General features: G+C 45.4%; 2 protein-coding genes across 2 annotated transcripts; one reads left to right on the forward strand and one right to left on the reverse strand.

The window, feature by feature from the left end:
* Nucleotides 1–6,808: 6,808 nt before the first annotated feature.
* On the reverse strand, nt 6,809–9,983 carry pomca (proopiomelanocortin a). Its single transcript, XM_031787728.1, has 3 exons — nt 9,852–9,983; nt 8,511–8,634; nt 6,809–7,546 (listed from the first exon to the last, which is right to left on the reverse strand). Exons 2-3 carry the CDS (start codon nt 8,625–8,627, stop codon nt 6,965–6,967), a joined length of 699 nt encoding a protein of 232 aa, XP_031643588.1. The 5' UTR covers nt 8,628–8,634; nt 9,852–9,983; the 3' UTR covers nt 6,809–6,964.
* Nucleotides 9,984–16,873: 6,890 nt separating this feature from the next.
* On the forward strand, nt 16,874–58,568 carry LOC116353329 (angiopoietin-related protein 7). Its single transcript, XM_031787729.1, has 8 exons — nt 16,874–17,029; nt 24,876–25,715; nt 44,782–45,016; nt 47,268–47,405; nt 48,093–48,186; nt 49,143–49,265; nt 49,352–49,547; nt 56,490–58,568. The coding sequence occupies exons 2-8, from the start codon at nt 25,170–25,172 to the stop codon at nt 56,634–56,636; spliced, it is 1,479 nt and encodes a 492-aa protein (XP_031643589.1). The 5' UTR covers nt 16,874–17,029; nt 24,876–25,169; the 3' UTR covers nt 56,637–58,568.
* Nucleotides 58,569–72,089: the final 13,521 nt, after the last annotated feature.

Raw genomic sequence — 72,089 nt, forward strand, 5'->3', positions numbered from 1 at the left:
GTGGAGGCTTTTGCTCCAATTGTGAAATGTGTAGTTGGTGGTTGAAGATATCCCTCTAGTGGTGTGGGGGCTGTGTTTTGGCAAAGTGGGTGGGGTTATATCCTTCCTGTTTGGCCCTGTCCGGGGGTGTCCTCGGATGGGTCCACAGTGTCTCCTGACCCCTCCTGTCTCAGCCTCCAGTATTTATGCTGCAGTAGTTTATGTGTCGGGGGGCTAGGGTCAGTTTGTTATATCTGGAGTACTTCTCCTGTCCTATTCGGTGTCCTGTGTGAATCTAAGTGTGCATTCTCTAATTCTCTCCTCTCTTTCTTTCTCTCTCTCGGAGGACCTGAGCCCTAGGACCATGCCCCAGGATTACCTGACATGATGACTCCTTGCTGTCCCCAGTCCACCTGGCCGTGCTGCTGCTCCAGTTTCAACTGTTCTGCCTTCTTATTATTCGAACATGCTGGTCATTTATGAACATTTGAACATCTTGGCCATGTTCTGTTATAATCTCCACCCGGCACAGCCAGAAGAGGACTGGCCACCCCACATATGCTCTCTCTAATTCTCTCTTTTTTTCTCTCTCTCGGAGGACCTGAGCCCTAGGACCATGCCCCAGGATTACCTGACATGATGACTCCTTGCTGTCCCCAGTCCACCTGGCCGTGCTGCTGCTCCAGTTTCAACTGTTCTGCCTTCTTATTATTCGAACATGCTGGTCATTTATGAACATTTGAATATCTTGGCCATGTTCTGTTATAATCTCCACCCGGCACAGCCAGAAGAGGACTAGCCACCCCACATAGCCTGGTTCCTCTCTAGGTTTCTTCCTAGGTTTTGGCCTTTCTAGGGAGTTTTTCCTAGCCACCGTGCTTCTACACCTGCATTGCTTGCTGTTTGGGGTTTTAGGCTGGGTTTCTGTACAGCACTATGAGATATCAGCTGATGTACGAAGGGCTATATAAATACATTTGATTTGATTTGATTTGTAGAATGTGGTCCAAATTCATCAACCACATCCATCTTCTTCCACTGCTGGCCACTGGGCTTCCACTCATCACCATATTTGGTGATGAGTGGAAATGCCAACAGGATGCTTCAGATGTATACATCTGGTAAAAACATCTGGCTCATTGTTCTATCTGTGACGTAACAAAGTAGCAAAGATCCTGATAATCAGGGGATTGGAACTGGTTCAAGGAGCAGAACCGAAAAAACGTGAAACGAAAGTGATCTATACTGTTCAGGAACAGAACCGTTGTTTTAAAAGCATGGGAGCTGGGTTAATAACGTTATTTCATTCCCCACATTTATCCCAATCCCACAAAAAAAACGCTGAAAAAAAGCACCTATGCAAAGCCCCTCCCTCTGTCAATCAGAACCTTCTTCCATCTGTCTGTCTGTCTGTCTGTCTGTCTGTCTGTCTGTCTGTCTGTCTGTCTGTCTGTCTGTCTGTCTGTCTGTCTGTCTGTCTGTCTGTCTGTCTGTCTGTCTGTCTGTCTGTCTGTCTGTCTGTCTGTCTGTCTGTCTGTCTGTCTGTCTGTCTGTCTGTCTGTCAGCTGAACATCTTGGCCAGTGTGTGTGTAGGCTATCTGTCTCACCATTCTTATTATACCTGTTTGGTCTCCTCTCATATGTTTCACAGCTTCTATGGCCTTGAGAAAGTATCTCCCAGAGCCACACCCTATAGATCAACACTGCGAGGTGTGGCTTAAAGTGACCACACCCCCGAGTAAGGTACAGAGGTAGGGTACTGTCTTTACTCCCATGCTAAATTGCCTACTTCACTCATAAACCGCCAACTAGGGATGCACGATATATCGGCGAACATATCGGAATCGGATTAAATTAGCTAAAAATGCCAATATCGGTATCGGCCCGATGTCTAGTTTAACACCGATGTACAAAACCGATGTCAAAGCTCATCCTAAATAACGTAGGTACATGATGTAATGACGATGCGTAACATTTTGCGCTACACAGTATTCCTAACCTAGCCCACAATGTTTGCTGTGTGGATCGAGCAGTCAACAAGTCGAGCAGTCATTTGAAAAGACTCAAAGGCGAAATCCAATAAAGCCAAGATAAATGGAAGTCATTGCCCTCGCTCTCTGTCATGGGTGATGTTGGCTTTCCCCTCCTGGTCGAGTCCTGGTACACACTACCAAGTGAGCTATTTTTCAGATGTTGCCCTACTGAAGTTACACAGTAATAGGGTCACTGCTATTAGCTTCACGACATACTAAGCTTTAGCTTGATACCTAGCTAGCATCAATACAACCAGCCTGAAAACAATGACCAGTAGAAACTGCAGTAATTTTTCATTATTCTTAACATAGATTTAGGGATCCTTGTGAGTAAGTATTAGCTAGGTTGCCACTTGTTGTTCGCCTATTGAAATTGAACTTCAGTTGATGAAAATAAATAAATACAATTAAAATGTATTTGTCACGTGCGCTGAATACAACAGTGAAATGCTTACAGGCTCTGACCAATAGAAAGGTATTTGGTGAACAATAGCCAAGTAAAGAAATAAAACAACAGTAAAAAGACAGGCTATATACAGTAGAGGCTATTAAAGTATTGAGGCTACATGTTAGTCAGGATGATTGAGGAAGTATGTACATGTAGGTATGGTTAAAGTGACTATGCATACAGTGGGGCAAAAAAGTACAAGCCAATAACGCAATAAACAAGTCAATGACACAGAAAAAATAGTCTATAGTCTATATACAGTGGGGCAAAAAAGTATTTAGTCAGCCACCAATTGTGCAAGTTCTCCCACTTAAAAAGATGAGAGGGGCCTGTAATGTTCATCATAGGTACACTTCAACTATGACAGACAAAATTTGAAAAAGAATCCTGAAAATCACATTGTAGGATTTTTAATGAATTTATTTGCAAATGATGATGGAAAAAGAGTATTAAGTATTAATAAGTAAGTACAGTCCCCCACTGTATATGATGAACAGAGAGTAGCAGTAGCGTAAAAAGAGGGGTTGGCGGGTGGTGGGACACAATGCAGATAGCCCGGTTAGCCAATGTGCGGGAGCACTGGTTGGTCGGCCCAATTGAGGTAGTATGTACATGAATGTATAGTTAAAGTGACTATGCATAGATGATAAACAGAGAGTAGCAGCAATGTAAAAATAGCTAGCCATAGCTAACGTTATAAGCAGCCAGCTAGTTTCATCTGGCGATGCTCAACCGGACCCGGGTTATGTGTTGTGAAGCTAGCCACAATAAGGATAAAGCACAATCGTGGAATTTGTGGTTTGCCTTCAAAATAAAAGTACCTCTTTGAAAGTGATACAGAATATTACAATTGGTGGAATCATGCCATATTTAGACTAGATAATGTGAAACAAGGTTGGAATGTGAAGCAATGAAATCAGTCTACTCGGTGACACCCACAGAACACAACTGGTGAAGAGTTTACGCAAATATTAGCGTTGTAGCTCTTATCGCGGGACTGTGACTGTGGGAAATCACCTCCCCAGTCAGCCTATTGTGTGTATTGACATTCATATTGAACTGTACAGTTTTACCTAAGGATTGGGGATCAATGAAATGGGGTATCAGTCTACTCAACAACCAAGATATTTTTCCCCCAACATCGTCCTCAGAGTTATCAGACTCCAAAACATCCACACAGTATTGTTTTTTCCTCGGGTATAGTGTTCAATACACATAGGTTGACAATAAATGTGGCCCAATTCAGAGTCCCGTAATACGATGCTACGATGCTAATGTTCTCTGGGTGTCACTGAGTAGACTGATACCCCATGTCATCGATCCACAGTCCATAGGTAAGGCTGTACAGTGAAATACGGATGCACCCAATGCAATTCTAAAGTATAATAGATCCAGTGTGATTTCAACAGATTTTTGTTAAATTAACTAATTATTGTCTTTTGTTGATTTTATATAACGACATTTCAACCTCGTTTAGCACAATTCATTCAATTATGGCATAATTCTACTATTTGTATTAATTTGCATCACTGTCAATAACATACTTTTATTTTGAAGGCTAACCGCTAGTCCACTATTATGGCTAATCCTTATTGTGGCTAGCTTCACATAGATGGGTCCGACCACCACTCATCAAATAAGAACTGTCTTATAAATTAGGGTTATTTTAGATGATGACACCTAGCTAAATAGTTAGCTAGCTAACTATAACTACTGAAACAGATTATGTCGTTTTGCTATGTTTTTGGGGAAGAACATAGTTTGTATCCATGAGCTAGCTAGCTTGTTTTATGACCAGCACTGTAGGTGAGCGAGACAACTTTACCAGCATCATAGCATACATATCGATGAATCGTTGTGACATATGAAATATGTCACAACAACTACATAAAAAAATATATATATATGAACGTGTTAAATTATTATGTGAAGTGCAGTCATATTCCGGTCCTGATTGGTCAACAAGCTTATTTGACACGTTAATTGACGTAATCTTTTTTCACACGCAAAGACCCAAACGGCGTTCCATAGAAATCCTGGTTGAGAATGAAATGACTGGACAATGAAACAGCACAGCAGGTAAGTGAAAGAAATAGGTTTTGATGATGTTTTACTGGTAATGGGGACATATGTAAATGTCAACAAAATAATTTTTGGGTCAGTTTGGTGTGTGTGTGTAACCTTTATTTAACTAGGCAAGTCAGTTAAGAACAAATTCTTATTTACAATGACGGCCTACCCCTTGCCAAACCCAATTGTGTGCTGTCCTACGGGACTCCCAATCACGGCCGGACACATCCTGGATTCGAACCAGGGACTGTCTCTTGCAGTGAGATACAGTGCCTTAGAGCGCTGCGTCCATGTGTGTGTGTGTATAACTATTTAACTGTACTAGAAAGCTTTAAAGGCCGCATTTTTTTTAAATAATTGATTATCGTTATCGGTTTTGTTGGCAAGGAAAATATCGGATATCAGTATTGGATAAAAATGTCATATCGGTGCATCACTACCGACAACGGCTGTTTTATTTGTTTTGATCATTCTATAAACATTTTAACATACTTCCATGTTGTTTTAATCAACAAACTACATAATACCCAAAAACATTTAGATTTTAAGTGTAAAAATGTTAGCATGAACAGATGTACATTCCATGCGACAGTCTGCCACGATTATCAGCCAAAGAGCCAATTCCAATGGACTTTCTTCAGCTAGCTAAGGTTAGCTAAACTAACCCTGCTTTTATAGCTAAAATGACGAAAAGCTGTTTTGCGTACCGTTTTGTTTGAACAACAGTAGGAGGAAAGACTACCAACTTAAGTTTCATCAAGGGTTAAACGAACCTCATGGTTTCAGACTCAATGATTGACATTTTAGTTATTTTGCAGATGCTCTTATCCAGAGAGACTTGCAGTATTAAATGCTGCATTTCAAATGGCACCTTATGGGCCCGTGGGAATCAAACCCAGAACACTGGCATTACAAGTGCCACAGTCTACCAACTGAGCCACACAGTACTATGTGGGCTCCCGAGTGGGAGTATTTTCCACCATAATTTGCAAATAAATTCATTAAAAATCCTACAATGTGATTTTCTGGACAATTTTTCTTTCTCATTTTGTCTGTCATAGTTGAAGTGTACCTATGATCAAATTAACAGGTCTCTCTCATATTTTTAAGTGGGAGAACATGCACAATTGGTGGCTGACTAAATACTTTTTTGCCCCACTGTATATAGACTTTATTTTTTTCTACGGTGTCATTGACTTGTTTATTGTTTACTCCATGTGTAACTCTGTGTTGTTGTCTGTTCACACTGCTATGCTTTATCTTGGCCAGGTCGCAATTGCAAATGAGAACTTGTTCTCAACTAGCCTACCTGGTTAAATAAAGGTGTTCTCGAATAGCTTACCTGGTTAAATGAAGGTGTTCTCATCTAGCCTACCTGGTTAAATAAAGGTGTTCTCGACTAGCTTACCTGGTTAAATAAAGGTGTTCTCGACTAGCTTACCTGGTTAAATGAAGGTGTTCTCATCTAGCCTACCTGGTTAAATAAAGGTGTTCTCGACTAGCTTACCTGGTTAAATAAAGGTGAAATAAATCAAATAAAAAACATAGTGTTACTGGCTTTGATTTTTCCATTTACATTTTGAGGCTGGACATGGATAGTTCGTTAGCACGTTGGGTGCACCGATTGGTGTTACCTCATTAGTTTTCATGCTGGGGAACGTAGCAATATACAGACTACATGAATAATGACTATACAAATCAAATATTTAATTTGATCAGGTCTGTGTATATGATGGTAAATAAAAACTACTGGACTGTGGTTGCTTGCAATACAATGTTTTTATGATTGGAATAATTCCAATAATGATTTTCTTCTTTACCCATCACCCCTATACCCATCCCTCAGTGACAACAGCATGGTTCTATACAGAGTTAAGATTTATTAGAGACATTATTACATTGGCAGCTAACATCATGCTGGGTCAGAGGACAAAGCGCTTTTAGCCAATCACATAGCTTGTTTGTCTCCGAATTGCGAATCAAATGAGAGCTTACTGGATGTACATCCTACAGAGCTGGATGAGGAGAAACGGGACTTTCTCTCTCTCCCTCGACCCCCCCATGTCCTCTATCTCTCCCTCAACCCCCCCATGTCCTCTCTCCCTCCCTCAACCCCCCATGTCCTCTCTCCCTCCCTCATCCCCCCATGACCTGTCTCCCTCCCTCAACCCCCATGTCCTCTCTCTCTCCCTCAACCCCCCCATGTTCTCTCTCTCTCCCTCAACCCCCCCATGTCCTCTCTCCCTCCCTCAACCCCCCATGTCCTCTCTCCCTCCCTCAACCCCCCATGTCCTCTCTCCCTCCCTCAACCCCCCATGTCCTCTCTCCCTCAAGCCTGATAATGGTATTCCTCTTCAGCTCACCTATCCTCCCTTCCCCTCTCTCCCTCCCCCCTCTTCAGCTCACCTATCGTCCCTTCCCCTCTCTCCCCCCCTTACTGCTCTCTCTTCTGCTGTCCGTCTTTGATGATGACATTTTTGAACAGCGTGAGCAGTGGTTTCTGGCTACGTTCGTCCCAGCTCTTCATGAACCCTCCATAGCGCTTACTGGCGGGCGGTCCGCTCCAGCGGAAGTGGTTCATCTTGTACGAGCCGTCTTTCTTCTCCTGAAGACTAAACACCCCACCCAGGCCATCTGCCTCGCCCCCCAGGCCCTCTCCCCCTTCCACAGCCCCAGCCTCCAGGGAGGGGTACATGGCCTCGTTGGTGCCCAGCTCTCGTCTCATCTCGCTGGGGAAGCCCTCGGAGGACTCCTCCTCCACACCGTTGGTGTAAACCTTCACCGGGCGGCGCTTCTTTCCCACAGGCTTCCCCCAGCGGAAGTGTTCCATGGAGTAGGAACGCTTGGCCTGGGGGGACACAATGTTCTGCTGCTCCAAGGGGGACAGGGGAGAGGGGGGGGACAGAGGTAAGGTGGGGGGAGGAAAGTCAGAGGGGGAGTTGGGTTGGAGATGGACCTCGCCAGGGAAGATGGGAGATTCGGCGGTGAGGTCAGAACGACAGAGCTGGATGCACTCCTGTGAGGAGGTCGATAGGAGGAGGGAGAGGAGAAGGACGAGACCGGAGAGGAGAGGAGAGAGGGAAGAGAGGAGAGGGAGAAGGACAAGACCGGAGAGGAGAGAGGGAAGAGAGGGGAGGGAGAAGGACAAGACCGGAGAGGAGCGGAGAGGAGAGAGGGAAGAGAGGGGAGGGAGAAGGACAAGACCGGAGATGAGAGGAGAGGAGAGAGGGAAGAGAGGAGAGGAGAAGGACAAGACCGGAGAGGAGAGAGGGAAGAGAGGAGAGGAGAAGGACAAGACCGGAGAGGAGAGGAGAGAGGGAAGAGAGGAGAGGAGAAGGACAAGACCAGAGAGGAGGGAGGGAAAAGGGGAGGGAGAAGAGCGGAAAGAGAGAGGAGAAGGGTAGAGAGGGAGAACCAGAGGAGAGAGAGAAGAGCAGAGAGGAGGGAGAAGAGCAGAGAGGAGGGAGAAGAGCAGAGAGGAAAGGAGAGGTAGGTTAGGTGGGTTACAGTAAATTACTGTAACACTCGTAACTGCTCTGTTTAATTTGTATTTATTTTTTACCTTTATTTAACTAGGTCATTATTATTATGTTTTAGTTTACCTTTGTTTAACTAGGCAAGTCAGTTAAGAACAATTTCTTATTTACAATGACGGACTACCACGACCAAACCCCAGACGACGCTGAGCCAATTTTGCATCGGCTTATGGGACTCCCTATCACGGCCGGTTGTGATACAGGGTCTGTAGTGACACTGAGGTACAGTGCCTTAGATCGCTGCGCCACTCGGGAGCCTCTTACATACTTGAGCTGGGATTCAATGTAATCCCGGGTTATAGGCATTGCCGCTTTTAAACTCAATTTCATATTGGAACATTGCCTTTAAAAGCCACAATGCCTATAACCTGCAATCCGATTAAATCCCGGCCTTGAGCTTTATTTTTCAAAAACATTGCGCTCTCTGCAACGCTTCTAACTCACCAGGATGCTGTTCTCAGAGTTGAGGTCTTGACAGCGAGGATTCTCCCAGCACTGACCTTTAACCCCGCTGACCACACCCACCACAGCCACAGCCAATAACCACGCAGGACACAGCATCGTCACGCTACACACAGGAAAAACACAGTTATACTGCATTCAAGACAATTCGGAAACTAGGAACCTCTGAGTTCAAATTAAGATTTTTTTTTTGCGTCAAGCTTCCTATTGTTTGATTCTGATAGTGGGAAACTCTGATATAATCTTTCTACAATGAGATTCCAAGTCGGAAATGTCCCAGTGTTCTAGTTCCGACATGTCATGAATGCAACATTCTACTGACCCATTCATGAATGTCATCATAAATTGAAGAACGGCAGATGAATGTGACAAACATGCAGGTTGACGTTTATTATCAAGTGTCAGAACTGGCTGCCTTGTAAAGACAAAAATGTGCTTTTTGGTCTTAATTTAAGGTTTGGGTTAAGTGTGGTTAAGGTGAGGTTTAAAATCAGATTGTATGTCTTTTGTGGCTGTGCCAGCTAGTGCTGCCTCCAGAACAACATTCATGACGAAAAACGGGACAAAAATGTAACACATTTCTTATCTAATGAAGTCCATAGAGGACCTACAGTACCAGTCAAGAGGGTGGAGACACCTCCTCATTCCAGGGATTTTCATTATTTTTACTATTTTCTACATTGTAGAATAATGGTGAAGACATCACAACTATGAAATAACACATATGGAATCATGTAGTAACCAAAAAAGTGTTAAACAAATCAAAATATATTTTAGATTCTTTAAAGTAGCCACCCTGACTGACTGGAAGACTGAAGGACTGACTGACTGACTGACTGGCTAAATGACTGGCTTGCTGACTAATTGACTGACTGACTGGCTGGCTTGCTGACTGTTTGACTCACTGGCTTATTGACTGACTGATTGGCTGACTGATGGATTGACAGACAGACTGACTTGCTGACTGGCTCTCTTACTGACTGATTGACTGTATGAGCTAACACCACCTATCTCACTGTTTATGTGAAGAAGTAAAGAATATTTACATTTGTCTTATTTACAATAAATTATATTATATTATTATTATATTATTATATTGCCCACAGACAGCTGTAGACAACCAAATGTAATTTTGTCAAATAATGAGCATTTAATCAATGAGCATTTAGTCAAATCATGTTAATTAATGACAATAATTTAAAATTACTAAATAATTATATAATTTAAAAAAATGGAATAATTACTATTATCTTCAGAATTCAGTGTTGTTTTCAATTATAATCATTCTCAAATAAAAAAAATGACACATCTGATGTCACTAACCTGTTTCAAAAGTATTCTCTTCTCAGTCTCTCTCTCCTCCGACCAGTCGATCACTTGTCTCTTCCGATGAGCGATGAGTTGTCCACTTCAGCACTGTTGTCCGTCTCTGTGTGTGTGTGTGTCTGAGAGAGTGTGTGTGTGTGTGTCTCTGTCTCTGGCCCTCTCTTTTATACCTGAACCTGAGTGACGGAGGTTCCCGAGACCACCGGGGCCACGAGCCCCCCCCCCCTCCACAGTGTCCAATGCATAACAACCGTCTAGAGAACCATGTCCCATCTTTGTCCACCAGTTAGGACTTGAACGTCAGCACCGTGGAACACACACACACACACACACACACACAGGTGAATTATGAAGGGTATTAACAAGGGTCTGCCAACACGTCATGCGTCTTGTCTGCATGCTGAAGGTGAGGGTATGGAATTACTCTGGTCTGAATGGTCCAGGGCTCTGACTGACATCTGGCTGTTGGTGGCTCTTTGTCTGCTGGCTGAGTAGCAGGAACACCCTTCCCTGTGGGGATTAACACCTTGAAGAGGCCGGGTGACAAACAGGATGGAGATGGCAGGAGGAGGAGATGAGATGGAGATGGCAGGAGGAGGAGGAGATGAGATGGAGATGGCAGGAGGAGGAGATGAGATGGAGATGGCAGGAGGAGGAGATGAGATGGAGAGGTTGGCGAAGGAGGAGAAAAGGGGGAAGGAGAAGGAGGGTGGTTACTGGCTAGTCCGGGTGTCAGGAGGCCTCTGTTGACCTCAGTGACTCAGCCATTCAACAGGGACCTGCTCTCTGTCAATGGCCGTTCACATTTAATTAAATTCACACACACACACACACACACACACACACACACACACACACACACATTCACACACACACACACACACACAAACATTCACACACACACACACAAACATTCACACACACACACACACAAACATTCACACACACACACACACACACACACACACACAAACATTCACACACACACACACACACACACACAAACATTCACACACACACACACACAAACATTCACACACACACACACACACACACACAAACATTCACACACACACACAAACATATACACACACACACACAAACAAACATTCTCACACACACACACACACACACACACACAAACATACACACACACACACACAAACAAACATTCTCACACACACACACACACACACAAACATTCACACACACACACACACACACACAAACAAACATTCTCACACACACACACACAAACATACACACACACACACAAACAAACATTCTCACACACACACACACACACACACAAACATACACACACACACACACACACAAACAAACATTCTCACACACACAAACATTCACACACACACACACACAGGCACTCTGAGACCTCGTCACAAGTGTGTAACATCATTGTAATTGTAGAGGATGTCCATTACCGACTGACCTTGGCTCGTTGTGTGTACGGTCCTGCGTTTGACAAACGAACAAAAACACACACACACACACTGCGGACACACACACACTGCAGACAGACAGAGCTGAGTGGTTGTGGAGTGCATGTGGAGTGCATGGAGGAAGGCATTTAGTGAATGACTTCATTGGTGGAAACATACAAGTACATCTGAACCTCTCCTCTTAGACGGAACAGTTTATTGACAGTTTACCATTGAAGACAAAATATGGAGAAGAAGAAAAACAGAATTTCCTTTTTCTATTGACAGCAGCTCTAACAGGAAACCTGTGCTGTGGTTCAACCCGATTGCAGTTTATAGTCGCAGCTTTTAAAAGGCTTGTTTTGTATCCTTTTGTACAACACCTGATAAAACTATAAAACTGTAAAAGTGTGATAAATGTTGTTATTTCCTGATAGTTGCAGGTTGAAAATACAATTTGACACTTTTTTGACTTTCTAATCAACAGGTTTTGCATGGGTGGAGTTCTGGCTTGTCTGGGGACATCACCAGGCGGTCTAAGTTCATAGGGAGAGATATCTAGTCAGTTGTACAACTGAATGCATTCAACTGAAATATGTTTTCTGATTTTAACCCGTCTGAATCAGAGAGGTGCAGGGGGCTGACTTTTTCAACGTCATCGGCGGCCGGGGAGAAGTTGTTGTTGGGATTAACTGCCTTGCTCAAGGGCAGAACAACAGATCCCCCCCCCCCCCTTGCCGGCTTGGGGATTCAAACCAATGCCTTTTCGGGTATTGGCCCAACACTCTTAACCACAAGGCGCCAAATCAAAAGCTCATTTATATACCTCTCCAACAAGGCCCCTTACTTAGACTAGAGCATGCGCAGACCAGCTGGCTGGTGTGTTTATGGACATATTCAATCTCTCCCTATCCCATTCTGTTGTCCCCACATGCTTCAAGATGTCCACCATTGTTCCTGTACCCAAGAAAGCAAAGGAAATTTAACTAAATGACTAATGCCCGTAGTACTCACTTCTGTCATCATGAAGTGCTTTAAGAGACTAGTCAATAATCATACCACCTCTACCTTGCCAAACACCCTAGACCCACTTCAATTTGCTTACCGCCCCAATAGGTCCACAGACAATGCAATCGCCATCACACTGCACGCTGCCCTGTCTCATCTGAACAAGAGATATACCTATGTAATAATCCTGTTTATTGACTATAGCTCAGCATTCAACAGTACCCTCCAAGCTCATCATTAAGCTCAGGATGCAGGGTCTGAACCAAGCCCTGTGCAACTGGGTCCTGGACTTCCTGACTGGCCGCCCCCAGGTGGTGACGGTAGGAAACAACACCTCCACTTCACTGATCGTCAATACAGGGGCCCCACAAGGGTGCATGCTCAGCCCCTTCCTGTACTCCCTGTTCGCCCATGACTGCGTGGCCACGCACGCCTCCAACTCAATCATCAAGTTTGCAGACGACACAACAGTAGTAGGCCTGATTGCCAACAATGACGAGACAGCCTACAGGGAGGAGGTGAGGGCCCTGGGAGAGTGGTGCCAGGAAAATAACCTGTCACCTAACGTCAACAAAACAAAGGAGCTGATCGTGGACTTCAGGAAGGAGCAGAGGGAGCACCCTCCTATCCACATAGACGGGACCACAGTGGAGAAGGTGGAAAGCTTCAAGGTCCTCAGCGTACACATCACTGACAAACTGAAATGGTCCATCCATACAGACAGCACCTCTTCAAGCTCAGGAGGCTGAAGAAATATGGCTGGTCACCTAAAACCCTCACACACTTTTACAGATGCACAATTGAGAGCATCCTGTCGGGCTGTATCACCGCCTGGAACGGCAACTGCACCGTCCACAACCACAGGGCTCTCCAGAGGGTGGTGCGGTCTGCCCAATGCATCATCGGGGGAAAACTTCCTGCCCTCCAGGACACCTACAGCACCCAATATCACAGGAAGGCCAAAAAGATCATCAAGGACAACAACCACCTGAGCCACTGCTTGTTCACCCCGTTATCATCCAGAAGGCGAGGTCAGTACAGGTGCATCAAAGCTGGGACCGGGAGACTGAAAAACAGCTTCTATCTCAAGGCCATCAGATTGCTAAATAGCCTCCACCCAGAATAGGCCATCACTAGCACATGAGAGGCTGCTGCTCTATATAGACTTTAAATCACTGCCCACTTTAATAATGGAACACAAGTTACTTTAATAATGTTTACATATTTTGCATTACTCATCTCATGTGTAAACTCAAAAAGAAACATCCTCGCACTGTCAACTGCGTTTGTTTTCAGCAAAACTTATGTAAATATTTGTATGAACATAACAAGATTCAACAACTGAGACATAAACTGAACAAGTTCCACAGACATGTGACTAACAGAAATGGAATAATGTGTCCCTGAACAAATGGGGGGTGTCAAAATCAAAAGTTACAGTCAGTATCTGGTGTGGCCACCAGCTGCATTAAGTCCTGCAGTGCATCTCAACACCTGCATTGCTTGCTGTTTGGAGTTTTAGGCTGGGTTTCTGTACATCACTTTGAGATATCAGCTGATGCATGAAGGGCTACTGTAAATACATTTGAATTTAATTGAATTTAATTGAAAATGGAATTGAATTGAATTGAATCTCCTCCTCGTGGACTGCATCAGATTTGCCAGTTCTTGCTGTGAGATCTTACCCCACTCTTCCACCAAGGCAACTGCAAGTTCCCGGACATTTCTGGGGGAATGGCCCTAGCCCTCACCCTCCGATCCAACAGGTCCCAGATGTGCTCAATGGGATTGAGATCCGGGCTCTTCACTGGCCATGGCAGAACACTGACATTCCTGTCTTGCAGGAAATCACGCACAGAACGAGCAGTATGGCTGGTGGCATTGTCATGCTGGATGGTTATGTCAGGATGAGCCTGCAGGAAGGGTACCACATGAGGGAGAAGTTTGTCTTCCCTGTAAAGCACAGCATTGCGATTGCCTGCAATGACAACAAGCTCAGTCAGATGATGCTGTGACACACCGCCCCAGACCATGACGGACCCTCCACCTCCAAATCGATCCCGCTCCAGAGTACAGGCCTCGGTGTAAAGCTCATTCCTTCGATGACAAACACGAATCCGACCATCATCCCTGATGAGACAAAGCCGCGACTCATCAGTGAACAGCACGTTTTGCCAGTCCTGTCTGGTCCAGCAATGGTGGGTTTGTGCCCATAGGCCGGTGTTGCCGGTGATGTCTGGTGAGGAATTGCCTTACAACAGGCCTACAAGCCCTCAGTCCCGTCTCTCTCAGCCTATTGTGGACAGTCTGAGCCCTGATGGAGGGATTGTGCGTTCCTGGTGTAACTCGGGGAGTTGTTGTTGCCATCCTGTACCTGTCCCTGCAGGTGTGATGTTCGGATGTACCGATCCTGTGCAGGTGTTATTACACGTGGTCTGCCACTGCGAGGACGATCAGCTGTCCATCCTGTCTCCCTGTAGCACTGTCTTAGGCGTCTAACAGTATGGACATTGCAATTTATTGCCCTGGCCACATCTGCAGTCCTCATGCCTCCTTGCAGCATACCTAAGGCACGTTCATGCAGATGAGCAGGGACCCTGGGCATCTTTCTTTTGGTGTTTTTCAGAGTCAGTAGAAAGGCCTCTTTAGTGTCCTAAGTTTTCCTAACTGTGACCTTAATTGCCTTCCGTCTGTAAGCTGTTAGTGTCTTAACTACCGTTCCACAGGTGCATGTTTATTTATTGTTTATGGTTCATTGAACAAGCATGGGAAGCAGTGTTTTAACCCTTTACAATGAAGATCTGTGATGTTATTTGGATTTTTACGAATTATCTTTGAAAGACAGGGTCATGAAAAAGGACGTTTTTATGTACTGTATTCTATTCTACTGTATTTTAGTCTATCCCGCTCTGACATTGCTCGTCCTAATATTCATATATTCTTAATTCCATTCCTTTACTTTAGATTTGTGTGTATTGTGTGTATTGCTGTGAAGTTGGTAGATGTTACTGTAAAACATTACTGCTGTTGTATCTAGAAACACAAGCATTTCGCTACACTGGTAATAACATCTGCTAAACACGTGTATGTGATCAATACACTTTGATTTGATTTGACCACCCCACAGTCCTAGCTATATCCTTATATATCCGGGGTGGCAGGGTAGCCTAGTGGTTAGAGCGTTGGACTAGTAACAGGCAGTTAACCCACTGTTCCTAGGCCGTCATTGAAAATAAGGATTTGTTCTTAACTGACTTAGTTAAATAAAGGTTAAAAAAAATTGAAAAATAGTTTTTGCTCATTTATTTTTATTTACAGTAAGGTACTTAGTCATTACACAGAAATTATTTGATATTGAGATGAAAACAGCTGAGTTAGGCCTTTAAAGGCAATGTTCCCGGGCCAATCCCAGCTTCTGCGTTCACAGAGATCCCATTCAAGGTAAACACTGCAATCGTAAAATGCCTTTAAAATGCCTATAATCGGTGACCGGATTGAAACCCAATCCAGGTTGGACATGGTAAAGACCTGATACTTATGGACCAGGTTGGACATGGTAAAGACCTGATACTTATGGACCAGGTTGGACATGGTAAAGACCTGATACTTATGGACCAGGTTGGACATGGTAAAGACCTGATACTTATGGACCAGGTTGGACATGGTAAAGACCTGATACTTATGGACCAGGTTGGACATGGTAAAGACCTGATACTTATGGACCAGGTTGGACATGGTAAAGACCTGATACTTATGGACCAGGTTGGACATGGTAAAGACCTGATACTTATGGACCAGGTTGGACATGGTAAAGACCTGATACTTATGGACCAGGTTGGACATGGTAAAGACCTGATACTTATGGACCAGGTTGGACATGGTAAAGACCTGATACTTATGGACCAGGTAGGACATGGTAAAGACCTGATACTTATGGACCAGGTTGGACATGGTAAAGACCTGATACTTATGGACCAGGTTGGACATGGTAAAGACCTGATACTTATGGACCAGGTTGGACATGGTAAAGACCTGATAGTTATGGACCAGGTTGGACATGGTAAAGACCTGATAGTTATGGACCAGGTTGGACATGGTAAAGACCTGATAGTTATGTACCAGTAGTGTGATGTCCTAACGCTATCGTTCCACGATTTATGTAACAGCAGATGATGCTGTTGCTCAGTGTTCATTTAGGTGAATGTTCAAGAACAGAGCACAACATTCAGAGGCCACCTGAAACACCCTGCTTTGACTTAGAACCTGCCTGTACGCATAAGGAAAGATATATATATGTGTGTGTGTGTGTGTGTGTGTGTGTGTGTGTGTGTGTGTGTGTGTGTGTGTGTGTGTGTGTGTGTGTGTGTGTGTGTGTGTGTGTGTGTGTGTGTGTGTCTGTGTGTGTGAGGTTGCGTGTGATTGAGTGTGTGTACAGTACATTACAGTAAGGTAGCTATGACGCTGTGTAGTCTCATGTGTCTGTGTTGAATCCTATTACAGAGGATTGTGGGGGATAAGATGTCTGCTCAGGACTCTGACACACTGTCGCTTTCCTCTAGAAGACAGAGAGAGAAACGCACACACACCTCACACACACACAGAGACAGAGAAGCACACACACCTCACACACACAGAGAGACTCACACACAACAACAAAAAACACATTTCCAACACTCACTCAGCCTGCTGCTTTTCCAATAAGGAGTTGTCACCGTCCACAGAAAGGTAGGAAGCATTTTTTAAATCTATCTAACGAGAGAGAGAGAGAGAGAGAGTGTATGTGAGTGATCACAGAGGGAGAGAGATGGCGAGAGAGGCTTTAAGACTAATGGCAACCCCCAAAAAAGGTATCTTTATGATAATCGCTGTTAACTGCTGGTTGCTGTGTGAGTGTTGTGTAACAAACACACACTACTGAGCATGGCCACACCCACAAAACAACGATTTGTTCTATGGATACCGATAGCCAGCACTTGTCTCTTTTCTAAGCTGGTCAGGTCCGATGATGGTGCTGACTCAGGTATGCTAACTAATCCACACCTGAACTGTAGATACTGTAAATCACTCAGAGACACTTGAAGCAGCTGTCAGTGTTAAGAATGATTAGAGTGTTTATGGACGCAGGACACTAGTTAAACAAGTTCTATAATCTAAATGAATCTAGCAGGCCACATCCAGAGAGAGTGAGAGAGGGAGAGTGAGAGAGAGAGAGAGAGAGAGAGAGAGAGTGAGAGAGAGTGAGAGAGAGATAGAGAGAGAGAGAGAAAAAGGGAGAGTGAGAGATAGAGAGAGAGATATTTTGTTGCCTTGCAACCTGGAATTAAAATGGATTTTGGGGGAGTTTGTATCATTTGATTTACACAACATGCCTACCACTTTGAAGATGCAAAATATGTTTTATTGTGAAACAAACAAGAAATAAGACAAAAAAAACAGAAAACTTGAGCTGCATAACTATTCACCCCCACAGAGTCATTACTTTGTAGAGCCGCCTTTTGCAGCAATTACAGCTGCAAGTCTCTTGGGGTATGTCTCTATAAGCTTGGCACATCTAGCCACTGGAATTTCTGCCCATTCTTCAAGGCAAAACTGCTCCAGCTCCTTCAAGTTGGATGGTTTCCGTTGGTGTACAGCAATCTTTACGTCATACCACAGATTCTCAATTGGATTGAGGTCTGGGCTTTGACTTGGCCATTCCAAGACATTTAAATGTTTCCCCTTAAACCACTCAAGTGTTGCTTTAGCAGTATGCTTAGGGTCATTGTCCTGCTGGTATGCTTAGGGTCATTGTCCCTGTATTTGGCACCATCCATCATTCCTTCAATTCTGACCAGTTGCCTAGTCCCTGCTGATGAAAAACATCCTCACAACATGATGCTGCCACCACCATGCTTCACTGTGGGGAAGGTGTTCTTGGGGTGATGAGAGATGTTGGGTTTGCGCCGTACATAGTATTTTCCTTGATGGCCAAAAAGCTACATTTTAGTTTCATCTGACCAGAGTACCTTCTTCCATATGTTTGGGGAGTCTCCCACATGCCTTTTGGCAAAAACCAAATGTGTTTGCTTATTGTTTTCTTTAAGCGATGGCTTATTTCTGGCCACTCTTCCATAAAGCCCAACTCTGTGGAGTATACGGCTTAAACTGGTCCTATGGACAGATACTCCAATCTCCGCTGTGGAGCTTTGCAGCTCCTTCAGGGTTACCTTTGGTCTCTTTGTTGCCTCTCTGATTAATGCCCTCCTTGCCTGGTCCGTGAGTTTTGGTGGGAGAGCCTCTCTTGACAGGTTTGTTGTGGTGACATATTCTTTCCATTTTTTAATAATGGATTTAATGGAGCTCCCTGAGATGTTCAAAGTTTTGGATATTTTTTTATAACCCAACCCTGATCTGTACATCTCCACAACTTTGTCCCTGACCTGTTTGGAGAGCTCCTTGGTCTTCATAGTACCGCTTGCTTGGTGGTGCCCCTTTGCTTAGTGGGGTTGCAGACTCTGGGTTCTTTTTCAGAACAGGTGTATATATACTGAGATCATGTATATATATATATATAGTGAGAGTACTGAGATCACACTTAGATTGCACACAGGTGGACTTTATTTAACTAATTCTGTGACTTCTGGGGGTAATTGGTTGCACCAGATCTTATTTAGGGGCTTCATAACAAAGGGGGTGAATACATTTGGAAACACCACTTTTCCATTTTATTTTTATTTTATTTTTTGAAACAAGTAATTTTTTTCATTTCACTTCACCACTTTTGAATACTTGTGTGTTAAGAAGAAGAAGAATTCCACTAGATGTTGGAACACAGACAAGTTACTCTACATGACCAAAAGTATGAGGACACTGCTCGTCGAACATCTCATTCCAAAATCATCGGCATTAATATGGAGTTGGTCCCCCCACCCCTTTGCTGCTATAACATCCTCCATTCTACTGGGAAGAAGAAGAAGAAGAAGAAGAAGAAGAAGAAGAAGAAGAAGAAGAAGAAGAATTCCACTAGATTTTGGAACTTTGCTGTGGGGACTTGCTTACATTCAACCACAAGATCATTAGTGAGGTCGGGCACTGATGTTGGGCGATTAGGCCTGGCTCACAGTCGGCATTCCAATTCGTCCCAAAGTTGTTTGATGGGGTTGAGGTCAGGGCTCTGTGCAGGCCAGTCAAGTTCTCCCACACCGATCTCAACAAACCATTTCTGTATGGACCTCGCTTTGTGCACGGGGCTATTGTCATGCTGAAAGAGGAAAGGGTCTTCCCCAAAGTTGGAAGTACAGAATTGTCTAGAATGTCTTATGCCGTAGTGTGAAGAGTTCCCTTTACTGGAACTAAGGGGCCCGTACCATGAAAAACAGCCCCATTCCATTTTTCCTCCTCCAAACTTTACAGTTGGTACTATGCATTGGGGCAGGTAGCGTTGTCCTGGCATCCGCCAAACCAAATTCGTCTGTCTGACTGCGAGATGGTGAAGCGTGATTCATCACTCCAGAGAACACAACTCAACTGCTCCAGAGTCCAATGGCGGCGAGCTTTACCCCACTCCAGCCGACACTAGGCATGGCGTATGGTGATCTTAGACTTGTGTGCGGCTGCTCGGTCACGGAAACCCATTTCATGAAGCTCCCGACTAACATTTATTGTGCTGAAGTTGCTTCCAGAGGCAGCTGGCAACTCGGTAGTGAGTGTTGCAACCTAGGACCGATAATTTTTACGCGCTACGCACTTCAGCACTCTGCGGTTCTGTTTTGTGAGCTTGTGTGGCCTACCACTTTACGGCTGAGCTGTTGTTGCTCCTAGAAGTTTCCACTTCACAATAACAGCACTTGACTGGGGCAGCTCTAGCAGAGAAGAAATATGACAAACTGACTTGTTGGAAAGGTCACTGAGCTGGAAAGGTCACATTGAAAGTCACTGAGCTCTTCAATAAGGCCATTCTACTGACAATGTTTGTCTATGGAGATTGCATGGCTGGGTGTGCGATTTTATACACCTGTCAGCAACAGGTGTGGCTGAAAGAGCCAAATCCACTAATTTGAAGGGATTCCACATACTTTTGTATATACAGTGCATCTTAATATATATATATATATATATATATATATATATATACACTGTACATTGAGTGGCCGAGTGTAGTGTAGGCCATTTCAGGACGAAGAGGGTTAAACCTTAGTCAGGATCTCATCTTAACCACCAATTATGGTCTCTGAAAGGTCTAGAGAGGTCGTAGGAGCGATTAGGTCTGCGGTGGTCCGACCGCATTATGGAGATGCAGGTTTAATGATCTTTAGGAACGGTGAAGGAAGTGAGATGGAGAGAAGGAATGACACGAAGGGAGAGGAAACGGAAAGAGGGGAAGAGAAGAAGAGAAGGAGAAAGAAAGAGAGATAGAAGGAAAGAAAGGAAATTAAAGAAGGAGAAGACAGAGAAAGAGGAGAGACAGAGGGGGAGAGAGAGAGTGGGGAGAAGACAGAAAGAGGAGAGCGAGAGGGGGGAGAATAGAGAGAGAGAGGGGGGAGAAGACAGAAAGTTGAGAGAGAGAGGGGGAGAAGACAGAAAGAGGAGAGAGAGAGGGGGGAGAAGACAGAAAGAGGAGAGAGAGAGGGGGGAGAATAGAGAGAAAGAGGAGAGAGAGAGGGGGGAGAATAGAGAGAAAGAGGAGAGAGAGAGGGGGGAGAAGACAGAAAGAGGAGAGAGAGAGGGGGGAGAAGACAGAAAGATGAGAGAGAGAGGGGGAGAAGACAGAAAGAGGAGAGAGAGAGGGGGAGAAGACAGAAAGAGGAGAGAGAGAGGGGGAGAAGACAGAAAGAGGAGAGAGAGAGGGGGAGAAGACAGAAAGAGGAGAGAGAGAGGGGGGAGAATAGAGAGAAAGAGGAGAGAGAGAGGGGGGAGAATAGAGAGAAAGAGGAGAGAGGGGGAGAATAGAGAGAAAGAGGAGAGAGAGGGGGGGAGAAGACAGAAAGAGGAGAGAGAGAGGGGGAGAAGACAGAAAGAGGAGAGAGAGAGGGGGGAGAAGACAGAAAGAGGAGAGAGAGAGGGGGAGAAGACAGAAGAGGAGAGGAGCAGAGGGGGAAATAGAGAGAAAGAGGAGAGAGAGAGGGGGGAGATAGAGAGAAAAAGGAGAGAGAGAGGGGGGAGAAGACAGAAAGAGGAGAGAGAGGGGGGAGGAAGAACAGAAAGAGGAGAAGAGAGAGGGGGAGAAAGTACAGAAAGAGGAGAGCGCAGAGGGAGGAGAAGCCAAAAAGGAGAGAGATGAGGGGGGCGAAGACAACAAGAGGCAGAGAAGAGAGGGGGAGAAGACAGAAGAGGAGAGAGAGAGAGGGGGAGATACGAGAGACAGAGGAGAAGATAGAGGGGGGGAGAAGGTAGAAAGAGGAGAGAGGAGAGGGGGAGAAGACCAGAAAAGAGGAGAGATAGGAGGGGGCGAGAAGACAGAAAAGAGGGGAGAGGAGGTGGGGAGAAGACCCAGAAGAGGAAGAGAGGAGAGAGGGGGGAGTAGACAGATAAGAGGAGTAGAGAGAGGGGGGAGAAGAACCCAGAAAGAGGAGAGAGAGAGGGGAGAAGACAAGAACAGAGGAGAGAGAGAGGGGGATGAAGACAGACAGAGGAGAGGAGAGAGGGGGAGAGGACCAGAAGAGGAAGAGGAGGGGAGAAGACAGAAAGAGGAGAGAGAGAGGGGGAGAAGACAGAAAGAGGAGAGAGAGAGGGGGGAGAAGACAGAAAGAGGAGAGAGAGAGGGGGAGAAGACAGAAGAGAGGAGAGAGAGAAGGGGAGAAAGAGAAAGGAGGAGAGGGGAGAGGGGGAGGAGAAGACAGAAGAGAGGAAGAGAGAGGGGGGAGGAAAAGACAGAAAGATGAGAGAGAGAGGGGGAGAAGACAGGAAAAGAGGAGGAGGAGAAAGGGGGAGAAGAGCACAGGGAGAGAGAGAGAGAGGGGGAAGAAGACAGAAAGAGGAGAGAGAGAGGGGGAGAGAAGAACAGAAAGCGGAGAGAGAGAGGGGGAGAAGACAGAAAGAGGAGAGAGAGAGGGGGGGAGAAGACAGAAAGAGGAAAGAGAGAAGGGGGGGGGATAGAGAGAAAAGAGGAGAGAGAGAGGGGGAGAATAGAGAGAAAAGAGGAGAGAGAGGAGGGGGAGAAGACAGAAAGAGGAGAGAGAGAGGGGGGAGAAGACAGAAAGGAGGAGAGCGAGAGGGGGAGAGAGACAGAAAGAGGAGAGAGAGAGGGAGGGAGAAGACAAAAAGAGGAGAGAGAGAGGGGGAGAAGACCAGAAAGAGCAGAGAGAGGGGGGGAGAAGACAGAAAAGAGGAGATAGAGAGGGGGGAGAATAGAGAGAAAGAGGAGAGAGAGAGGGGGGAGAAGACAGAAAGAGGAGAGAGAGAGGGGGAGAAGACAGAAAGAGGAGACGAGAGAGGGGGAGAAGACAGGAAAGATGAGAGAGAGAGGGGGAGAAGACAGAAGAGGAGAGAAGAGAGGGGGGAGAAGACAGAAAGAGGAGAGAGAGAGGGGGGGAGAAGACAGAAAGAGAGGGAGAGAGAGGAGGGGGAGAAGACCAGAAGAGTGAATGAGAGAGAGAGAGAGGAGACAGAAAGAGGAGAAAGAGAGAGGGGGGAGAAGACAGAAAGAGGAGAGAGAGGGGGGAGAATAGAGAGAAAGAGGAGAGAGAGAGGGGGGGAGAATAGAGAGAAAGAGGAGAGGAGAGAGGGGGGAGAGAAGACAGAAAGAGGGAGAGAGGGGGGGAGAAGACAGAAAGAGGAGAGAGAGAGGGGGGAGAAGACAGAAAGAGGAGAGAGAGAGGGGGGAGAGTAATGCTAAATAAAGGGTAGGTCCAGGAAGTAGTTGTATATAGGCTGTGGGGTCGTAACCTGCTGATCTGCCTAGTGGTGAGTCCATAATGGGATTCCCGTCTCAGAGAGGAAGCTTCCGGTGACACACATCTACAGGGCATTCGGAAAGTTTTCAGACCCCTTTGACTTTTCCACATTTCGTGGAATAAATACTGGGAGACTGGGAGACTAGTCGGATCGAGGGAAAGATGAACAGAGCAAAGTATAGAGATATCCTTGATGAAAACCTGCTCCAGAGCGCTCAGGACCTTAGACTGGGCGAAGGTTAACCTTCCAACAGTACAACGACCCTAAGCACACTGTGGACAGGAGAGAGGGGGAGGATGGTCTGTGGACAGGAGAGAGGGGGGGAGGATGGTCTGTGGACAGGAGAGAGGGGGGAGGATGGGCTGTGGACAGGAGAGAGGGGGGGGGATGGGCTGTGGACAGGAGAGAGAGGGGGAGGATGGGCTGTGGACAGGAGAGGGGGGGAGGATGGGCTGTGGACAGGAGAGAGGGGGAGGATGGGCTGTGGACAGGAGAGAGGGGGGGGATGGGCTGTGGACAGGAGAGAGGGGGAGATGGGCTGTGGACAGGAGAGAGGGGGGGAGGATGGTCTGTGGACAGGAGAGAGGGGGGGAGGATGGGCTGTGGACAGGAGAGAGGGGGGGAGGATGGGCTGTGGACAGGAGAGAGGGGGGGAGGATGGGCTGTGGACAGGAGAGAGGGGGGGAGGATGGGCTGTGGACAGGAGAGAGGGGGGGATGGGCTGTGGACAGGAGAGAGGGGGGGGAGGATGGGCTGTGGACAGGAGATGAGGGGGGGAGGATGGGCTGTGGACAGGAGAGAGGGGGGAGGATGGGCTGTGGACAGGAGAGAGGGGGGAGGATGGGCTGTGGACAGGAGAGAGGGGGGGAGGATGGGCTGTGGACAGGAGAGAGGGGGGGAGGATGGGCTGTGGACAGGAGAGGAGGGGGGGAGGATGGCTGTGGACAGGAGAGAGGGGGAGGATGGGCTGTGGACAGGAGAGAGGGGGAGGATGGGCTGTGGACAGGAGAGGGGGGGAGGATGGGCTGTGGACAGGAGAGAGGGGGGAGGATGGGCTGTGGACAGGAGAGAGGGGGGGAGGATGGTCTGTGGACAGGAGAGAGGGGGGGAGGATGGGCTGTGGACAGGAGAGAGGGGGGGGAGGATGGGCTGTGGACAGGAGAGAGGGGGGGAGGATGGGCTGTGGACAGGAGAGAGGGGGGGAGGATGGGCTGTGGACAGGAGAGAGGGGGAGGATGGGCTGTGGACAGGAGAGAGGGGGGGATGGGCTGTGGACAGGAGAGAGGGGGAGGATGTTCATCTCAACTTAAATGAATGTCTGTTGTTCTCTGCTGTGTGTGTGTGTGTGTGTGTGGTGTGTGTGTGTGTGTGTGTGTGTGTGTGTGTGTGTGTGTGTGTGTGTGTGTGTGTGTGTGTGTGTGTGTGTGTGTGTGTGTGTGTGTGTGTCCTCAGTCAAAGTGTGTGTGTGTGTGTGTGTTTAACTGTGTGTGTGTGTATATCCTCAGTCAGAACGTGTGTTTATCTTTGTGTGTGTGTGTGTGTATATCCTCAGTCAGAATGTGTGTTTAACTGTGTGTGTGTGTGTGTGTGTGTATATCCTCAGTCAGAATGTGTGTTTAACTGTGTGTGTGTGTGTGTGTGTGTGTATATCCTCAGTCAGAATGTGTGTTTAACTGTGTGTGTGTGTGTGTGTCCTCAGTGAGGCCAGTGAGGATGCTGTCATGAGGAGAGGAGGGTGTCCGGTGAATGGAGGTGGTTCCTGTCCCACTGCACTCCAAGAAGTCTGTCTCCCTGCTGGTCTCTCTGTCTGGAGGGAATAAGAGCCAAGCACAGCTGGACTGCATGGGACCACAGCTAGCCTGGATGGCTCTGGTTGCAACTGGACCTGGCTTGAGTGAAGACCTTGTCTAAGTTGGTCTAATTTTGGAGCCAAGTTTAGGTGTAGCCCCCATGCTGGAGCTGGTCTGAGAGGGTCTTTCTGGACCTGGTTTGGATGGTCAGGATGAGACCACCTCTCCTGCTGACTGCTGCCTTACTGGCCCTATGGACCGTTGCCCTGGTGACTGGAGACTACACATACACAGATACACACCAAGACAGAGCTGATGACAGCAACACAGGTGGACACAGAGACACCCAATCAGACTCCGGTATAGACGTGCCTCCAAAAGAATTCCTTCCGGAAACACAGACAGACACATATGATCAACATCCGGACACAAACCCAGACTCACACCCAAACTCCCATCCGGACGTACATGAACACCCAGACAGCCATCGTATCAGCAGCGGTCTGATGCAGTGTGGGGAGTACAGCAACGAGGTGTTGCCTAACGGTCAGTGTCGAGTCACAGCCACGCTGCCTCAGCTCCAACACCAGCGCTGCCCAGACATGTTCCGCTGCACTGACGAAGTGTCCTACTGGCTGCAGGAGAACCAGGAGAGGAAACAGCAGCTGCAGGACCTCCAGGAGACCATCTCCCAGCTACAGGAGGAACTCCGTAGTCACAGGCACCGAATCAAGGTCCTGGAGCTACAGGTCAGTCACAGCTACATGAAACACATCGAGAGTTCTGGAGCTACAGGTCAGTCACAGCTACATGAACCACATCGAGAGTTCTGGAGCTATAGGTCAGTCACAGCTACATGAACCACATCGAGAGTTCTGGAGCTACAGGTCAGTCACAGCTACATGAACCACATCGAGAGTTCTGGAGCTACAGGTCAGTCACAGCTACATGAACCACATCGAGAGTTCTGGAGCTACAGGTCAGTCACAGCTACATGAACCACATCGAGAGTTCTGGAGCTACAGGTCAGTCACAGCTACATGAACCACATCGAGAGTTCTGGAGCTACAGGTCAGTCACAGCTACATGAACCACATCGAGAGTTCTGGAGCTACAGGTCAGTCACAGCTACATGAACCACATCGAGAGTTCTGGAGCTACAGGTCAGTCACAGCTACATGAACCACATCGAGAGTTCTGGAGCTACAGGTCAGTCACAGCTACATGAAACACATCGAGAGTTCTGGAGCTACAGGTCAGTCACAGCTACATGAAACACATAGAGTTTTGGAGCTACAGGTCAGTCACAGCTACATGAAACACATCGAGAGTTCTGGAGCTACAGGTCAGTCACAGCTACATGAAACACATCGAGAGTTCTGGAGCTACAGGTCAGTCACAGCTACATGAAACACATTCTAGAACTGTAGTTCTAGAACTACAGGGGAGTCAGAGTTCTAGGACTGCATACTGTAGCTCTGGAGTGCATGCAGTTCTGGATCCACAAGTTGGTCAATGTGAAGTCACACCAGGCATGAAACATAGTAGCTTGTTCATGACCATTGATTATTTGTGTACAAATGAGAATTCATGGTAATCCTGCAAGCTATCAGAAAGTAAATGTACCTCACTCTACCCCACTGTCCCTACCCCTGTCACTGCCTTAATTTCCCTACCTCACTGTCCCTACCTCACTCTCCCTACCCCACTGTCCCTACCCCACTGTCCCTACCTCACTGTCCCTACCCCACTGTCCCTACCCCACTGTCCCTACCTCACTGTCCCTACCACACTGTCCCCACTATCCCTACCTCACTGACCCTACCTCACTGACCCTACCCAACTGACCCTACCCCACTGTCCCTACCTCACTGTCCCTACCCCACTGTCCCTACCTCACTGTCCCTACCCCACTGTCCCTACCCCAATGTCCCTATCCCTCCCCAGCCCCGACCCCCCCCCCCCTTACCTTTCTTTCTCCCCATCCCCCACTTCCCTAACCATCCTGATATCTTTCGCTCTCTCCCTTTTTCTCCAGGTGATAAGTCCTCCTTAACCTTGCATGCTAAAAGGATTAGACAGCATCCTGCCCCAGTCCCACGTTCTGCCCCAGTCCCACGTTCTGCCCCAGTCCCACGTTCTGCCCCAGTCCCACGTTCTGCCCCAGTCCCACGTGCCTCTCTACCCCTGTCAGAGTGCCCCTCCCTGGGGTTTCGCTCCTCCATACTCCCCCTGGCTGTATTTGGCAACTGGGTTTGGTGCTTACAGGAAGTACAGGCTACGTACAGTACAGCAGGAAGTACAGGCTATATCAACAGCAGGAAGTATAGGCTATATCAGCAGCAGGAAGTACAGGCTTTATCAGCAGCAGGAAGTACAGGCTATATCAGCAGCAGGAAGTACAGGCTATATCAGCAGCAGGAAGTACAGGCTTTATCAGCAGCAGGAAGTACATGTTATATCAGCAGCAGGAAGTACGGGTTGCATACAGTACAGCAGGAAGTACAGGCTTTATCAGCAGCAGGAAGTACAGGCTACATACAGTACAGCAGGAAGTACAGGCTACATACATTACAGCAGGAAGTACAGGCTACATACAGTACAGCAGGAAGTACGGGCTACATACAGTACAGCAGGAAGTACAGGCTATATAAGCAGCAGGAAGTACAGGCTACAGACCGTATGGCAGGAAGTACAGGCTTCATACAGTACAGCAGGAAGTACAGGCTACAGCAGCAGGAAGTACAGGCTATATCAACAGCAGGAAGTACAGGCTACATACAGTACAGCAGGAAGTACAGGCTACATACAGTACAGCAGGAAGTGCAAGCTACATACAGTACAGCAGGAAGTACAGGCTACAGCAGCAGGAAGTACAGGCTACAAACCGTATGGCAGGAAGTACAGGCTACATACAGTACAGCAGGAGGTACAGGCTACATACAGTACAGCAGGAAGTACAGGCTACATACAGTACAACAGGAAGTACAGGCTACAGCAGCAGAAGGAAGTACAGGCTACATACAGTATGGCAGGAAGTACAGGCTACAGCAGCAGGGAGTACAGCAGGAAGTACAGGCTACATACAGTATGGCAGGAAGTACAGGCTACATACAGTACAGCAGGACGTACAGGCTACATACAGTACAGCAGGACGTACAGGCTACAGCAGCAGAAGGAAGTACAGGCTACATACAGTATGGCAGGAAGTACAGGCTACATACAGTATGGCAGGAAGTACAGGCTACATACAGTACAGCAGGAAGTACAGGCTACAGCAGCAGGAAGTACAGCAGGAAGTACAGGCTACATACAGTACAGCAGGAAGTACAGGCTACATACAGTATGGCAGGAAGTACAGGCTACATACAGTACAGCAGGAAGTACAGGCTACATACAGTACAGCAGGAAGTACAGGCTACATACAGTACAGCAGGAAGTACAGGCTATATCAGCAGCAGGAAGTACGGGCTACACACAGTACAGCAGGAAGTACAGGCTACATACAGTACAGCAGGAAGTACAGGCTATATCAGCAGCAGGAAGTACGGGCTATATCAGCAGCAGGAAGTACAGGCTATATCAGCAGCAGGAAGTACAGGCTACATACAGTACAGCAGGAAGTACAGGCTATATCAACAGCAAGAGGTACAGGCTATATCAGCAGCAGGAAGTACAGGCTATATCAGAAGCAGGAAGTATGGGCTACATACAGTACAACAGGAAGTACAGGCTTTATCAGCAGCAGGAAGTACAGGCTATATAAGCAGCAGGAAGTACAGGCTACATACAGTACAGCAGGAAGTACAGGCTATATACAGTACAGCAGGAAGTACAGGCTACATACAGTACAGCAGGAAGTACAGGCTACATACAGTATGGCAGGTAGTACAGCCTACATACAGTACAGCAGGAAGTACAGGCTATATCAGCAGCAGGAAGTACAGGCTACATACAGTACAGCAGGAAGTACAGGCTATATCAGCAGCAGGAAGTACGGGTTATATCAGCAGCAGGAAGTACAGGCTATATCAGCAGCAGGAAGTACAGGCTACATACAGTACAGCAGGAAGTACAGGCTATATCAGCAGCAAGAGGTACAGGCTATATCAGCAGCAAGAGGTACAGGCTATATCATCAGCAGGAAGTACAGGCTATATCAGCAGCAGGAAGTACAGGCTACATACCGTACATCAGGAAGTACAGGCTATATCAGCAGCAGGAAGTACAGGCTATATCAACAGCAAGAGGTACAGGCTATATCAGCTGCAGGAAGTACAGGCTATATCAGAAGCAGGAAGTACAGGCTATATAAGCAGCAGGAAGTACAGGCTACATACAGTACAACAGGAAGTACAGGCTATATCAACAGCAAGAAGTACAGGCTATATACAGTACAGCAGGAAGTACAGGCTACATACAGTACAGCAGGAAGTACAGGCTATATCAACAGCAAGAAGTGCAGGCTATATACAGTACAGCAGGAAGTACAGGCTACATACAGTACAGCAGGAAGTACAGGCTACATACAGTATGGCAGGTAGTACAGGCTACATACAGTACAGCAGAAAGTACAGGCTTTATCAACAGCAATAAGTACAGGCTATATCAGCAGCAAGAGGTACAGGCTATATCAGCAGCAGGAAGTACAGGCTATATCAGCAGCAAGAGGTACAGGCTACATAGAGTACAGCAGGAAGTACAGGCTATATCAGCAGCAGCAAGTACGGGCTACACACAGTACAGCAGGAAGTACAGGCTACATACAGTACAGCAGGAAGTACAGGCTATATCAGCAGCAGGAAGTACGGGCTATATACAGTACAGCAGGAAGTACAGGCTATATCAGCAGCAGGAAGTAAAGGCTATATCAGCAGCAGGAAGTACAGGCTACATACAGTACAGCAGGAAGTACAGGCTATATCAGCAGCAAGAGGTACAGGCTATATCATCAGCAGGAAGTACAGGCTATATCAGCAGCAGGAAGTACAGGCTATATCAGCAGCAGGAAGTACAGGCTACACACAGTACAGCAGGAAGTACAGGCTATATCAGCAGCAAGAGGTACAGGCTATATCAGCAGCAGGAAGTACAGGCTATATCAACAGCAAGAGGTACAGGCTATATCAGCAGCAGGAAGTACAGGCTATATCAGAAGCAGGAAGTACGGGCTACATACAGTACAATAGGAAGTACAGGCTTTATCAGCAGCAGGAAGTACAGGCTATATCAGCAGCAGGAAGTACGGGCTACATACAGTACAGCAGGAAGTACAGGCTAAATACAGTACAGCAGGAAGTACAGGCTACATACAGTACAGCAGGAAGTACAGGCTATATACAGTACAGCAGGAAGTACAAGCTACATACAGTACAGCAGGAAGTACAGGCTACAGCAGCAGCAGGAAGTACAGGCTACAGACCGTATGGCAGGAAGTACAGGCTACATACAGTACAGCAGGACGTACAGGCTACAGCAGCAGCAGGAAGTACATGCTACATACAGTACAGCAGGAAGTACAGGCTACATACAGTACAGCAGGAAGTACAGGCTACATACAGTACAGCAGGAAGTACAGGCTACAGCAGCAGCAGGAAGTACAGGCTACATACAGTATGGCAGGAAGTACAGGCTACATACAGTATGGCAGGAAGTACAGGCTACATACAGTATGGCAGGAAGTACAGGCTACATACAGTACAGCAGGAAGTACAGGCTACAGCAGCAGGAAGTACAGCAGGAAGTACAGGCTACATACAGTACAGCAGGAAGTACAGGCTATATCAGCAGCAGGAAGTACGGGCTACACACAGTACAGCAGGAAGTACAGGCTATATCAGCAGCAGTAAGTAAAGGCTATATCAGCAGCAGGAAGTACAGGCTACATACAGTACAGCAGGAAGTACAGGCTATATCAGCAGCAAGAGGTACAGGCTATATCATCAGCAGGAAGTACAGGCTATATCAGCAGCAGGAAGTACAGGCTATATCAGCAGCAGGAAGTACTGGCCACACACAGTACAGCAGGAAGTACAGGCTATATCAGCAGCAAGAGGTACAGGCTATATCAGCAGCAGGAAGTACAGGCTACATACCGTACAGCAGGAAGTACAGGCTATATCAGCAGCAGGAAGTACAGGCTATATCAACAGCAAAAGGTACAGGCTATATCAGCAGCAGGAAGTACAGGCTATATCAGAAGCAGGAAGTACGGGCTACATACAGTACAATAGGAAGTACAGGCTTTATCAGCAGCAGGAAGTACAGGCTATATCAGCAGCAGGAAGTACGGGCTACATACAGTACAGCAGGAAGTACAGGCTAAATACAGTACAGCAGGAAGTACAGGCTACATACAGTACAGCAGGAAGTACAGGCTATATACAGTACAGCAGGAAGTACAAGCTACATACAGTACAGCAGGAAGTGCAAGCTACATACAGTACAGCAGGAAGTACAGGCTACAGCAGCAGGAAGTACAGGCTACAAACCGTATGGCAGGAAGTACAGGCTACATACAGTACAGCAGGAGGTACAGGCTACATACAGTACAGCAGGAAGTACAGGCTACATACAGTACAACAGGAAGTACAGGCTACAGCAGCAGAAGGAAGTACAGGCTACATACAGTATGGCAGGAAGTACAGGCTACAGCAGCAGGGAGTACAGCAGGAAGTACAGGCTACATACAGTATGGCAGGAAGTACAGGCTACATACAGTACAGCAGGACGTACAGGCTACATACAGTACAGCAGGACGTACAGGCTACAGCAGCAGAAGGAAGTACAGGCTACATACAGTATGGCAGGAAGTACAGGCTACATACAGTATGGCAGGAAGTACAGGCTACATACAGTACAGCAGGAAGTACAGGCTACAGCAGCAGGAAGTACAGCAGGAAGTACAGGCTACATACAGTACAGCAGGAAGTACAGGCTACATACAGTATGGCAGGAAGTACAGGCTACATACAGTACAGCAGGAAGTACAGGCTACATACAGTACAGCAGGAAGTACAGGCTACATACAGTACAGCAGGAAGTACAGGCTATATCAGCAGCAGGAAGTACGGGCTACACACAGTACAGCAGGAAGTACAGGCTACATACAGTACAGCAGGAAGTACAGGCTATATCAGCAGCAGGAAGTACGGGCTATATCAGCAGCAGGAAGTACAGGCTATATCAGCAGCAGGAAGTACAGGCTACATACAGTACAGCAGGAAGTACAGGCTATATCAACAGCAAGAGGTACAGGCTATATCAGCAGCAGGAAGTACAGGCTATATCAGAAGCAGGAAGTATGGGCTACATACAGTACAACAGGAAGTACAGGCTTTATCAGCAGCAGGAAGTACAGGCTATATAAGCAGCAGGAAGTACAGGCTACATACAGTACAGCAGGAAGTACAGGCTATATACAGTACAGCAGGAAGTACAGGCTACATACAGTACAGCAGGAAGTACAGGCTACATACAGTATGGCAGGTAGTACAGCCTACATACAGTACAGCAGGAAGTACAGGCTATATCAGCAGCAGGAAGTACAGGCTACATACAGTACAGCAGGAAGTACAGGCTATATCAGCAGCAGGAAGTACGGGTTATATCAGCAGCAGGAAGTACAGGCTATATCAGCAGCAGGAAGTACAGGCTACATACAGTACAGCAGGAAGTACAGGCTATATCAGCAGCAAGAGGTACAGGCTATATCAGCAGCAAGAGGTACAGGCTATATCATCAGCAGGAAGTACAGGCTATATCAGCAGCAGGAAGTACAGGCTACATACCGTACATCAGGAAGTACAGGCTATATCAGCAGCAGGAAGTACAGGCTATATCAACAGCAAGAGGTACAGGCTATATCAGCTGCAGGAAGTACAGGCTATATCAGAAGCAGGAAGTACAGGCTATATAAGCAGCAGGAAGTACAGGCTACATACAGTACAACAGGAAGTACAGGCTATATCAACAGCAAGAAGTACAGGCTATATACAGTACAGCAGGAAGTACAGGCTACATACAGTACAGCAGGAAGTACAGGCTATATCAACAGCAAGAAGTGCAGGCTATATACAGTACAGCAGGAAGTACAGGCTACATACAGTACAGCAGGAAGTACAGGCTACATACAGTATGGCAGGTAGTACAGGCTACATACAGTACAGCAGAAAGTACAGGCTTTATCAACAGCAATAAGTACAGGCTATATCAGCAGCAAGAGGTACAGGCTATATCAGCAGCAGGAAGTACAGGCTATATCAGCAGCAAGAGGTACAGGCTACATAGAGTACAGCAGGAAGTACAGGCTATATCAGCAGCAGCAAGTACGGGCTACACACAGTACAGCAGGAAGTACAGGCTACATACAGTACAGCAGGAAGTACAGGCTATATCAGCAGCAGGAAGTACGGGCTATATACAGTACAGCAGGAAGTACAGGCTATATCAGCAGCAGGAAGTAAAGGCTATATCAGCAGCAGGAAGTACAGGCTACATACAGTACAGCAGGAAGTACAGGCTATATCAGCAGCAAGAGGTACAGGCTATATCATCAGCAGGAAGTACAGGCTATATCAGCAGCAGGAAGTACAGGCTATATCAGCAGCAGGAAGTACAGGCTACACACAGTACAGCAGGAAGTACAGGCTATATCAGCAGCAAGAGGTACAGGCTATATCAGCAGCAGGAAGTACAGGCTATATCAACAGCAAGAGGTACAGGCTATATCAGCAGCAGGAAGTACAGGCTATATCAGAAGCAGGAAGTACGGGCTACATACAGTACAATAGGAAGTACAGGCTTTATCAGCAGCAGGAAGTACAGGCTATATCAGCAGCAGGAAGTACGGGCTACATACAGTACAGCAGGAAGTACAGGCTAAATACAGTACAGCAGGAAGTACAGGCTACATACAGTACAGCAGGAAGTACAGGCTATATACAGTACAGCAGGAAGTACAAGCTACATACAGTACAGCAGGAAGTACAGGCTACAGCAGCAGCAGGAAGTACAGGCTACAGACCGTATGGCAGGAAGTACAGGCTACATACAGTACAGCAGGACGTACAGGCTACAGCAGCAGCAGGAAGTACATGCTACATACAGTACAGCAGGAAGTACAGGCTACATACAGTACAGCAGGAAGTACAGGCTACATACAGTACAGCAGGAAGTACAGGCTACAGCAGCAGCAGGAAGTACAGGCTACATACAGTATGGCAGGAAGTACAGGCTACATACAGTATGGCAGGAAGTACAGGCTACATACAGTATGGCAGGAAGTACAGGCTACATACAGTACAGCAGGAAGTACAGGCTACAGCAGCAGGAAGTACAGCAGGAAGTACAGGCTACATACAGTACAGCAGGAAGTACAGGCTATATCAGCAGCAGGAAGTACGGGCTACACACAGTACAGCAGGAAGTACAGGCTATATCAGCAGCAGGAAGTAAAGGCTATATCAGCAGCAGGAAGTACAGGCTACATACAGTACAGCAGGAAGTACAGGCTATATCAGCAGCAAGAGGTACAGGCTATATCATCAGCAGGAAGTACAGGCTATATCAGCAGCAGGAAGTACAGGCTATATCAGCAGCAGGAAGTACTGGCCACACACAGTACAGCAGGAAGTACAGGCTATATCAGCAGCAAGAGGTACAGGCTATATCAGCAGCAGGAAGTACAGGCTACATACCGTACAGCAGGAAGTACAGGCTATATCAGCAGCAGGAAGTACAGGCTATATCAACAGCAAAAGGTACAGGCTATATCAGCAGCAGGAAGTACAGGCTATATCAGAAGCAGGAAGTACGGGCTACATACAGTACAATAGGAAGTACAGGCTTTATCAGCAGCAGGAAGTACAGGCTATATCAGCAGCAGGAAGTACGGGCTACATACAGTACAGCAGGAAGTACAGGCTAAATACAGTACAGCAGGAAGTACAGGCTACATACAGTACAGCAGGAAGTACAGGCTATATACAGTACAGCAGGAAGTACAAGCTACATACAGTACAGCAGGAAGTACAGGCTACAGCAGCAGCAGGAAGTACAGGCTACAGACCGTATGGCAGGAAGTACAGGCTACATACAGTACAGCAGGACGTACAGGCTACAGCAGCAGCAGGAAGTACAGGCTACATACAGTATGGCAGGAAGTACAGGCTACATACAGTATGGCAGGAAGTACAGGCTACATACAGTATGGCAGGAAGTACAGGCTACATACAGTACAGCAGGAAGTACAGGCTACAGCAGCAGGAAGTACAGCAGGAAGTACAGGCTACATACAGTACAGCAGGAAGTACAGGCTACATACAGTACAGCAGGAAGTACAGGCTACATACAGTACAGCAGGAAGTACAGGCTACAGCAGCAGCAGGAAGTACAGGCTACATACAGTATGGCAGGAAGTACAGGCTACATACAGTATGGCAGGAAGTACAGGCTACATACAGTATGGCAGGAAGTACAGGCTACATACAGTACAGCAGGAAGTACAGGCTACAGCAGCAGGAAGTACAGCAGGAAGTACAGGCTACATACAGTACAGCAGGAAGTACAGGCTACATACAGTACAGCAGGAAGTACAGGCTACATACAGTACAGCAGGAAGTACAGGCTACAGCAGCAGCAGGAAGTACATGCTACATACAGTACAGCAGGAAGTACAGGCTACATAGAGTACAGCAGGAAGTACAGGCTACAGCAGCAGCAGGAAGTACATGCTACATACAGTATGGCAGGAAGTACAGGCTACATACAGTACAGCAGGAAGTACAGGCTACATACTGTATGGCAGGAAGTACAGGCTACATACAGTACAGCAGGAAGTACATGCTACATACAGTACAGCAGGAAGTACAGGCTACATACAGTACAGCAGGAAGTACAGGCTATATACAGTACAGCAGGAAGTACAAGCTACATACAGTACAGCAGGAAGTACAGGCTACAGCAGCAGCAGGAAGTACAGGCTATATCAGAAGCAGGAAGTACGGGCTACATACAGTACAACAGGAAGTACAGGCTACATACAGTACAGCAGGAAGTACAAGCTACATACATTACAGCAGGAAGTACAGACTACATACTGTATGGCAGGAAGTACAGGTTACATACAGTACAGCAGGAAGTACATGCTACATACAGTACAGCAGGAAGTACAGGCTACATACAGTATGGCAGGAAGTACAGGCTACATACAGTATGGCAGGAAGTACAGGCTACATACAGTACAGCAGGAAGTACAGGCTACAGCAGCAGGAAGTACAGGCTACATACAGTATGGCAGGAAGTACAGGCTACATACAGTACAGCAGGAAGTACAGCTACAGCAGCAGGAAGTACAGGCTACATACAGTACAGCAGGAAGTACAGGCTACATACATTAAGGCAGGACGTACAGGCTATAGCAGCAGCAGGAAGTACAGGTTACTTACAGTATGGCAGGACGTACAGGCTACATACAGTATGGCAGGACGTACAGGCTACATACAGTATGGCAGGACGTACAGGCTACATACAGTATGGCAGGACGTACAGGCTACATACAGTATGGCAGGACGTACAGGCTACATACAGTATTGCAGGACGTACAGGCTACATACATCAGCAGTGGGAGATATAAGGTAGTGGAAAGATCTCCACACTTTTTTAGACACCCTTCCCCGAGGTGGAGCTTACTGAATCTATCCCTAGGACAAGCCACAGTTTAGTTCTTACAGTGCTGTGGGTGGTAGGGCCAAAGACAATAACCTATTTCTCTCTCTCTCCTTCCTTCCCTCACTCTTGCTCTACCCTCTCTCTCTCTCCTCTCTCTACCCTCTCTCTCTCCCCCTTTACTCTCTCTCCTCTCTCTCACTTTACCCTCTCTCTCTCTCTCTCCTTCCCTCTCTCTCCCTCCTCTTGGTCTCTCCTTCCCTCTCTCTCCCTCTACTCTCTCTCTTTCCTGTCTGTCATGAGATGGTCTCCTCACTTTGAGTCCTTAGGAAACTATCTAGTATTTCGTTTCTTTAATGTTTTATTTCTTGCATTGTTACCCCAGTAAATCTTAAGACTTATTACATAGAGCCGGGAAGAACTATTGGATATAATAGCGGTGTCAATTTACCAACATTACGACCAGGAATAAGACTTTCCTGAAGCGGATCCTCTGTTCGGACCACCACCCAGGACAATGGATCTAATCCCAGTAGCCGACCCAAAACAGGAGACCCAATCACTGGCCACTTTAACAAATGGATCACTAGTCACTTTAAACAATGCCACTTTAATAATGTTTACATATCTTACATTACTCATCTCACATGTATATACTGTATTTTATACCATCTATTGCACCTTGCTTATGCCGCTCGGCCATCGCTCATCCATATATTTATATGTACATATTCTCATTCACCCCTTTAGATGTGTGTGTATTAGGTAGTTGTTGGGGAATTGTTAGATTACTTATTAGATATTACTGCTCTGTCGGAACTAGAAGCACAAGCATTTCACTAAACTTGCATTATCATCTGCTATCCATGTGACCAATGAAAAGGGATTTGATTTGATCTCTCTCTCCCACTGCTGGCTTGCCTCTAAAGCTAAGTAGGGTTGGTCCTGGAAGTAGTGTTGCAGGGCCAGTAGGGGGCACTCTTTCTCTGGTTTTCAGATCAAATCCCAATGTCCCAGGTCAGTATTGGGGACATTGCCCTGCGTAGGGTGTTGTCTTTTGGATGGGATGTTAAAATGGGTGTCCTGAATCTCTTGTGGTCATTCAAAATCCCATGGCACTCATCGTAAGAGGTTTTAACCCTGCCTTTCTGGCTAAATTCCCAACCTAATCGTCCCCTAATTCCTAATTGACAACATATCACTCCTCACCTGTCCATCTGTCCACCTGGTAGCTGATATGTGGTGAGCGTTCTGGCGCAAATTAGTTGCCAATTTGAGGGTATTTTCATCCATATCAGGTGAACAGTTTAGAAATTACAGCACTTTTTTTGTACATTTTAGGGGAGAAAAAGTATTGAGAGGGAAGGACAGGATATGTTTCTAAACACTGCTACCATGATTACGGATAGTCCTGTATGAATCATGCATAATGATGAGTGAGAAAGTTACAGAATCACAAATATCAGATCCCTCTAAAAATGCTAACCTCCCCTGTTATTGTAATGGTGAGAGGATTAGCATGTCTTGGGGGTATGATATGGAATGCTAACCTCCCCTGTTATTGTAATGGTGAGAGGTTAGCATGTTTTAGGGGTATGATATGAAATGCTAACCCCCCCTGTTATTGTAATGGTGAGAGGTTAGCATGTCTTGGGGGTATGATATGGAATGCTAACCTCCCCTGTTATTGTAATGGTGAGAGATTAGCATGTCTTGGGGGTATGATATGAAATGCTAACCTCCCCTGTTATTGTAATGGTGAGAGGTTTAGCATATCTTGAGGGTATGTTATTTGTGTCTGTAACTTTCTCATTCATCATTATTCACGATTCATTCAAGATTACCCATTACCATGGTTGCATCCACATTCATGTAGACGTGTTTAGAAACATATTCTATCCTTATTTACAATAAAAGTGACTCCAAAATGCACAATACATTATTTAGCATTCATTTCTATTGGGCACAAAATAATCTGAAATACAACCTAAATGAGCAGCAACTGCATCCAACAAATTTGAAGAGTCGCAGTGCCAGTCAAAAGTTTGGACACACCTGCTCATTCAAGGAGTTTTCTTTTTTTTTACTATTTTCTACATTGTTGAATAATAGTGAAGACATCAAAACTATGAAATAACACATATGGAATCATGTAGTAACCAAGAAAAGTGGTAAACAAATCAAAATATATCAAAAAATGTTGATTCTTCAAAGTAGTCACACTTTGCCTTAATGACAGCTTTGCACACTCTTGGCATTTTCTCAACCAGCTTCACCTGCAATGCTTTTCCAAAAGTCTTGAAGGAGTTCCCACATTTGCTGAGCACTTGTTGGCTGCTTTTCCTTTACTCTGCTGTCCAACTCATCCCAAACAATCTCAATTGGGTTGAGGCCAGGTGATTGTGGAGGCCAGGTCATCTGATGCAGCTCTCCATCACTCTCCTTCTTGGTCAAATAGCCCTTACACAGCCTGGAGGTGTGTTGGGTCATTTTGTCCTGTTGAAAACAAATGATAGTCCCACTAAGCGCAAACCAGACGGAATGGCGAATGGCTCTAGAATGCTGTGGTAGCCATGTTGGTTAAGTGTGCCTTGAATCCTAAATAAATTACCAACAGTGTCACCAGCAAAGTACCTGCACACCTCCTCCTCCATGCTTCACGGTGGGAACCACACGTGCAGAGATCATCCGTTCACCTACTCTGCGTTTCACAAAGACTCAGTGGTTGGAACCAAAAATCTCAAATTTACACTCATCAGACCAAAGGACATATTTCCACTGGTCTAATGTCCATTGCTCGTGTTTCTTGGCTCAAGCAAGTCTCTTCCTCTTATTGGTGTCCTTTAGTAGTGGTTTCTTTGCAGCAATTCGACCATGAAGGCCTGATTCACGCAGTCTCCTCTGAACAGTTGATGTTGAGGTGTGTCTGTGACTTGAACTCTGTGAAGCATTGATTTGGGCTGGTAATGCTAATGAACTTATCCTCTGCAGCAGAGGTAACTCTGGGTCTTCCTTTCCTGTGGCGGTCCTCGTGAGAGCCACTTTCATCATAGAGCTCGATGGTTTTTGTGACTGCACTTCAAGAAACGTTGAATGTTATTGAAATGTTCAGGATTGACTGACCTTCATGTCTTAAAGTAATGATGGACTGTCATTTCTCTTTGCTTATTTGAGCTGTTCTTGCCATAATATGGATTTATAGGGCTGTTTATAGGGCATAATATGGATTTATATCTCCTGTATACCACCCCTACCTTGTCACAACACAACTGATTGGCTCAAATGCATTAAGAGGCACACCTTTTCATTGAAATGCATTCCACCTCATGAAGTTTGTTGAGAGAATGTCAAGAGTGTGCAAAGCTGTCATCAAGGCAAAAGGGTGGCTACTTTGAAGAATCTCAAATATGAGGAAAAAAGACTGCTCTTGATAGTTTCACTGCTCTTGATAGTTTCACTGCTCTTGATAGTTTCACTGCTCTGGCTAGTATCACTGCTCTTGATAGTATCACTGCCCTGACTAGTATCACTGCTCTGACTAGTATCACTGCTCTGGCTAGTATCACTTCTCTAGATAGTATCACTGCTCTGGCTAGTGTCACTGCTCTGGCTAGTGTCACTGCTCTGGCTAGTGTCACTGCTCTGGCTAGTATCACTGCTCTGGCTAGTGTCACTGCTCTTGATAGTATCACTGCCCTGACTAGTATCACTGCTCTGACTAGTATCACTGCTCTGGCTAGTATCACTTCTCTAGATAGTATCACTGCTCTGGCTAGTGTCACTGCTCTGGCTAGTGTCACTGCTCTTGATAGTATCACTGCTCTGGCTAGTGTCACTGCTCTGGCTAGTGTCACTGCTCTGGCTAGTATCACTGCTCTGGCTAGTGTCACTGCTCTTGATAGTATCACTGCTCTGGCTAGTGTCACTGCTCTGGCTAGTGTCACTGCTCTTGATAATTTCACTGCTCTGGCTAGTGTCACTGCTCTTCATAGTATCACTGCTCTGGCTAGTGTCACTGCTCTGGCTAGTGTCACTGCTCTGGCTAGTATCACTGCTCTGGCTAGTGTCACTGCTCTTGATAGTATCACTGCTCTGGCTAGTGTCACTGCTCTGGCTAGTGTCACTGCTCTTGATAGTTTCACTGCTCAGGCTCATATCACTGCTCTGGCTAGTGTCACTGCTCTGGCTAGTGTCACTGCTCTTGATAGTATCACTGCTCTGGGTAGTGTCACTGCTCTTGATAGTTTCACTGCTCTGGCTAGTATCACTGCTCTTGATAGTATCACTGCTCTGGCTAGTGTCACTGCTCTGGCTAGTATCACTGCTCTGGCTAGTATCACTGCTCTTGATAGTTTCACTGCTCTGGCTAGTGTCATTGCTCTTGATAGTGTCACTGCTCTTGATAGTATCACTGCTCTGGCTAGTGTCACTGCTCTGGCTAGTGTCACTGCTCTGGCTAGTATCACTGCTCTGGCTAGTGTCACTGCTCTTGATAGTATCACTGCTCTGGCTAGTGTCACTGCTCTGGCTAGTGTCACTGCTCTTGATAATTTCACTGCTCTGGCTAGTGTCACTGCTCTTGATAGTATCACTGCTCTGGCTAGTGTCACTGCTCTGGCTAGTGTCACTGCTCTGGCTAGTATCACTGCTCTGGCTAGTGTCACTGCTCTTGATAGTATCACTGCTCTGGCTAGTGTCACTGCTCTGGCTAGTGTCACTGCTCTTGATAGTTTCACTGCTCAGGCTCATATCACTGCTCTGGCTAGTGTCACTGCTCTGGCTAGTGTCACTGCTCTTGATAGTATCACTGCTCTGGGTAGTGTCACTGCTCTTGATAGTTTCACTGCTCTGGCTAGTATCACTGCTCTTGATAGTATCACTGCTCTGGCTAGTGTCACTGCTCTGGCTAGTATCACTGCTCTGGCTAGTATCACTGCTCTTGATAGTTTCACTGCTCTGGCTAGTGTCATTGCTCTTGATAGTGTCACTGCTCTTGACAGTTTCACTGCTCTGGCTAGTGTCACTGCTCTGGCTAGTGTCACTGCTCTTGATAGTTTCACTGCTCAGGCTCATATCACTGCTCTGGCTAGTGTCACTGCTCTGGCTAGTGTCACTGCTCTTGATAGTATCACTGCTCTGGCTAGTGTCACTGCTCTTGATAGTTTCACTGCTCTGGATAGTGTCACTGCTCTGGCTAGTGTCACTGCTCTTGATAATTTCACTGCTCTGGCTAGTGTCTCTGCTCTTGATAGTTTCACTGCTCTGGCTAGTATCACTGCTCTTGATAGTATCACTGCTCTGGCTAGTGTCACTGCTCTGGCTAGTGTCACTGCTCTTGATAGTTTCACTGCTCTGGCTAGTATCACTGCTCTTGATAGTATCACTGCTCTGGCTAGTATCACTGCTCTGGCTAGTGTCACTGCTCTTGATAGTATCACTGCTCTGGCTAGTGTCACTGCTCTGGCTAGTGTCACTGCTCTTGATAGTTTCACTGCTCAGGCTAGTGTCACTGCTCTTGATAGTTTCACTGCTCTGGCTAGTGTCACTGCTCTTGATAGTTTCACTGCTCTGGCTAGTGTCACTGCTTTTGATAGTATCACTGCTCTGGCTAGTGTCACTGCTCTGGCTAGTGTCACTGCTCTTGATAGTATCACTGCTCTGGCTAGTGTCACTGCTCTTAATAGTTTCACTGATCTGGCTAGTGTCACTGCTCTGGCTAGTGTCACTGCTCTTGATAGTTTCACTGCTCTGGCTAGTGTCACTGCTCTTGATAGTTTCACTGCTCTGGCTAGTTTCACTGCTCTGGCTAGTTTCACTGCTCTGGCTAGTGTCATTGCTCTTGATAGTGTCACTGCTCTTGACAGTTTCATTGCTCTGGCTAGTGTCACTGCTCTTGATAGTTTCACTGCTCTGGCTAGTGTCATTGCTCTTGATAGTTTCACTGCTCTGGATAGTGTCACTGCTCTGGCTAGTATCACTGCTCTGGCTAGTGTCACTGCTCTTGATAGTTTCACTGCTCTGGATAGTGTCACTGCTCTGGCTAGTATCACTGCTCTGGCTAGTGTCACTGCTCTTGATAGTTTCACTGCTCTGGACAGTGTCACTGCTCTGGCTAGTATCACTGCTCTGGCTAGTGTCACTGCTCTGGCTAGTATCACTGCTCTGGCTAGTGTCACTGCTCTTGATAGTTTCACTGCTCTGGCTAGTGTCACTGCTCTGGCTAGTGTCACTGCTCTTGACAGTTTCACTGCTCTGGCTAGTGTCACTGCTCTGGCTAGTGTCACTACTCTTGATAGTATCACTGCTCTTTAATAAGCGTTACATATTGCCCTCACAGCCTTTCTCAGAATCTCAAATATAAAATATTTTGATTTGTTTAACACTTTTTTGGCTACTACGTGATTTCATAGTTTTGATGCCTTCACAATTATTCTACAATGTAGAAAATAGTCAAAATAAAGAAAAAACATGGAATGAGTAGGTATGTCCAAACCTTTGACTGGTACTGTCAAATATATATATATATATATATATATATGGGACGAAATGCTTAACTTTTTACCACTTTAATTCACATATAAGTGAATTTGTCACATAAAATAGGGGAGACTATCCACAAAAAGTGCTGTAATTTCTAAGCAGTTCTAAACAGTGAAAGTTCCCCTCAAATTAAAGATGTCAGTCTGCACTTTAACCTCATAGTCATTGTCTAATTTCAAATCCAAAGAGCTGGAATACAGAGCCAAAACAACCAAACATGTGTCACTGTCCCAATACTTCTGGAGCTCACTGTAAGTCCAATTAATTAATTACACCTACTCCCACTCTCTCTCCCTCCCCCTTCTTCAACCCCACCCTCTGTCTTGAATCCAACTCAGCTCTTTATGCCAATGGTAGCTTCCCCTCCCTCCCCACTCTTCCCCTGTTGTTGTAAGTGATCTTAGTCAAGGCAGACACCTTTAAATCCTGGTAGGTATTTAAGACCTGCTCACTGCAGGTGGTCATATGAGACACGGTCCTAGCATGACCAAGACCAAAATCATGACGTGCACAACATTTTAAGCAACACATGACAATGTTCACAACCCTCCCTCTCCCTCTCTAACCCACCTTCATCCCTCTCTATCCTCCCTCCCTCTCTACCCAACCTCCCTCTATCTTTACCCTACCTCCTTCCCTCCCCGCTCTCCCTCTCTCTCTACCTTCCCTCCCTCATGTGTCCCAACCTCCCTCCCTCTCTACCCCACAGCCCTCTCTCCCCTCTCTCCCCCACCTCCCTGCCTCTCTACCCCACAGCCCTCTCTCCCCTCTCTCCCCCACCTCCTTCCCTTCTCTCCCCCACCTCCCTCCCTCCCTCTCTCCCCTCCCTCCCACCCTCCCCTCTCTCCCCCACCTCCTTCCCTCTCTACCCCACAGCCCTCTCTCCCCCACCTCCCTCCCTCTCTCCCCCACATCCCTCTCTCCCCTCTCTCCCCCACCTCCCTCCCTCCCTCTCTCCCCCACCTCCCTCCCTCTCTCCCACACGGGCCCTCTCTCCCCTCTCTCCCCCACCTCCCTCCCTCCCTCTCTCCCCCACCTCCCTCCCTCTCTCCCACACAGCCCTCTCTCCCCTCTCTCCCCCACCTTCCTCTCTCCCCTCCCTCTCTCCCCTCTCTCCCCCACCTCCCTCCCATCCCACTCTCCCCCACCTCCCTCCCTCTCTACCACACAGCCCTCTCTCCCCTCTCTCCCCCACCTTCCTCTCTCCCCTCTCTCCCCTCTCTCCCCTCCCTCCCTCTCTCCCCTCCCTCCCTCTCTCCCCTCTCTCCCCCACCTCCCTCCCTCCCTCTCTCCCCCACCGCCTTCTCTCCCCTCCCACCCTCTCTCCCGCTGTACCCCACCACCCTCCCTCCCTCCCTCTCTCCCCCCCTCCCTCCTTACCTCTCTCCCTGATCTATTTAAATGCTACTTTGACTCTGAGTGTTGTAGGTAAAACAATGTTGTATTTATCGTGAGATAGTTATTTTATTTACCAAGCAACAAATCATATGTTATCCAATTTATCAAAAACCTACTGATAACTATCTCTCTGTCTCTCCCACACTCCTCTCTTCCAATCTCCCTCCCTCCACTCCTCTCTCTCCCCCTCTCTCTCTCTCTCTCTCTTAGGGTGAGGAGAGGAACAACGTGAACGAGTCTTTAGAGGAGCGTTTCAGAGTGTTGGAGCTACAGTACGCTGAGGCTGACAGCCTGTTGCACACCCATAGTTCCATCCTGTTTGATCTGCAGACTCAGGTCCGGAACCTAACCATGACAGTGGAACGAGTTAAACGCAACCCCGGCTGCATGATCAACATCGTCAGGACCAGTCCTCTGCTCAGTGCCCAGGAGGCCCTTCACCCAGGTGCACACAGAGGCACACACACACACACACACACACACACACACACACCCATGAAAGTATATACAAATACAATAATATATTGTATTACAAGTTGTATTTATTTTGTAAATTAGAATATGCAAATGAGGCATATTTGCATATTAGGATAATCTGTTTTTTGACACATTGCTTCAAGACAGAATGTTTTGATTATTGTGATAATACACTCAATGGTCAGAATTTTACACATCAGTTTAACAAAATATTGTAATTTTCATGGAATTATTTCATGCATATTTTGCATATATTTACACATAAAAGGACACCAGATATAAAACAAAAGCCTCTGTAAAAGTGTGACTATACGCCCTAAGAACCGTGTGTGTAGAATAATGGGAATTACATGTCCTTTGAAGACTGAGAAACATGAATTGGCGTACCCGGAACATGTCATTTTGAGAAAATGCAATTTTCCATAAATATGAACATTTATGTCACATTAATTAAACTCTTATTCATATAGCACTTCAGAACTGACAAATGAACATCAAATACACCTTTTACCAATACATTAGCACGTTTAATACATTTCCTTCAAGCAATATAGCATATGCTTTGAATACTGATCTGTTGGGCAAATATGCAGTTTTGGGCAAATTCTCATATCACTTTTGTATGGCTGTTGAAATGTGCAGAACATGAATTAGCTATGCCTGCCCCATATGTAAGGCCCTGTTTGAGTTGTTGCTGGTGACTTTGTTGACTGTGCCATGGGACCTGCGCCTACGCTTGGCAAACTCCAATGAAGCAGCTCTCACAACTCCTCTCTGATTGCTCCAGTGTCACCAAAGTGCTGTCAAGCCACCATTTGTTCATCACATTTGTTGTAGCAGTGGCTCCCTCATTGAACGTGTCTACTGCCATACTGGCTGCTCCGTCAATGCGGCATTTGACCACGAAGACAGTTTTGGGGCATCGCAATCATATTGCCAATTTTGTAAATTTTATGAAAGTATAGAAGTTATAGTTGCAAAATATTGCAATTGGAAGGAAAATCCACAATCTGTTAAACAGCTTCTTAAGGCTAGGCGTCCTGCTAGCGGGACAACTTCAGTTGAAACTGGAGGGTACGCAATTCAAATACATAATCATAGATATTATGGATATTAAACATTTAGGTACATACAAGTGTCTTATATCAGCTGAAAGCTTACATTCTTGTTAATCTAACTGCACTGTCTGATTTCCAGTAGCCATTACAGAGAATACATGCCATGAGATTGTTTGAGGACGGCGCCCCACATCTAAATATTTTTCACAAATAGCGATTCAATATTCACCTACTTTTTGAAAATCTTCCTCTGATTTGTCATCCAAATGGTCCCAGCTATAACATGTAGTGTTATTTTGTTAGATAAACTCCTTCTTTATATACCAAAAAGTCAGTTTAGTTGGCGCCATCAATTTAAGTAATTCGCTTGTTCAACATGCAGAGAAAGGAATCCGGAAATCTACCCTAAACTTTGTTTCAACAAGTCAAAATATGTTTCTATTTACTCCTCAGATAATCTAAAATATAATGAAACTATACTATTTCTTACGGATAGAAGCATATTCAATAGGAAACTGATTTTAGCAGGTGCGTCCTGTCTTCATATTCCAAGACTGTGTCCTTGTTCTAAAACTGATATTTCTTGTTCGTTTTGGAAGGTACAAGCCTGAAACTCTGAACATAGACTACTGACACCCTGTGGAAGCCATATGAATTGCATCCTGGGAGCTAGTTTCCAGTATGCCCTTATACTTGCCATTGAAAGAGCATGGTCTCTTTTCCCCCCCCCAAAAAAATATTCTGGTTGGTTTTTCTTTGGATTTTCTCCTACCATATCTATTGTGTTATATTCTCCTACATTATTTGAACATTTCCACAACTTCAGTGTTTTCCTTCCAATGGTACCAATTATATGCATATCCTGGCTTCAGGGCCTGAGCAACAGGCAGTTTACTTTGGGCCCATCATTCAGGCGGAAATTGATTTTTTAAAAAGGGGCCTAGCCCTAAGAAGTTTTAAACACCAGGTGTGACTATTAGCAGATTAAATATTAAACCAGGTTAATCTGTTAAAAAAAACACTCACAGCTGGTCTTTTTTTTCTTACCTATTCTTCCTCAATGCTGCTGCTGGAAACACACAATCATTGCAATAGTGTTTTATTTTCTAAATTCAAAATGTATTCATTAACTCTGTGTGTGTGTGTGTGTGTGTCTTCCAGAGGTGCAGCATGTGAGAAACTGTCCAATAGACTGTGCATCACTGTACTATAACGGGGTGTATCGGTCAGGTGTCTACACGGTGGTTCCCTCTCTGAGCTCCCATCCTGTAGAAGTCTACTGTGACATGGACACAGAGGGTAAGACTCACACATTTGATAATAGGGTTGTAAAATTCTGTGAACTTCCCCAGAATTCCCTGAGTTTTCCTGAAAACCATGTTGGACGATTCCTGGAATTACAAGGGAATAAACAGGAAGTCCTCCAACCTGGATTTTTGGGAAAACCAGGGAATTCTGGGAAAGTTCACAGAATTGTGTAACCCTATTATCAAATCTGTAAAGCAATCTTAGTACAACATCAGTGACCTTTTCAAGGGCTAGACCTATTGGTGTAATGGCTAACGTTGTCCTGACAAACAAGGTATGTGTCTCCTCTGTTACGGAATTCTTCCTGGGAAGGAGAGGCAGATCAAAACGCATTATCTTTATACATCTTTTAATAAAGATGATACCTTGAACAATGTATAATACAAAATAAGAACCGTGACAAACCGCAACAGCCCTATCTGGTGCAACAAACACAAAGACAGGAAACAATCACCCACAAAACCCCAACACCAAACAGGCTACCTAAATATGGTTCCCAATCAGAGACAATGACTAACACCTGCCTCTGATTGAGAACCATATCAGGCCAAAAACAGAAACAGACAAACTAGACACACAACATAGAATGCCCACTCAGATCACACCCTGACCAACCAAAACATAGAGACATACAAAGAAAACTATGGTCAGGGTGTGACATCCTCTCTCCTGTGTCAGGTGGTGGTTGGACGGTGTTTCAGCGCCGTCAGGATGGGAAGGTGAACTTCAATAGAGGCTGGCAAGACTATAAGGAGGGATTTGGAGAGCTCAGGTATTTCATATTAATTGATTCATTGGCAAGTTAATTAGATTAATCTAATTAGTTAATTCACAGTTAACGAGTTTGTTTGGTAATTACTGATTGGCCAGCCAGTTATGAATTCTACTCACTAGTGTTCCAAGGTCTGAATCAGTGTCTGATTTTAGAGGAAAATAATGGAAACTGGAGATTATATTTTTGTTAGTTTCACTGTTAGTTTGTTGTTTCTTTTTATGTATGGGTGGTCCTCCGTACCTCAGTAGGTAGAGCTTGGCGTTTGCAACGCCAGGATAGTGGGTTTGACTCCTGGGTCCACCCATATGTAAAATATATGCAAGCATGAGTGTAAGTCACTTTGGATAAAAAGCAAAATAGCATATATTGTTTGTAAAGTATTTTTGCAAAAAGTGTGTGAAATGTAGTTTGAATGAAGTTTGTTGTGGTTTAGTTGTGAGATCTGAGTATGAGACTGACTTCCCTGTAGTTCTAGTTCTCCGACTCTATAATAGAACTCCGACTCCCCTGCAATAGAACTCTGACTCCCCTGTAATAGAACTCTGACTCCCCTGTAATAGAACTCCGACTCCCCTGTAATAGAACTCCGACTCCCCTGTAATAGAACTCTGACTCCCCTGTAATAGAACTCCGACTCCCCTGTAATAGAACTCCGACTCCCCTGTAATAGAACTCCCACTCCCCTGTAATAGAACTCTGACTCCCCTGTAATAGAACTCTGACTCCCCTGCAATAGAACTCCGACTCCCCTGTAATAGAACTCTGACTCCCCTGTAATAGAACTCCGACTCCCCTGTAATAGAACTCCCACTCCCCTGTAATAGAACTCTGACTCCCCTGTAATAGAACTCTGACTCCCCTGCAATAGAACTCCGACTCCCCTGTAATAGAACTCTGACTCCCCTGTAATAGAACTCCGACTCCCCTGTAATAGAACTCTGACTCCTCTGTAGGTCTGAGTACTGGCTGGGGAACGAACACATTCACCACCTGTCCACCCAGGGAGACTACAGCCTCAGGATAGACCTGGAGGACTGGACACATCACCACAAACATGCCTTCTACCAGAGCTTCAGGTATAGTAAAACACACACACGTTATCCTACCTGCCTGCATGTGTGAGCGTGTTAACTCTCCTGTGTGTGTGTGTGTGTGTGTGTAGTATTGAAGATGAGGAGAATCACTACCGGCTGCATGTATCAGGCTACAGTGGGACAGTAGAGGACTCGTTTAGCTGGTACCATGATAAACAGGACTTCAGTACTCCAGACACGGGGGATATCTGTGCTGAGATCTCACACGCTGGCTGGTGGTACCACCAGTGTTTCTATGCCAACCTCAATGGAGTCTACTACAAGGTAGCGCACACACACACACACACACACACACACACACACACACACACACACACACACAGAAAATATTCAGGCCATTTTACTTTTTCCACATTTTGTTATGTTTTATTTTTTTATTTCACCTTTATTTAACCAGGTAGGCTAGTTGAGAACACCTTTATTTAACCAGGTAGGCTAGTTGAGAACACCTTTATTTAACCAGGTAGGCTAGTTGAGAACACCTTTATTTAACCAGGTAGGTTAGTTGAGAACACCTTTATTTAACCAGGTAGGTTAGTTGAGAACACCTTTATTTAACCAGGTAGGCTAGTTGAGAACACCTTTATTTAACCAGGTAGGTTAGTTGAGAACACCTTTATTTAACCAGGTAGGCTAGTTGAGAACACCTTTATTTAACCAGGTAGGTTAGTTGAGAACACCTTTATTTAACCAGGTAGGCTAGTTGAGAACACCTTTATTTAACCAGGTAGGCTAGTTGAGAACACCTTTATTTAACCAGGTAGGTTAGTTGAGAACACCTTTATTTAACCAGGTAGGCTAGTTGAGAACACCTTTATTTAACCAGGTAGGCTAGTTGAGAACACCTTTATTTAACCAGGTAGGTTAGTTGAGAACACCTTTATTTAACCAGGTAGGCTAGTTGAGAACACCTTTATTTAACCAGGTAGGCTAGTTGAGAACACCTTTATTTAACCAGGTAGGCTAGTTGAGAACACCTTTATTTAACCAGGTAGGCTAGTTGAGAACACCTTTATTTAACCAGGTAGGCTAGTTGAGAACACCTTTATTTAACCAGGTAGGCTAGTTGAGAACACCTTTATTTAACCAGGTAGGCTAGTTGAGAACACCTTTATTTAACCAGGTAGGCTAGTTGAGAACACCTTTATTTAACCAGGTAGGCTAGTTGAGAACACCTTTATTTAACCAGGTAGGTTAGTTGAGAACACCTTTATTTAACCAGGTAGGTTAGTTGAGAACACCTTTATTTAACCAGGTAGGCTAGTTGAGAACACCTTTATTTAACCAGGTAGGTTAGTTGAGAACACCTTTATTTAACCAGGTAGGTTAGTTGAGAACAAGTTCTTGTTTGCAACTGCGACCTGGCCAAGATAAAGCGTAGCAATTCGACACAACACAGAGTTACACATGGAATAAACAAAACATACAGTCAATAATACAGTAGAACAAAAGAAAACAAAAAGTCTATATACAGTGAGTGCAAATGAGGTAAGTTAAAGGAAATAAATAGGCCATGGTGGCGAAGTAATTACAATATAGCAATTAAACACTGGAATGGTAGATCGGCAGAAGATGAATGTGCAGGTAGAGATACTGGGGTGCAAAGGAGCAAAATAAATAAATACCAGTATGGGGATGAGGTAGGTAGATAGATGGTCTGTTTACACATGGGCTATGTACAGGTGCAGTGATCTGTAAGCTGCTCTGACAGCTGGTGCTTAAAGCTAGTGAAGGAGATGTGAGTCTCCAGCTTCAGAGATTTTTGCAATTAGTTCCAGTCATTGGCAGCAGAGAACTGGAAGGAAAGACGACCAAAGGAGGAATTGGCTTTGGGGGTGACCAGTGAGATATACATGCTGGAACGTTACAGACATTGAGAGAAAAAACAAAACAATCTAAACACCCCATAATGACAAAGCAAACCGTTTTTTTTTTTTTTTTTTGCAAATATATAAAAAACTGAAATCCCATTTACATAAGTATTCAGACCCTTTACTCAGTACTTTGTTGAAGCACCTTTGGCAGCAATTACAGACTCGATTCTTCTTGGGTATGACGCTACAAGCTTGGCACAACTGTATTTGGGAAGGTTCTCCCATTCGTCTATGCTGATCCTCTCAAGCTCTGTCAGGTTATTTTTAGGTCTCTCCAGAGATGTTAGATTGGGTTCATGTCCGGGCTCTGGCTCGGCTACTCAAGGATATACAGAGACTTGTCGGAAAGCCACTCCTGCGTTGTCTTGGCTGTGTGCTTACGGGGTGGCAGGTAGCCTAGCGGTTAGAGGCAGGTAGCCTAGCGGTTAGAGGCAGGTAGCCTAGCGGTTAGAGGCAGGTAGCCTAGCAGTTAGAGGCAGGTAGCCTAGCGGTTAGAGGCAGGTAGCCTAGCGGTTAGAGGCAGGTAGCCTAGCGGTTAGAGGCAGGTAGCCTAGCGGTTAGAGGCAGGTAGCCTAGCGGTTAGAGGCAGGTAGCCTAGCAGTTAGAGGCAGGTAGCCTAGCCGTTAGAGGCAGGTAGCCTAGCGGTTAGAGGCAGGTAGCCTAGTGTGTAGAGGCAGGTAGCCTAGCAGTTAGAGGCAGGTAGCCTAGCGGTTAGAGACAGGTAGCCTAGCCGTTAGAGGCAGGTAGCCTAGCGGTTAGAGGCAGGTAGCCTAGCAGTTAGAGGCAGGTAGCCTAGCCGTTAGAGGCAGGTAGCCTAGCCGTTAGAGGCAGGTAGCCTAGCGGTTAGAGGCAGGTAGCCTAGCGGTTAGAGGCAGGTAGCCTAGCGGTTAGAGGCAGGTAGCCTAGCTGTTAGAGGCAGGTAGCCTAGCGGTTAGTGTTGGACTAGTAACTGGAAGATTGCAAGATCGAATCCCAGAGCTGAAAAGGTCCAAATCTGTCGTTCTGCCCCTGAACAAGGCATTAACCCACTAGGCCATCATTAAAAATAAGAATTTGTTCTTAACCTTTTAGGGATAGGGGGCAGCATTTTCACTTTTGGATGAATAGTTTGCCCTGAGTGAACTGCCTCCTACTCTGTCCCAGATGCTAATATAAGCATATTATGATTAGTATTGGATAGAAAACACTCTGAAGTTTCTAAAACTGTTTGAATGATGTCTGTGAGTATAACATAACTCATATGGCAGGTGGAAACCTGAGAAAAATCCAACCAGGAAGTGGGACATCTGAGGTTTGTAGTTTTTCAAAGCTTGGCCTACCGAATACACATTGAGATATGGATAAAGCTGTACTTCCTACAGCTTCCACTAGATGTCATTATTATTTGGACATAAATGATGGAACTTTATGGAACAAATCAGTCATTTATTGTTAACTGGGATTCCTGGGAGGAATATTTATGGTGTTGTTTCTAACTTTGTTGATTCCAAAATGGCGGATATTCCTCTGGCTGTTTTGGTTCTGAGTGCCGTTCTCAGATTATGCTTTTTCCGTAAAGTTTTTTAAAAATCTGACACAGCGTTTGCATTAAGGAGAAGTCTATCTTTAATTCTGTGAATAACACTTGTATCTTTTATCAATGTTTATTATGAGTATTTCTGCAAAATCACCTGATGTTTTGGAATCAAAACATTACTGCACGTAAGGCGCCAATGTAAACTGAGATTTTGGATATAAATATGCACATTATCGAACATGTATTGTGTAACATGATGTCCTATGAGTGTCTTCTGATGAAGATCATCAAAGGTTAGTGATTAGTTTTACCTATATTTCTGCTGTTTTTTTGACTTGGCTATGACCTAACATAATCATATGTTGTGCTTTAGCTGTAAAGCATTTTTGAAATCGGACACAATGCGTAGATTAACAAGATCATCTTGTTAATCTACGCATTGTGTCCGATTTCAAAAATGAAAGATCATTTGCTGTATTGGACTTGAAAGTGAAAGTTACATATTTCAAACAAATATTTTTTAATTTCGCACGCTGCCTTTTCAGCGGAATGTTGTCGAGGGGTTCCCGCTAGCACGCTGCCTTTTCAGTGGAATGTTGTCGAGGGGTTCCCGCTAGCAAGCTGCCTTTTCAGCGGAATGTTGTCGAGGGGTTCCCGCTAGCACGCTGCCTTTTCAGCGGAATGTTGTCGAGGGGTTCCCGCTAGCACGCTGCCTTTTCAGCGGAATGTTGTCGAGGGGTTCCCGCTAGCACGCTGCCTTTTCAGCGGAATGTTGTCGAGGGGTTCCCGCTAGCACGCTGCCTTTTCAGCGGAATGTTGTCGAGGGGTTTCCGCTAGCACGCTGCCTTTTCAGCGGAATGTTGTCGAGGGGTTCCCGCTAGCACGCTGCCTTTTCAGCGGAATGTTGTCGAGGGGTTCCCGCTAGCACGCTGCCTTTTCAGCGGAATGTTGTCGAGGGGTTCCCGCTAGCACGCTGCCTTTTCAGCGGAATGTTGTCGAGGGGTTCCCGCTAGCACGCTGCCTTTTCAGCGGAATGTTGTCGAGGGGTTTCCGCTAGCACGCTGCCTTTTCAGCGGAATGTTGTCGAGGGGTTCCCGCTAGCACGCTGCCTTTTCAGCGGAATGTTGTCGAGGGGTTCCCGCTAGCACGCTGCCTTTTCAGCGGAATGTTGTCGAGGGGTTCCCGCTAGCACGCTGCCTTTTCAGCGGAATGTTGTCGAGGGGTTCCCGCTAGCACGCTGCCTTTTCAGCGGAATGTTGTCGAGGGGTTCCCGCTAGCATGCTGCCTTTTCAGCGGAATGTTGTCGAGGGGTTCCCGCTAGCACGCTGCCTTTTCAGCGGAATGTTGTCGAGGGGTTCCCGCTAGCACGCTGCCTTTTCAGCGGAATGTTGTCGAGGGGTTCCCGCTAGCACGCTGCCTTTTCAGCGGAATGTTGTCGAGGGGTTCCCGCTAGCACGCTGCCTTTTCAGCGGAATGTTGTCGAGGGGTTCCCGCTAGAAAGGTTAGCTGACTTGCCCAGTTAAATAAATAAATACAAAATTATGGTCATTCTACTGCTGGAGGGGGAACCTTCGCCCCAGTCTGAGGTCCTGAGCGCTCTGGAGCAGGTTTTCATCAAGGATCTCTCTGTACTTTGCTCCATTCATACTTCCCTCGACCCTGACTATTCTCCCAGTCCCTGCCGCTGATAAACATCTCCACAGCATGATACTGCCACTACCATGCATCACCATAGGGATGGTGACAGATTTCCTCCAGAATTCAGGCCAAAGAGTTCCATTTTAGTTTCATCAGACCAGAGAATCTTGTTTCTCATAGTCTGAGAGTCCTTTAGGTGCCTTTTGGCAAACTCCAAGCGCGCTGTCATGTGCCTTTTACTGAGGGGTGGCGTCCGTCTGGACACTTTATGGGCTCCCGAGTAGTGCAGCGGTCTAAGGCACTGCATCTCAGTGCTAGAGGCGTCACTACAGATCCTGGTTCGATTCCAGGCTGTATCACAACTGGCCATGATTGGGAGTCTCATAGGCTCAGTTTAGCTGGGCGGCCAGCTCTAGGAAGTTGTTCCAAACTTCTTCTGTTTAAGAATGATGGAGGCCACTGTGTTCTTGGGGACCTTCAATACTGCATAAATGTTTTGGTACCCTTCCCCCAGATATGTGCCGCGACACTACCCTGTCGTCTCGGAGCTCTACGAACAATTCCTTCGTCGTCACGGCTTGGTTTTTGCTCTGAATGCCCTATCAACTGTGGGACCTTATATAGACAGGTGTGCAATTCCAAATCATGTCCAATCAATTGAATTTACCACAGGTGGACTCCAATCAAGTTGTTGAAACATCTCAAGGATGATAAACTGAAACGGGATGAACTTGAGCTCAATTTTGAGTCTCATAGCAAATACTGATGTAATACTTATGTAAATGTGATATTTCCGGAATTGTTTTTATTTTTATACACTTAAAAAATATATATATGTTTTGCGTTGTCATTATGGGGTATTGTGATGTCATTATGGGGTATTGTGATGTCATTATGGGGTATTGTGATGTCATTATGGGGTATTGTGATGTCATTATGGGGTATTGTGATGTCATTATGGGGTATTGTGGTGTCATTATGGTGTATTGTGATGTCATTATTTATTTATTTTTATTTATTTACCTTTATTTAACCAGGTAGGCAAGTTGAGAACAAGTTCTCATTTACAATTGCGATTATGGGGTATTGTGTGATGTCATTATGGGGTATTGTGATGTCATTATGGGGTATTGTGATGTCATTATGGTGTATTGTGATGTCATTATGGGGTATTGAGATGTCATTATGGGGTATTGTGATGTCATTATGAGGTATTGTGATGTCATTATGGGGTATTGTGATGTCATTATGGGGTATTGTGATGTCATTATGGGGTATTGTGTTGTCATTATGGTGTATTGTGATGTCATTATGGGGTATTGTGTTGTCATTATGGTGTATTGTGATGTCATTATGGGGTATTGTGTTGTCATTATGGTGTATTGTGATGTCATTATGGGGTATTGTCATGTCATTATGGGGTATTGTGTTGTCATTATGGTGTATTGTGATGTCATTATGGGGTATTGTGTTGTCATTATGGTGTATTGTGATGTCATTATGGGGTATTGTGATGTCATTATGGGGTATTGTGATGTCATTATGGGGTATTGTGATGTCATTATGGGGTATTGTGATGTCATTATGGGGTATTGTGATGTCATTATGGGGTATTGTGTTGTCATTATGGTGTATTGTGTTGTCATTATGGGGTATTGTGGTGTCATTATGGGGTATTGTGATGTCATTATGGGGTATTGTGGTGTCATTATGGGGTATTGTGATGTCATTATGGGGTATTGTGATGTCATTATGGGGTATTGTGATGTCATTATGGGGTATTGTGATGTCATTATGGGGTATTGTGGTGTCATTATGGGGTATTGTGATGTCATTATGGGGTATTGTGGTGTCATTATGGGGTATTGTGATGTCATTATGGGGTATTGTGATGTCATTATGGGGTATTGTGATGTCATTATGGGGTATTGTGATGTCATTATGGGGTATTGTGATGTCATTATGGGGTATTGTGATGTCATTATGGGGTATTGTGTGTCATTTTAGAATAAGGCTGTAACGTAACAAAATGTGGAAAAAGTCAGTGTCTGAATACTCTCTGAATGCACTGTACACACAAATTGCAGCCAAAACAAAAATAAGGTTATTTGCATCAGATGTGGTAGTCTATTTATTTGTTTGTGTGTGTGTTTTTTTTCTTCTTTTTTTTCTCCCCAGGGTGGACGGTACTCCTCTAAAGCCAAGACTCTGCTGGGTCCTGATGGTGTAGTATGGTACAGCTGGAAAGATTCAGACTACTACTCTCTCAGGAAGACCTCTATGATGATACGACCTAGAACCTTCAGACCGCGCCTGTCACCGTGACGACAGACCGTCGGGACCGTGGGAGACCTGCTGAGGTCGCTTCTGACTGGAGAAGACACGAGGAGAACGCTGCAATGGGATTGTGTCCAACTGTTCATGGAGTCTAAGAGAGAGTGTGTGTGCTTTCTTTCTACTTTTGAAATACTGTTCCCAGGAGCCCTCAGACAAACTGTCCTCCTCTCCCACTGGAGGGACTTACACAAACTGTCATTCTCTCCCACTGGAGGGCCTTACACAAACTGTCCTCCTCTCCCACTAGAGGGCCTTACACAAACTGTCCTGCTCTCCCACTGGAGGGCCTTACACAAACTGTCCTCCTCTCCCACTGGAGGGCCTTACACAAACTGTCCTCCTCTCCCACTGGAGGGCCTTACACAAACTGTCCTCCTCTCCCACTGGAGGGACTTACACAAACTGTCCTCCTCTCCCACTGGAGGGACTTACACAAACTGTCCTCCTCTCCCACTGGAGGGACTTACACAAACTGTCACTCTCTCCCACTGGAGGGTTTACACAAACTGTCCTCCTCTCCCACTGGAGGGCCTTACACAAACTGTCCTCCTCTCCCACTGGAGGGACTTACACAAACTGTCCTCCTCTCCCACTGGAGGGACTTACACAAACTGTCCTCCTCTCCCACTGGAGGGCCTTACACAAACTGTCATTCTCTCCCACTGGAGGGCCTTACACAAACTGTCCTCCTCTCCCACTGGAGGGACTTACACAAACTGTCATTCTCTCCCACTGGAGGGACTTACACAAACTGTCCTCCTCTCCCACTGGAGGGACTTACACAAACTGTCCTCCTCTCCCAATGGAGGGCCTTACACAAACTGTCCTCCTCTCCCACTGGAGGGCCTTACACAAACTGTCCTCCTCTCCCACTGGAGGTACTTACACAAACTGTCATTCTCTCCCACTGGAGGGCCTTACACAAACTGTCCTCCTCTCCCACTGGAGGTACTTACACAAACTGTCATTCTCTCCCACTGGAGGGACTTACACAAACTGTCCTCCTCTCCCACTGGAGGGCCTTACACAAACTGTCCTCCTCTCCCACTGGAGGGACTTACACAAACTGTCCTCTTCTCCCACTGGAGGGACTTACACAAACTGTCCTCCTCTCCCACTGGAGGGACTTACACAAACTGTCCTCCTCTCCCACTGGAGGGACTTACACAAACTGTCCTCCTCTCCCACTGGAGGGACTTACACAAACTGTCCTCCTCTTCCACTGGAGGGACTTACACAAACTGTCCTCCTCTTCCACTGGAGGGACTTACACAAACTGTCCTCCTCTTCCACTGGAGGGACTTACACAAACTGTCCTCCTCTCCCACTGGAGGGACTTACACAAACTGTCCTCCTCTCCCACTGGAGGGACTTACACAAACTGTCCTCCTCTCCCACTGGAGGGACTTACACAAACTCTCCTTCTCTTCCACTGGAGGGACTTACACAAACTGTCCTCCTCTCCCACTGGAGGGACTTACACAAACTGTCCTCCTCTCCCACTGGAGGGACTTACACAAACTGTCCTCTTCTCCCACTGGAGGGACTTACACAAACTCTCCTTCTCTCCCACTGGAGGGACTTACACAAACTCTCCTCCTCTCCCACTGACTTGCAACACTGTAAATACATACGTACTGTACATTCTGCCCTGATATTCCTCTGTCTAATATGTGAATACTTCCGTACATCTGTGAATGTCCATTTCTGTCAACTGTCTTGTTACTGCTTCATTCGCTATGAGATCTACAGTCATGTGATAAAGTAAGTCCACCCTCATATTTGGAGCTAAATTCACACCACATTCATTGATAAAGGTAACCCAATTGAACAAATAACCCCCCCCCCCAAAAAATAAAGATTGTACTACATAAATGTTATGCAATTAAAATAAATTATATTTTCTTATGTGGCAAAAGTTAGTACACTCCTTCCTTTACCATCACATAACATGTCTCAAATTGGAATCGGGTGCACCAAAACAGGTGACAAAGATTAGAACATTCTTAGAGAACATTGGGAGGGTCCAGCCTTCCATAAAGATTAGAACACCATTAGAGAGAACCTTGGGAGGGTCCAGCCTTCCATAAAGATTAGAACACCATTAGAGAACCTTGGGAGGGTCCAGCCTTCCATAAAGATTAGAACCCCATTAGAGAGAACCTTGGGAGGGTCCAGCCTTCCATAAAGATTAGAACACCATTAGAGAACCTTGGGAGGGTCCAGCCTTCCGTAAAGATTAGAACACCATTAGAGAGAACCTTGGGAGGGTCCAGCCTTCCATAAAGATTAGAACACCATTAGAGAGAACCTTGGGAGGGTCCAGCCTTCCATAAAGATTAGAACACCATTAGAGAGAACCTTGGGAGGGTTCAGCCTTCCATAAAGATTAGAACACCATTAGAGAGAACCTTGGGAGGGTCCAGCCTTCCATAAAGATTAGAACACCATTAGAGAGAACCTTGGGAGGGTCCAGCCTTCCATAAAGATTAGAACACCATTAGAGAGAACCTTGGGAGTGTCCAGCCTTCCATAAAGATTAGAACACCATTAGAGAGAACCTTGGGAGGGTCCAGCCTTCCACAAAGATTAGAACACCATTAGAGAGAACCTTGGGAGGGTCCAGCCTTCCATAAAGATTAGAACACCATTAGAGAGAACCTTGGGAGGGTTCAGCCTTCCATAAAGATTAGAACACCATTAGAGAGAACCTTGGGAGGGTCCAGCCTTCCATAAAGATTAGAACACCATTAGAGAGAACCTTGGGAGGGTCCAGCCCTCCATAAAGATTAGAACACCATTAGAGAGAACCTTGGGAGGGTCCCGCCTTCCATAAAGATTAGAACCCCATTAGAGAGAAACTTGAGAGGGTCCATCCTTCCATAAAGATTAGAACACCATTAGAGAGAACCTTGGGAGGGTCCAGCCCTCCATAAAGATTAGAACACCATTAGAGAACCTTGGGAAGGTCCAGCCTTCCATAAAGATTAGAACACCATTAGAGAGAACCTTGGGAGGGTCCAGCCTTCCATAAAGATTAGAACACCATTAGAGAGAACCTTGGGAGGGTCCAGCCTTCCATAAAGATTAGAACACCATTAGAGAGAACCTTGGGAGGGTCCAGCCTTCCATAAAGATTAGAACACCATTAGAGAGAACCTTGGGAGGGTCCAGCCCTCCATAAAGATTAGAACACCATTAGAGAGAACCTTGGGAGGGTCCCGCCTTCCATAAAGATTAGAACCCCATTAGAGAGAACCTTGAGAGGGTCCATCCTTCCATAAAGATTAGAACACCATTAGAGAGAACCTTGGGAGGGTCCAGCCCTCCATAAAGATTAGAACACCATTAGAGAGAACCTTGGGAGGGTCCCGCCTTCCATAAAGATTAGAACACCATTAGAGAGAACCTTGGGAGGGTCCAGCCTTCCATAAAGATTAGAAACTAGGTCTAGTTTGGTCTTAACCATCTGGGTGTTTGGCAAACACATCATGCCAAGATCAAAAGACCTACCCGAGGCACTCAGAAGAAAGGATTATTGATGCCCATGAGTCTGGGATGGGGCTACAAATCCATTTCCAAGCAATTCAAAGTATATCGTTCCACTGTCCAACGGATCATCTACAAACTGAGAAAATTCCAGACCACTGACAATCTAACTAGGATGGGTCGTCCCACCAAATTCAGCCTAAGAGCCCACCGAAATATTCTCTCTAAGAACCCCTGGGTAACATCAAGGGATCTACATGTCTCTTTTCACAAACAATGTCGAAGTGCATGAGTCAACTGTCCGAAAGAGACAGCACAAACTTGGTCAGGAAGAAAGAAGACTTTGCTCTCAAAAAATGATATCAAGACATGACTAACTTTTGCCAGACAACACCTGGCTAAAGACCAAGACTACTGGAACAATTTGCTCTGGACAGATGAGTCAAAGGTGGAGTTGTTTGGCCGCAATACCAGATGTTAACCATGTTTGGCGAAAAACAAAACACTGCCTTCGAACTGAAGAACCTCATAACAACCATAAAGCATGGAGGCGGTAGAATTATAGTTTGGGGATACTTGGCTGCCTCGGGGCCTGGCCAGCTTGCCCTCATTAAATCAACAATGAATTATATATTGTACCAGAGAATTCTTGAGGAGAATGTGAGGCCTTTTGTCAAAAAGCTTAAGCTGAACCGAACATCGATCTTGCAACAGGACAATGATCCAAAAACACACAAGCAAAGCTACAACAGAATTGCTCAAAAATAAGAAACGGAGGGTTATGCAATGGCAGAGTTAAAGCCCACATCACAATCCTGTCAAAGCTGTGGAGGGGACTTGAATCCTGGCTATGCTGTGGGGGGGTGACTTGAATCCGGGCTATGCTGTGGGGGTGACTTGAATCCGGGCTATGCTGTGGGGGGGACTTAAATCCTGGCTATGCTGTGGGAGGGGGGGGGGTGACTTGAAACCAGGCTATGCTGTGGGGGAGGGGGGTGACTTGAATCCTGGCTATGCTGTGGAGGGGAGACTTGAATCCTGGCTATGCTGTGGAGGGGAGACTTGAATCCTGGCTATGCTGTGGGGGGGGGCTTGAATCCTGGCTATGCTGTGGGGGGGGGGACTTGAATCCTGGCTATGCTGTGTGGGGGGGGGGGGGACTTGAATCCTGGCTATGCTGTGGGGGAGGGGGGGCCTTGAACCCTGGCTATGCTGTGGGGGGGGGGGGACTTGAATCCTGGCTATGCTGTGGGGGGGGGGGACTTGAATCCTGGCTATGCTGTGGGGGGGGGGACTTGTATCCTGGCTATGCTGTTGGGGGGGGGACTTGAATCCTGGCTATGCTGTGGGGGGGGGACTTGTATCCTGGCTATGCTGTTGGGGGGGGGGGGGACTTGACTCCTGGTCATGCTGTGGGGGGGGGGGGGGGACTTGACTCCTGGCTATGCTGTGGGGTGGGTACTTGAATCCTGTAAGAAAGCATTTCAAACATGACACAGTTGAAGCAGTACTGTAAAGGAAAGTGGGAAAACCCCCCCAGTCGATGTAAGAGACTGATAGAGACTTACAAGGAACGGCAACATGAAGTTATTTCAGCCAAACGGGGGAAACACCAGCTAACGAAGGGTGTACTATTTTCTGTCTTAAGCTCCATGCTAAAAAAAAAAATGTAAATATTGTGTCTGATGTACAAGTTGAAAGCAGAAACTGCTCAACTTAATGCCCACAGCTTTAAAGAAACACAATACATACTGGGAAGTGTTGACCTATTTACCTTCTTAAAAAGCATGAGGGCTAATAACATTGTATGTGTGTATGTATAAACAGTGATGTTTATGTACATTTGTCAGGGTAGGCCTATTGTACAGTATTTGACCTGTTGCTTTTACATTTCTATTCAAATTGACCTATTATACTATAAAGAGGTGGTTCCCTTAAATGTTGATTCGACAGACACACACTACTGCATTGTGTGAGCTCTGATGACCCAGTTCCTACCTGACTTGAAGGCTTAGACACGGTGGTAAAGATATGCGTATGTGAGACTGTATTCGTGTGTATACAGTTTGTGTTGTTCAGTCCTTAAGCTCTCTTCCCCTGATAACTTTATCTCCTCTGGCTTATCATAAGCCTCTATGTCAATGACATGGCGAGGGAGGGAGGATATGCACTGAGTATACAAAACATTAGGAACACCTGCTCTTTCCATGACAGACTGATCAGGTTAAAGCTATGATCTCTTATTGATGTCACCTGTTAAATCCACTTCAAATCAGTGTAGATGAAGTGGAGGAGACAGGTTAAATAAGGAGTTTTAAGCCTTGAGACATGAATTGTGTACCTGTGCCATTCAGAGGGTGTGTTTATTCTTGTTATTTTTATTTTTTTTACCCCTATTTACCCCTTTTTCTCCCCAATTTCGTGGTATCCAATTACTAACTTGTCTCATCGCTACAACTCCCGTACGGGCTCGGGAGAGACGAAGGTTGAAAGTCATGCGTTCTCCGATACACAACCCAACCAAGCCGCACTGCTTCTTAACACAGCGCCATCCAACCCGGAAGCCAGCCGCACCAAACTGTGCACCTGGCAACCTTGGTTAGCATGCACTGTGCCCGGCCCGCCACAGGAGTCGCTGGTGTGCAATGAGACAAGGATTTCCCTACCGGCCAAACTCTCCCTAACCCGGACGACGCTAGGCCAATTGTGCGTCGCCCCACAGACCTCCCGGTCTCGGCCAGTTACGACAGAGCCTGGGCGCGAACCCAGAGTCTCTGGTGGCGCAGCAGGAGCTGCAGTACAGCTCCCTTAACCACTGCGCCACCCGGGAGGCCCCTCTGCTGAGTTTTTCATGCTCAACCGTTTCCTGTGTATATCAACAATGGTCCACCGCCCAAAGGACATCCAGCCAACTTGACACAACTGTGGGAAGCAGAAAACTGTGGGAAGCATAAATACCCATAAAACCTAGCGGTCAAACAGAAAAATGGTTCCAATTGTCTTGGAGTCAACATGGCCAACATCCCTGTATCTGGTGTGAACACCATTTGCCTCATGCAGCGCGACACATCTCCTTTGCATAGAGTTGATCAGGCTGTTTTATTGTGGCCTGTGGAATGTCCCACTCCTCTTCAATGGCTGTGTGAAGTTGCTAGATAGGGGCAGGAACTCGAACACGCTGTCGAACACATCAATCCAGAGCATCCCAAACATGCTCAATGGGTGACATGCCTGGCGAGTATGCAGGCCATGGAAGAACTGGGACATTTTCAGCTTCCAGGAATTGTGTATAGATCCTTGCGACATGGGGCTGTGCATTATGCTAAAACATGGTGATGGGGGTGGATGAATGGAATGACAATGGGCCTCAGGATCTAGTCACGGTATCTCTTTGCATTCAAATTGCCATCGATAAAATGCAATTGTATTCGTTGTCCGTAGCTTATGCTTGCCCATAACCTCATTGAGGACTCTGTTCACAATGTTGACATCAGCAAGCTGCTCGCCCAACTTGACAAAGGAGAAATGCTCACTAACAGGGATGTGAACAATTTTGTGCACAAAATATGCTTTTTGTACATATGGAACATTTCTGGTATCTTTCATTTCAGCTCATGAAACATGGGACCAAAAATTCCTGTGTTGAGTTTATAATTTTGCTTCCGTGTACTGTATATACACCACTGTACAAAAGTTTGGGTTCACTTAGAAATGTCCTTGTTTTCCATGAGTTGCAAGATGAAAAGGAAATATAGTCAAGATGTCGACAAGGTTATAAATAATGATTTTTAAAAATTGAAATAGTAATTGTGTCCTTCAAACTTTACTATTGTCAAAGAATCCTCCATTTGCAGCAATTACAGCCTTGCAGACCTTTAGCATTGTAGTTGTCAATTTGTTGAGGTCATCTGAAGAGATTTCACCCCATGCTTCCTGAAGCACCTCCCACCAGTTGGATTGGGCAAGCTGCTCCCACAACAGCTCAATAGGGTTGAGATCCGGTGACTGTGCTGGCCACTCCATTATAGACAGAATACCAGCTGACTGCTTCTTCCCTAAATAGTTATTGCATAGTTTGGAGCTGTGCTTTGGGTCATTGTTATGTTGTAGGAGGAAATTGTCTCCAATTAAGTGCCGTCCACAGGATATGACATGGTGTTGAAAAATAGAGTGATAGCCTTCCTTCTTTAAGATACCTTTTTCCCTGTACACACAAGTCTTCCACTTTACCACCACCAAAGCACCCCCAGACCATCACATTGCCTCCACCATGCTTGACAGATGGTGTCAAGCACTCATCCATCATCTTTTAATTTTTTCTGTGTCTCCCGAATGTTCTTTGTGATCCGAACACCTCAAACTTAGATTTGTCTGTCCATAACACTTTTTTCCAATCTTCCTCTGTCCAGTGTCTGTGTTCTTTTTCCCATCTTAATCTTTTCTTCTCATTGGCCAGTCTGAGAAATGGCCTTTTCTTTGCAACTCTGCCTAGAAGGCCAGCATCCCGGAGTCGCCTCTTCACTGTTGATGTTGAGACTGGACAGAGGAACTCTGCCTAGAAGGCCAGCATCCCGGTGTCACCTCTTCACTGTTGACGTTGAGACTGGTGTTTTGCAAAAAACTATTTAATGAAGCTGCCAGTTGAGGACTTGTGAGGCATCTGTTTCTCAAACTAGACACTCTAATATACTTGTCGTCTTGCTCAGTTGTGCACCGGGTCCTCCCACTCCTCTTTCTATTCTGGTTAGAGCCAGTTTGCGCTGTTCTGTGAAGGGAGTAGTACACAGCGTTGTACAAGATCTTCGGTTTCTTGGCAATTTCTCGCATTCGAATAGCCTTCATTTCTCAGAACAAGAATAAACTGACGAGTTTCAGAAGAAAGTTATTTGTTTCTGGCCATTTTGAGCCTGTAATCGAACCCACAAATGCTGATGCTCCAGATACTCAACTAGTCTAAAGAGGGCCAGTTTTATTGCTTCTTTAATCAGAACAACCGTTTTCAGCTGTGCTAACATAATTGCAAAAGTTTTTATAAATGATCAATTAGCCTTTTAAAATGATAAACGTGGATTAACTAACACAATGTGCCATTGGAACACAGGACTGATGGTTGCTGATAATGGGCTGTAAATATTCCATAAAAAATCAGTCATTTCCAGCAACAATAGTCATTTACAACATTTGATCAATTTGACAATATAAGGCTGTAACGTAACAATGTGGAAAAAGTCAAGGAGTGAATGAGAGCAAGAGGGAATATAAAAATGAACACTACAGTTAAAAGCATTATACATGTACTGTCTAAAAAGGACTGTGTGTGTGTGAAGCTGAATTATGTCTTTTATAAAACCCTGCTCAGTCAGATTTGGAGAAGACCCTCTCTTCACTTCCACTACTTCCTGTTATAAGGTCAGAGTTCACTGGCCAGTTTCCTACCAGGGCTGCACTGTTGACCTTCCCACCACACTGTAGCACAAACACACACACACACACATAATAGTACTAACACACACAGAAACATTTAAAAAAAATCTATTTAACATCCATTTCTGAGCCAACCAAGCAGGAAAACTAAATCACTGACACTGCATCCACCAATCACTAGTAACCCATCATACTGAACATTCCTTCCTGGAACAGTGACAGACGTTTCCCTGAGGTTGCCATAAGGATAGAACCTCTCATTCCTCATTCTATGACAGGAATGTTCCGGATAAGTTCCTGGAAAGTCAACACAGCAGCACTGCAGAATAGAGGATATATAAATCAAAACGTAGATGTACAGGTTGAGAACATTACATATTATCAATTTATATTATAACTTTATATGACTTTATGGCAACAAGAACAGTACATTATGGGTGACAAGCCCTCGCAACACAGAGTTTTGGCTTAAATAACCATAACATCTGAAATGGAAAGGGATTTGGAAAACTGCAACTGGCGACTGGCGATTGTATTGCATGCAAATCATTTTACGGCTAAAGACTTTTAGACTGGGATTCATTTCTCAAAGTGCTTTTTTGGCGATGTAACTATTAAATGCAATGTTCACCAAGGCGTTGTAATCCAATCAGAGTGCTGGAGAGTATCAGGGAACATTCTAAATGTGACCGACCAGCTCGATCTTATGTAGTAACATTTGAAATTGTGTTTTTTTACATTGAATAAAAGTAGAGACTCAGAGCTAGAAAATGGAATGTCATACACTACAGTTGAGGAACAATGGGGAAAGTAATTCTGCTTTGAATGTTGATAAACTTGTAATTCTACTTTTGAGAAAATGACCCTTGAATGTTTTGGTACACCTACTGGAGGGCTCTTCTTTGTCTACACCCATTCAGCATCGTTCACACCCTCTTAAGCCTCAGCCCCACCCATCTCTTTAAGGAGTCACATGTGAGGCCATGTGCTAAACAGAGTGAGTATGGTAGTGTATTAAACAGTGAGTACGGTAGTGTATTAAACAGAGTGAGTACGGTAGTGTAGTAAACAGAGTGAGTACGGTAGTGTAGTAAACAGAGTGAGTACGGTAGTGTATTAAACAGAGTGAGTACGGTAGTGTAGTAAACAGAGTGAGTACAGTAGTGTAGTAAACATAGTGAGTACGGTAGTGTAGTAAACAGAGTGAGTACGGTAGTGTACTAAACAGAGTGAGTACGGTAGTGTATTAAACAGCCAAATATTTAAAGACTAAAGGCTGGTTTATACTACATCTATCGACATGTCTGTAGAATGTTGTCGCTGTGACATCATAGACATGTCTGTAGAATGTTGTCGCTGTGACATCATAGACATGTCTGTAGAATGTTGTCGCTATGACATCATAGACATGTCTGTGGAATGTTGTCGCTGTGACATCATAGACATGTCTGTGGAATGTTGTCGCTGTGACATCATAGACATGTCTGTAGAATGTTGTCGCTGTGACATCATAGACATGTCTGTAGAATGTTGTCGCTGCGACATCAGACATGTCTGTAGAATGTTGTCGCTGTGACATCATAGACATGTCTGTAGAATGTTGTCACTGCGACATCATAGACATGTCTGTAGAATGTTGTCACTGCGACATCATAGACATGTCTGTAGAATGTTGTCGCTGCGACATCATAGACATGTCTGTAGAATGTTGTCGCTGCGACATCATAGACATGTCTGTAGAATGTTGTCGCTGCGACATCATAGACATGTCTGTAGAATGTTGTCGCTGCGACATCATAGACATGTCTGTAGAATGTTGTCGCTGTGACATCATAGACATGTCTGTAGAATGTTGTCGCTGTGACATCATAGACATGTCTGTAGAATGTTGTCGCTGTGACATCATAGACATGTCTGTAGAATGTTGTCGCTGTGACATCATAGACATGTCTGTAGAATGTTGTCGCTGCGACATCATAGACATGTCTGTAGAATGTTGTCGCTGCGACATCATAGACATGTCTGTAGAATGTTGTCGCTGTGACATCATAGATATGTCTGTAGAATGTTGTCGCTGTGACATCATAGACATGTCTGTAGAATGTTGTCGCTGCGACATCATAGACATGTCTGTAGAATGTTGTCGCTGTGACATCATAGACATGTCTGTAGAATGTTGTCACTGCGACATCATAGACATGTCTGTAGAATGTTGTCGCTGTGACATCATAGACATGTCTGTAGAATGTTGTCACTGCGACATCATAGACATGTCTGTAGAATGTTGTCACTGCGACATCATAGACATGTCTGTAGAATGTTGTCGCTGTGACATCATAGACATGTCTGTAGAATGTTGTCGCTGTGACATCATAGACATGTCTGTAGAATGTTGTCGCTGCGACATCATAGACATGTCTGTAGAATGTTGTCGCTGCGATATCATAGACATGTCTGTAGAATGTTGTCGCTGCGACATCATAGACATGTCTGTGGAATGTTGTCGCTGTGACATCATAGACATGTCTGTAGAATGTTGTCACTGCGACATCATAGACATGTCTGTAGAATGTTGTCGCTGCGACATCATAGACATGTCTGTAGAATGTTGTCGCTGCGACATCATAGACATGTCTGTAGAATGTTGTCACTGCGACATCATAGACATGTCTGTAGAATGTTGTCGCTGCGACATCATAGACATGTCTGTAGAATGTTGTCACTGCGACATCATAGACATGTCTGTAGAATGTTGTCGCTGCGACATCAGACATGTCTGTAGAATGTTGTCGCTGCGACATCAGACATGTCTGTAGAATGTTGTCGCTGTGACATCATAGACATGTCTGTAGAATGTTGTCGCTGTGACATCATAGACATGTCTGTAGAATGTTGTCACTGCGACATCATAGACATGTCTGTAGAATGTTGTCGCTGTGACATCATAGACATGTCTGTAGAATGTTGTCGCTGCGACATCATAGACATGTCTGTAGAATGTTGTCGCTGTGACATCATAGACATTCTATTGTCGTCCGACAGACTTGCCGGAGTAAAAAAAAAGTATAAAACACAAAAACGACTTGTGGTCCGAAATAGCATAACTGGTGTATTTTAACAGCAATAAACCATTTAAAAATGAATTTATTATACAGTGGCTTGTGAAAGTATTCACCCCCCTTGGCATTTTTCCTATTTTGTTGCCTTACAACCTGGAATTAAAAAATAATTTTTGGGGAGTTTGTATCATTTGATTTACACAACATGCCTACAACTTTGAAGATGCAAAATATATTTTATTGTGAAACAAATAAGAAATAAGACAAAAAAACATTAGTGCATAACTATTCACCCCCCCAAAGTCAGTACGTTGTAGAGCCACCTTTTGCAGCAATTACAGCTGCAGGTCTCTTGGGGTATGTCTCTATAAGCTTGGCACATCTAGCCACCTGGGATTGTTGCTCATTCTTCAAGGCAAAACTGCTCCAGCTCATTCCACTTGGATGGGTTCCGCTGGTGTACAGCAATCTTTACGTCATTCCACAGATTCTCAATTAGATTGAGGTCTGGATTTTGACTAGACATTCCAAGACATTTAAATGTTTCCCCTTAAACCACTCGAGTGTTGCTTTAGCAGTATGCTTAGGGTCATTGTCCTACTGGAAGGTGAACCTCCGTCCCAGTCTCAATCTCTGGAAGACTGAAACAGGTTTCCCTCAAGAATTTCATTGTATTTAGCACCATCAATCATTCTTTCATTTATGAACTCCATCAATATCAAAGGGGGTGAATACATCATATGCACGCACCACTTTTCCAGTTTTTATTTTTAGGAATTTTTTGAAACACGTTATTTTTTTCATTTCACTTCAACAATTTTGACTATTTTGTGTATGTCCATTACATGAAATCCAAATAAAAATCCATTTCAATTACAGGTTGTAATGCAACAAAATAGGAAAGGGGGATGAATTATTTTGCAAGGCACTGTGTGTCAATCTAGCAAACCAGGTAACTAAAAGCAACTTTCTAAACAATGTTTTGGTTCGTTTCTAGCTTGTTAGCTAGCTAACGTTAAGTTATCTGGCTAGTCAGTTGATATAATCACCATATTATAGCTGAGAATGTCTTCTCTTTAGCAAATTTGTATTCATTATAACAGGAACATATAAAACTCACAACAAGATCATTAGTTGCAAGTTAATAGCGAGCTAATTACAGAAAAAAGCTTACGGTTGTGATTGTGACGAAATGAAAACAGTGCATTCTACATGACTATGGGCTTAACGTTAATTAGACTTTGGTGCAGGTCATGTTATCTTCACATTACCGTCTCTGGTAAACACAACATAAATCAACGTTTATTCGTCACATGCACAGGATACAGGAGGTATATTGCTTCTACACATGCATTGCTTGCTGTTTGGGGTTTTAGGCTGGGTTTCTGTACAGCACTTTGAGATATCAGCTGATGTACGAAGGGCTATATAAATAAATTTGATTTGTATAGTTGGTACAGTGAAATGGTTCCTTGCATAATGGAGTCTTTTGTTTAGACATGTAGCTAGCTAGCTAGCTAGCTAAACAATGAACTATAATCCCAACGTTACTACCATGCATGAATCTGAAACTAGACAAGTCAGTTAAGAACAAATTCTTATTTACAGTGACGCCCTACCCCGGTCAATCCCTCCACTAACCCGGACGATGCTGCCCTATGTGCGCCGCCCTACGGGACTCCCAATTCACGGCCGGTTGTGATACAGCCCGGGATCGAACTAGTGTCTGTAGTGAGATCTCTAGCACTGAGATGCAGTGCCTTAGACCGCTGCGTCACCCAGGAGCCCCAACAAACTGGCAGCGCTCGAAACCAACTAGTTTCAATGTTAGCTAGCTAGCTAACATTAGGCTATAACTAGCAATGCAAATGGTTTTCTGAGATACTGTACTAATAATATTACTACACAGATCGTACACTTAACGTTAGCTAGCGAGCGAGCCAGCTGACGTAAGCTAGCTAGCTAACAGCTAATGCTTTTAACTTGCAATGAAAATGACTTTCTTACAAAATTAGAAATGTTTACTATCGTATTAAAATGTAGTTAGCTAGACTCTCTTACCCGTATACATGGACGAACGTTTATCCCTCTCCGTCACTATGGTTGCGCTTAGTTTGAAGATGTAAACAAAAGCCTTCTGTGTGTTCTCTTTTCGACTCCTTATATATTTGCAATCGAACGCCAGAGTTTTCTCCTCTTACTCCTTAGCTATAATCATATTGTGCTTCCACCGGGCATTACAATGACGTCAAAACTTGGTCAACTTCTTCCGTGACAACTATACTGTTGTTGATTGGCGTTTCAGAAGAATCTACAAGGTTCAATTAAAATGTTTGTTTTTTTTACCTAAAAAAAGGGATTTCCTCATTGTATGATTAAGTCCGAGAGTCCCAGCATGGCACGATTGTCCTCCAGAAAGAGGAGAGCATTAGCAACACATTGGAAGTTATTTGTGATATCGTAAAAAAAAACCAATCTGTGTTAGAAAGGATTACCTACACATACTGACCAGCTCATGTTAGAGACGGAAGCGTGCTACATGGTAGACCAATCAGAACTCATCTCTTAGCATGTCCAGCCCACACTAACTAGGCGCGTAATTTAAAACATTTTATTTTGTATTTACAGATGGCATACAAGTTTATTATTAAGACACTTGAAAGGTGACATGTTTCAGAAGGCATTTCTATAAAAAAAAATGTATTTTTATGCTCAAATGCCTCTCCTGTGAAGTAGTGACATACACCTAGTGCCCTGAAACGAGTCACAAATATAGATGTATAAATACAAATATAATATAAATATATACATGTTCCCTTCATCAATGTTTATTTTATAGAGAGAGAAATCTGAGGTCATCTGCCTTTGGCCTAAAGAGCAGGAAGTTCATCAAAGAAATAGGAAATACAGACATTGCCATCCTACAAGAATATGGTATAGAGGAGATGGATCCACTGGTTGCCCCCTACTGTAGGTTATTGAGAGCTGGTAGTCCCATCCACCAAACTACCAGGTATGAAACAGGGAAGGGACTCAGGGGGAATGCTAATTTGGTACAGAGCAGACCTAACTCACTCTTTTAAATTCATCAAAACAGGAACATTTTATAGTTGGCAAGATACTCAAAAGGAAATGATTTCAACAGAGAAAAATGTCCTCCTGTGTGCTACCTATATCCCCCCCACTAGAATCCCCATACTTTAATGGCGACAACCTCTCCATCCTGGAGGGGGAAATCAATGATTTCCAGGCCCAGGGACATGTACTAGTCTATGGCGACCTAAATGCCAGAACCGGACAAGAACCTGACACCCTCAGCACACAGGGGGACAAACACCTGCAGGTGACAGCATTCCCTCCCCCATATGCCCCCCCTAGGCACAACTACAACAACATAACCAACAAAAACGGGTGTAATTGTAATTGAAGAATCCATAGACTCTAACCACTTCTGGGAAAATTGGAAAAC

This window comes from Oncorhynchus kisutch, linkage group LG14 (genome assembly GCF_002021735.2).
Source record: "Oncorhynchus kisutch isolate 150728-3 linkage group LG14, Okis_V2, whole genome shotgun sequence".
Classification (NCBI taxonomy): domain Eukaryota; kingdom Metazoa; phylum Chordata; class Actinopteri; order Salmoniformes; family Salmonidae; genus Oncorhynchus; species Oncorhynchus kisutch.

Bases quoted from the DNA above. Each gene is read 5' to 3' on its own strand.
- pomca (XM_031787728.1), bottom strand. From the start codon at position 8,627: ATGCTGTGTCCTGCGTGGTTATTGGCTGTGGCTGTGGTGGGTGTGGTC. The intron at 7,547-8,510 runs GTGAGTTAGAAG...ACCTCCTCACAG, and splicing joins ACTCTGAGAACAGCATCCTG to GAGTGCATCCAGCTCTGTCG.
- LOC116353329 (XM_031787729.1), top strand. From the start codon at position 25,170: ATGGTCAGGATGAGACCACCTCTCCTGCTGACTGCTGCCTTACTGGCC. The intron at 45,017-47,267 runs GTGCACACAGAG...TGTGTCTTCCAG, and splicing joins CCAGGAGGCCCTTCACCCAG to AGGTGCAGCATGTGAGAAAC. The intron at 47,406-48,092 runs GTAAGACTCACA...CTCCTGTGTCAG, and splicing joins CTGTGACATGGACACAGAGG to GTGGTGGTTGGACGGTGTTT.